The sequence below is a fragment of the Cavia porcellus genome, unplaced genomic scaffold, assembly GCF_034190915.1.
Source record: "Cavia porcellus strain 051 isolate PalLab524CR breed Dunkin Hartley unplaced genomic scaffold, mCavPor4.1 scaffold_2, whole genome shotgun sequence".
NCBI classification, from domain to species: domain Eukaryota; kingdom Metazoa; phylum Chordata; class Mammalia; order Rodentia; family Caviidae; genus Cavia; species Cavia porcellus.
The window spans coordinates 53,429,255-53,501,343 of record NW_026947485.1 but is presented as its reverse complement, the minus strand read 5'-3'; the positions used below and the strand labels follow the sequence as shown (position 1 = coordinate 53,501,343).

The 72,089-nt window shown below is 33.0% G+C and overlaps 1 protein-coding gene across 1 annotated transcript; it reads right to left on the bottom strand.

Annotated features, from left to right (window-relative positions):
• Positions 1–26,240: 26,240 nt before the first annotated feature.
• On the bottom strand, positions 26,241–69,150 carry Ppp1r3a (protein phosphatase 1 regulatory subunit 3A). Its single transcript, XM_003475131.3, has 4 exons — positions 68,285–69,150; positions 38,207–38,262; positions 37,991–38,115; positions 26,241–36,103 (listed from the first exon to the last, which is right to left on the bottom strand). The coding sequence occupies exons 1-4, from the start codon at positions 69,124–69,126 to the stop codon at positions 33,797–33,799; spliced, it is 3,330 nt and encodes a 1,109-aa protein (XP_003475179.2). The 5' UTR covers positions 69,127–69,150; the 3' UTR covers positions 26,241–33,796.
• Positions 69,151–72,089: the final 2,939 nt, after the last annotated feature.

The following is a 72,089-nucleotide window of genomic DNA, read 5'->3' as shown; positions in this document are numbered from 1 at the left end:
GATAGAAAAACACACACACCGCTGACCCATGATACCTGTAGAAGCTGGGTTATTGTGGTATCATTTGTTCACTCAAAATATATTTACTAAATAACTATTATGTGTCAGACTCTCTGCCAGATGCCAGAAACTTGCATTAAGTAAAACATTTGAGATTTCATAGAGTGTACAACATTATGAGTGAAAAAGCCAATAAAAAAGCCAAACATATGATATCTATCAGAGAATGGCAAGTGTAACAAAGCATAAAACACTGGAAAGGAGAAAGACAGTATCAAAGGAATACTTTTTATTATTATTTTTGTCTTTTTGAAACAAAGTTTCCCTGTGCAATTCAAACTGGCCTTGAATTCACTTTGTTACCTAAGCTGGTCTCCAACTCTCAGTGATCCTCCTGCCTCAGCCTCCAGAGTGCTGAGATTTTAGGAATGTGCTACAAGGCCTGGCCCATATAGAAGTACTATTTTACATGGATATTTAAAAAATACTTTCTAAAATGTTAAAATTTAATTGGATATTAGGTTGAGGTAAAAAAAAAAAAAAGAAGTCATGTTATTGTTTGAAAAATTCGAAATTAAGACAACAGCTAGTGCAATGGTTCTGGGCAGCATCTTATTTAATGCATCAAAGTCACAAATTGACCAGTGTGCCTGGAGCAAAGGAATAAATAGGCCAGAAGGAAATGAAGTAGGAAAGTTAACCAATGGGTAGATTATATTTTAAAATATTGTAAAAATATAGCATTCTGGATTTTATTGTGAGTACAGTGAGATGTCAGGGAAGAATCTGAAACAATGAAATAATCTTTCACTGTATTTACTCAGGACTAGAACACAGCTGGAGAGTTACATTGGGAATGGTTTCTGGAGGTGGAGGAAAGGTTTGCTGAGTTTTGTCTGAAAAGATGCGTAAGAATTGGACACATGATTTAACTGCAAGTGAGTCTTCAGGGAGTGTGCAATAGGATAGGATGATATGGAAGGTAGGAAGAGTGTCCTGTGCAAAGTTTGGAGCTAAGAGCCATGATCATGGCCTGGCAGGACTGTTTCACCTGGAAAATGTACTGTAGGCAGAGCACCATGAGTTTTCAAAAGCTGGCAAAGAAGTTCTTAAGATGCAAAAGATACGTTTTTCAGTACCTAGAAAACAACTTAACCTATCCTAGCTACCTAATAAGTGTTCATTGAGTGGATTTAACGCAATTCTATAAAAAGTGGCATTATGTCAGTTGCCTAAGTACAACTCCACTTAAATCTCATATTATCTGGAAATCATCTTTAGTGTGGAATATGGACTTAAGATAATGTGTGTGATAAGATGTTGGTCCATAGAAGTAGTTGTCTCCTGGGCCTTATGGGAGTGTCAAAGAGAGTCTCTGTCCTAGAAGTCAAAGGCATTGGAAAGTTTAGTGTGAGTGTACCAAACAGTAGGAAATGAGGCATGAACAGGAGCTGGGCTGAGGAGGACATGTGGCGCCCTAGCAGGAAGCACCAGCTTCAACCTCAGAAAATGAAGCCATTTGAAAAAATGAAGACTGGAATTCCAAGTTATATGTAAAAGGAGTGTTCTGGTTTTTGCACTGACACTGGATTTGACTGGGGCAAGACAGTAGTAGAGACAAGGTTAGAAGTCAGTTGTGATGGTCTAAGGGTAAAAGGAAGATATACTGATCTATAAAATCATGCCCATAGGGATAACAAAGAAGGAATTAACTGTCTGCTGACAACACCTATGAACAGAAATTGAAGGACATAAAGAAGGGGAAGAAATGTGAGTGACTCTAAGGTTTGTTGCTGAAGCACTAGACAGACAATAGTAACTGACCCAAAAAGGATGATTAATAAATGAAAGTTATCTAATTAATAATTGATTGATGTTATGGTTGATACATTGTGTCAATTTGAGAAGTTCAGAAGTATAGGGGAAAGACTCAGCAGGGAGCCGGAATCCTTACTTTGTAAATACCTTCATTCTGTGCAAGAGGAGAGGACAGAGATTTTGTAAGTGCTGCATCTGCCCTGGGCTGGGGGCAGCCTGCGTACAATATAAGGGAGGAGAAGAGGCTTATCCCACCTCCTCCTTTTTGCTCTGGCTGCTTTTGCTGGCCGCTGCCTCGAAGTGCTGGTTGCCCAGGTGCTATGCCACTCTGCCTTGGAGCCAGCTGACTATGGACTGAAACCTACAAAAACTGTAAGCTAAACAAAGCTTTCTTCCTTCATTTTAGATGTTGGATATTTTGTCCCGAGAAAAGTAACCAAGATAATTGTGCATCAACAAGAGTTTCCAGCCTCTTTTCAAAGTTTACCATTAATTAGGCCTTGGATAAAGTGCTCAAATCTCTTTTACCTTTTCTGACAAATAAAAATATTTATACCTATGTATTCTGACTCATAAGGATCATGGGGATGCTGAGTAGTACCGCCACGCCTCTCCTATCTTGGATCCAGCTGACCAAAACTCAAAATGTGAGCCACAATGCACTTTTCCTCTTGTAGATTGTAGGTGTTGCTTTTGTGTCCTAGAGATGAGAAAGTAACTAAGAAGACACTTCTGTGTAAAATGAAGCTCCTTAATTTATCATTAGCTAGTTATACTACAATCCACTTAAAGAAATTATCTTCAGTTGTGTTAGTTACTTTAACATTTAATCATCAAAGCCTTTTTTGTACCTATTAAAGTGATACTTAAAATGATCTCCCCCCCCCCCGAGAACTGCCTAGGAAACTATGACTTCTTCTTATAAAACAACTATTATTAACTGTTTCTCTTATCTTAAAATTAAGGTATTGCCTGTCATATTCCCAACATTCCCTAAAAAGACAAGTGAAGGATTAATCAATGGAATTAAATAGCAAATTAAAAGAAATGTTGAAATAATGAAATTCTTGGATTAATACTTAGCTCTTAAGAACAATAAAATATTTTATCCTAAATTAATTAGGTGAGTATTTTATATTAATGTTTATTTGAATTGAAATTATTGCTTATTTAATTATCTTAGTCTTTTATTTGTGTACTTGCATCAAAAACTATCAGAAATTATTCCTGTGATTATTTTAACAGGGTCTAAAATTGAATTTAAGAACTGAAGTAAACAGGAGTTTTCTAACATCATGTTGTCTAACAATGTCTGTTCCCAAATGTAAATTTAAATATCAATATATTTGGTACATATTATAGCATATTAAAATGCTATCACATGTTTTAAAATCTACTAAATAATTCCCATTGAAAACAAGTTTATAGGTTACAAAATTTCTAAAGAAAAATATTTTAAATAGTTGCTAGTGTGTCAAACCAACTTTAGAGTTGATCAAAAATTTTAATTATTTAACTATTTTAATAAAGAAAAACTTATCAGATAAGGATTTTTGGATTTTCAGTCTTTGTCACCAACCATTTATAATTGCATAATATGTATACTGGTGATAACTCAGCTTTCTGCCCCATTAATCTCTGTATAAAAAGGCTGGCCCTATTATAACAATGGTTCTGTTCTTTAGTTCTTTGATTAAATGTCTACTGAACACTCATGATACAAAGGCCCTACACTAAGTGCTCTGTAATAGCACATTACATATGCAAGGTACTTTAAAGGGTTTCCAGTGTCTACAAGTATTGTCTTGTTTTGAATTATGAGACGGGCAACACTGGAATTCTTAATATATCAAATGTGAAAACTGAGGCCCAGCATTATTAATTATACTTCCCAAAATCACAGAAGAGGTGGCAAAACTGGACCTATAAAAGTAGTTACAGCAATAATACAAAAGAGCGAGGAACAGATCAACATGCTCCTCCTCGAAATAGCACATTAAAATGTTCAGCTTCAAAAAAATCTTTTGCTTAAATCAGTGTTAAGTGGCTTGTTCATATGTGGAATTCACATCAAACCTGCTTTGTCGTTAAATGATAAATTCTTTTGATTAACACAGAGCAAGTTTCTACAATCACACATTTTAAAATATGGTTGATATATTCTTGTATTTTGCTTTTCCTCTCTTCTCCCTTAAACTTAATTGAAAACACAGGCTTCACAAAAGGCATCCTAGGAATAAATAGGGTATGTTACAAGCAACCATTATACATGATTTCTTCACTCAGGTGGAACCCCTATAATCCACTAACGAGTTCACCACTTGTGAGGTACTAAGGCCTTTTATTTCAACTAGGTTAATCATATTTTATGACCAACCATTATGTCTCCTTTTTTTGTGTGTTCTAGTCTTTCATTGTGAGGTAAAGTATTCATACTTTATGGGCCAATTTATTATTTGGCTACATCTAGATATCCGGTCTATATGACTATTTTGTTTGATATGCAAATTACACTAGATTTTCTGTTACTTTTGCAAATATATAAAAATTGTTTTAAAAGGTATAGTTCAGAGGGAAAAATAGGTAGTTCTTGGGCTTTCTTAGTCATAATTTCAACATTCTAAATGTGCATGCAGAAATATATGTGGTTTGATATTGATAATAGTAGCTGTTTCTACTGAGGACCTTTCCTGTGACTTGCTCCTTTGTATATATTTATATATTTATTATTTTACGTAACTATAAATCTTTAAACTAGCTACATATGAGACTTATCTCTGTTTGCAACTGAAAAAACTGAAGATCAGGTAGGTTAATTTTTCCATGTCACAGAATGAGCAACTAAAGTTTTGTTTTCATCCTAAACACATCTTCTGCGGCATCAGAGCTATTCCCTGCCTAAGTCTCATGCAGTAGACCGAGGTTCTATCTAAATTCCTATCCCATTACCACTTTTGGCTCATTTTTTCACTTAGGCATTAAAAATGTATTATTAAATACCTTCACCAGGCCAGGCCTGGCTTCTAGGACTGAGAGGCAAAGCCTCAATAAAACAAAGTCCATGCTCTCAAGCATTTATACTCTCAGAGTCATGCAACAAAATGTCAGTAAGATGATTTCAAAGACTGATGCACATTGGGAACACTTTAACAGCAGAATGATGAAGAATACAGGAAGGGAGATGCAGACATGAGAAGGTCTGTTTTCAACTAGAAACCTTTCTGAGAAAACAACTCCCAAGCAGTGCTGTGAATGATATGAAGAAGATACCGGGTAATCTGGGTTTGGACATTCAGAACATAGGGAACATTAAGTGCAGAGGCCTACAGGCATGAGCAAGGAATAGCTGGGGTGCCAGTGGGGCTGCAGTCCAGTAAGCCACTGGGCAAGTGGTAACTGGAGACAAGGCTGGAAGAGTAAGAAGCACCACATGCTATAGAGCCTTATAAACCCTGCTGGAGTTTTTGGTTCTATTTTAATTTAGTTTTAAATTTTTTCTTTTAAACTTGTCACAAAAATATATGTATTATTGGAAAACCATCTGGTTCTTTGACATAAGTATAACCTTATATAATCAAGTTAATTTATCTGTGCCCTCAAGCATTTCCCACATCTTTATAATGTAAGCATTTAAAGCAATTTCCTTAGTTTTTGAAGATATGCAGTACACGATCACTATCTGTAGTCCCTTTACTGTGCAATAGCACACCAAAACCTTTTATTCATATGTAATTGCATTGGTCAAACTTTCCCCATCTGCTCCTTCTCTTTATTTTCCCTAACCCGTACTAATTACTATTCTATTCTTAACTTCTAGGAAGTCAACTATGTTAGATTCCATATAAGAGTAATCTCATGTGTTACTGGTCTTTTTGTGCCTGTCGTATTGTACTTAATATAATGCTCTACATTTCTATTCACATTGTCTCAAATGACAGGATTTCATTCTTCTTATGTCTGAATTATATTCCATTGTACATCCACCACATTTGCATTACCCACTCATCCATCAATGGATTTACTCTGAATTTATTTTTGTATCTGTATTTCATGGCTATAATGAACAATGTGGTAATAAATATGGAAGTACAAATATCTCTTCAACATACTGATTTCATTTCCTGGATCATATGGTAGTTCTACTTTTCAATTTTTAAGTATTCTCCAGCTGTTTGCATAATGATGCTTCTGATTTACATTACCTTTCAACAGCATGCACGGAAGGGCTCCTCTTCTCCCTCATCCTCACCAGCATTTGCTGTGTTTGGTCTTTTGGTTGACAGCCATTCTTAGCGTGGGGTGCTGTGTCCTGGTTTTTATTTACATTACCTTGAAGATTGGTGATACTGAGCATTTTTCATATGCTTTTAGCCTATTTGTCTTTTTTGAGAAATATATATTTTAGATTATATTATATATGGCCTATTTTTAGTTGGATTATTTGGAGGTTTTGTTGTTGAGATTTGGGAGTCCCTTAAGATTTCTAAATATTAATTTCTTATCAGTTTTGCAGATTGCAAATATTTCCTCCACTTCTTTAGATTGACTCTTCATATTGATATTGTTTTCTTAATGGCATAAATTTCTTAGTTGGATACAATCCTATTTGAATATGTTCACTTTTGATGGCTGTGCTTTGGGAGTCTTGTCAAAAAAAAAAAAAAAAATACATTGTCTATCTCAAAGCCCCGACCATTTTCCCCTGTGTTTTGTTCTAATAGTTTCGTCACTTTGAGTCTTACATGTAAGCATTAATCAATTCTAATTTTTTTACTAACTCCTAAGAAAAGTCTAGTAGCATTTGCATGCTGATATACAACTTTCTTCACACCATTTATTGAAAAGATTGCTTTTTCTCAGATGTATTCTTAGCATCTGTATCAAAAAATCAGTTGATTAAATCTGTTTGGTTTCCTTTTGGATTCTCTATTCCATTCCATTGATCTATATTTTTGCTTCCATGCATACTGGGCTGGTTTCATTACAGTCATTTTGCAGGAGCCCCTAAAATATCCGCTCTCAATTCTCTTGAACACAGTTACTTAGCTCCTTTATTATCAGTGCTTTACATGGAACTCTGATACAGCAATGCCCTGAAAGAAGAGCTTGGAATGTTTTTAATGTGTTTGTCTTGAATTCCAAGAATCATCACAATTTCTAGATTATAGGAGTACCTCAGTGATTATATTGAACAAAAACACTAAAGTAATGAAGTGTCAAAATCGTTAGTTACTTTTTCAAAAGATATTCTGTTATAATTTTTAATCACTGATTTCACAAAAACTTGCAATCATTAGACCACTAGTTTCCTCTAGTAGTCTCTCATATATATATTCAGCTTCAAATTATGTTTAAAGGCGAAATGGGATGAAAGACAAAGACAGAAAGGAGAGGAAAAAGGAGGGGAAGGAGAGAGATGAAGGGAAGGAGTAAGAGACAGAAGAAAATGGAGAGGTGGAAGGAAGGGACCAAAAGAGGAAGGAAGCAAGAAAAGGAGGAAGGGAGGGAGAGAATGACAAAGACACCGCAGTTTTATATGTAGTATACTCAAGTCCTCACACAAGTGAATCATTGAATATGGGGAGTAGTTTGAATTTAAGAAATGCAGTGTGTAGTAATAGGCTTCACATCATTTTCTATCAACAAACCTGCTTCTGTTAAACCAAACACCACTCTAAATTAATCCTGCATGTGACCACCAATTGAAATTTTTCAGATACATCAACTCAGGCAATTTAGTTTATACCTAGCATTTCCTGTTAAACAGATATAATACTAGCAAATCTTGAATTTTGACATAAAGATTTTAGAAAAATTGTTAAATAAGGCACCTAGCATTGTGGTTGGAGTATTATAAGTGCTTAGAAGTTGAGAACTATTATTTCATTATCCCTACAGTTTTATCTTATGTAATAACTGATGGACTATCACTTGGCTATACAAGCTTATTCTAATATACCAGAATACCTATTGGAAATTAGGAAATATCAAAATCTTATATCTGAAAAGTCCAGTGCCTTCTATTTTTAAATTATAGAAATGTATTTATGACTTCAAGTTTTATTTTCAATTGGATTATTTGCCAGTCCAGATGAATGTTATAAGAAAAGAGAGTTGCACATTTAAGCTTCCTTGGCTTTGACAATTTGAGAGGTATATTGTGCTTAGTTTTCAGGATCATTTCTTACTTTTCAGACAAAAGGTTTTCTGCTGCTAATCTGTCAATCTTAAATCTCATGAGACATGCTCTCTTCAAACCTCCTCTCTCTTGTTTTCTGAGTAAATAATTATATGATGTTTTCTTTCTAATGCATACATTTGCTTTAAATCAAACCTCTCTAAAAGAAAAATTTGCATGGAAATGAATCACACAGTAATTATTAATACTGCTCTGAAGTAATAAATAGCAGCAATACAGGCTTTTAGCCAAGTCAAACTAAAAATAAACGATAAAATAGAGGTTACCAAGTTCAGATTGATGTTATTTTTCATGTCGTTTCGCTTAGAGTTAGAAAGTGTAAGAGGACTAACAACAGAAGCCTCGAAACCTAAGGTAAGAAAAGAATTAGAAGAATAAACTGAAGTTATCATACTTCTAACGTTAAGGTCAAGGAAAGTGAGAAACTTAAAACCTAGATGCATGCAAAATCTCTATCTGTCTGGTTCCTTCAACCTCCAGTATTACAGGTGAATGCCTAACATGCTGGTATTCACTTTACTTTCTGAAGAAGTTTTTGCCTACATTGTAATCACTCTAAACAAGTCACCAATCACAAATCATTCCTTTGAGTTTGAAGAATTTTCCTTTTGTGTGTGCTTTGAAGAATGTTTTTTAAAAATGGAAATTTTCAGAGTGTTGTTTATGGTCAAGGACAGATTTAAACAATGAAGACACATTATGTTTGGATCACTCTCTAAAAACAAAGACAACCCATACCTTGTATGTAGAAAATGTATTAGCTGGAAAATGCTATGAATGAATGAATCACAGAACATGCATTCACCCATGTAATTATTACTGGAAAATCCCTCTCCTTCCACAAGTTCTGTGGATGTACTGCAAAGTCTCTAACTCTACTCAGGAGCTATACTTTGTGCTGTGAATTTCTTAAGGCACCTAACAAGCCACCCATATTTAGGAAGCAGTGAACAGGAGAATTAATGAGTTGCTTAGCCTTCCCCTTTTGAATGAGTACTTATTGATTCTGACAGAGGCACAGGGAAGCAAATGATAGAGAGTAGACTTGCATACCTCACCCAGCTGTGTGCCTTAATTTGTTTGTGAAAATGGATTAGGATTGAAAATGGCAAATAGGACTGTGCAGGAAAGACAGGACATAGAAATCTACAATGGTCACAGAAGGAGAGAGCGTCAACTGAAAAATCCAGTTTTCAGTTGTGTGCTATTTTTATAATCTAGAATTTTAGGCACACATAAGCTATTTTAATATCATGCATATGATAAATACATTCACAGTTACATGCAGTGTACAGACTTAAAAACAAGGTTTTGCCTAAGTTGCATTAACTTGCAGCTCTGTAAGCCACGTACCTGGGTCTAAAAATAGAAATCAGATTATTAGTTTCATATATCAACACCGATAAAAGAGACTTTCAGTATTGGACCACAGATGGTATGGGTTTTAAAGACGCATGAAGTCAAAGGGATAGTGTCTATTTCATTACAGCTATGTAGATTCTGGAGGTCTGGCAACCATAAGCATTTGTCCATCACATCAATGATCCACAAATGGCTCAGAAAAAAAGAAATGATGAAGGGTGTTGGCATTTGCTTCAGTTTGGTTTTGCTAAGGCACTTTCGATGGTCAAACTAAATTTAAGATCAGAAAGGAAAGGTTATTTGTCATCTCATCCCAAGTGCACTTATCTTCTCTTGTTTTAATGGGATTAAAAACTGGAGATTGTGAACAACAGTTAAACCACTGTGTGGTTACACGTTATATTGGTTTTCTAGGGCTACTTTAACAAAAGATCACAACTGGGTAGTTCAGAATGGCAGAAATTTATTATAACACAGTTCTGGAATCCAGACGTCTGCAGTCAAGTTGTAGCAGGGTCATGTGTTCTGTGAATGAAATCCTTTCTTAGTCTTCTTTGAGCTGATGTTTGTTAGAAATCTTTGGTATTTAGTTTATAGCTCTGCCATGCTAATCTTCCTTTATTGTCACATGCATGCCACTTCCCTGTCTCTGTCTCTGTATTCTCTTCTTATGAGGACACTTGTTCTACTGTTTTAAGATCCCATCCCACTCCAGTATGACCTCATTTTAACAAATGCATTACATCTGCAAAAGCCCTATTTCCAAATAAATTCACGTTATGAGATAGCATGTTTTAAGAAGGAAACAATTCAACCTATGGCAAGTCTAAGTCATTTAGTCTTAGCAAAATGTGCTTAGGATGATGTACTTACATGTAAGAGTAAAATTATGCTTGAGTTTCACTGGTTTTCTTAACTTTCTCAAGAAAACTATAGCATTCTTATCACTTTCGTATATTTTTAAAATTGTAAAATGAATAGTAGAGTTCCCTAGTTTATAATGTGACAGAATTTCTAAAAATAAGGCAAGTAGTTATTTGAGTTTACCAACTAAGTACTAATGAAACAGCACAGCTTTCTCAAATCCCTAATTCTCTATGATCTGATTATCTTTAGAAAGCAAGTCAGGTGACAAATTAGGTACCTACTTTGTGCAAAGTCCTGAGCAACAAGCTTCTCATCCAATTCTCTGCAAAATACTGTTATGGTGATATGAGCTATGACTTCTTATAAAGTGTGTAAGGTACCAAATTCATCATTAAGCAAATAAATGGCTCAAGTACTGTTTTTTTCACAGACTGGCTTTTTGGCAAGTTGTACAGGTTAATTAACTATTGTTGTATATAGTACTTGAATTGTGCTTATTTTAAAAGGGAAAATCCCTTTAATTTAGTGTGGTTGTTAGAAAAGTCAAGTTGACTGGCTTTGAAATCCATCCCAGGGGTTGGTGGACCACCCTTCTAGCCATGTCAGGGTGTGTCACGGAGGGTGATCTGGCTGAGGGGAGAGTTTATGACTATTTCACTTTCTCTTTGGCACTGTTGCCTGCTGCCCAGCCATCATGAACTAAGATATCATGAACATCATAGCCACGATGTTTCTGCCTTAGTCTCAGCTAGCCATAGGCTGAATTCCCTGAAACATGAAACAAATTAACTCTGTATTCCTTTTCTGTGTGTTGCTGGGTATTGTGTTCAGCAATGAGACAGCTAACACATTTATCTTTCAGATTTATTTTTCCATTACTCTTTCCAAAGACTAGCATAATGAAAATCTACCTGTTCATAATTAAAAGGGATATATTTTTATTTTATTTAGTTGCAAAGTACAATCAGTATTTAAAATCAATATAATATGCCAATGTCTTTCTTTACCAGCCAAAATACTTGATTCAATGAAACTTATACAAGCTTAACTTTAGCCCTTTAGGGCAACTGGATATTTTAAGAAAATAATCTTAGACCTACTTTATTTACAGGAAATTGAAGGACTAATTGATTTTGTTCTAATAAGTTATCTTTCATCTTATTGTAATATCCTTTCTTATCTCCTCATTTTAATCTTTCCCCTATAATGTATCACTACCCAGCTGGTCCTGTTCTATTCTCCCCGAAACTCATTATAAATCCAATGAGAGTCACTCCTTTTCATCATTCCACATGAGCTGCCTGATATAAGCCTTGCCTGTGTGAGCTCTGCCTGACACTGCCCACGTCTCTGCCTTGGTCCCCTCTAATGATTACTCTGCAGAAGCTTGATCTTTCCCTCCTTCCATTCTCAGCTCATCTTTAGCTCCTCCTTGGCTTGCTCCTTCTAAGAATATGGAATAAAGTTCATGTTAGAATTATTTATGGATGTTGTTATGGACCAAAGGTTTTGTGTCCTTCCCAAATTCATTTGATGAAGCCTATCTTCAGTATGATGTCATTTGGAAGTAGGACCTATGATTGTGATTAGATTTGGTTGATTTCATTAAGGTGGAGCCTTCTTTATATGGAGAGACAAGAGATATTTTGCACTGTTTTTCTCTGTATCTCTTCCTCTTTCCCTTTCATATTCTCTCTGTCTCTCTCTCTGTCTCTCTCTCTGTGTCTCTCTCTCTGTCTCTGTCTCTCTCTCTGTCTCTGTCTCTCTCTCTCTCTCTCTCTCTCTCTCTCTCTCTCTCTCGTGAAGACATGGCAAAAAGACCACTTGTGCAAAACACATGGGGGGGGGTCACACCAAGAAAATACCTGCACTGGAACCTTGGGTCTGGAATTTATTTTCTAGCTTATTTCCTTAAGATGATTTAATGGCCTTAATTAGTTATTCTGTTCCTTATTATAATTAAGCCCCTCTAGAATATAAGTTCTGTGAATGCAGAACTATTTTGCTGACAGTAATATACTCAGTATCTACCTCATTGTCTGGAACATAGTAAGTGGCTTTTTAATATCTACAGGAAGATATAAATGGGTATTTAATTCCATAAAGTTTTTCTACATTTTCAATATTGTTTTAATTTTTGGTGATCCACTTACTATCAACCAACAGATATCAAAGAAATACCAAGAGAGTGTATATGGCTATATTTTTGTTTTTTGTCATGGTGTTTTATGACCTTAAGATGTAAGAGTGTTAAAGTTAATTAAAATTATTATATTCCTTCATCACTGTGAGAAATGTAGAAATTATTCTTTTATTGTTTATGTCTCACATTTTGTATGGGCTAATTGAGAAATAAAACCAAAATATAAATAAATTAAAGAGCAACACAAAATATAATATGAAAGAGTAAGATAGGTCTTTTGCAAAAGGGAGGGGAGCAAGCGATGGAGAGCGGGGACAGTGACCAGAGGGGAAGGGGATGAAAACAAGGATGCAGACTGTGACATGCTTTCCCAAAATCAGTGTAATTGTTTGGTATTGCATACATGAAGTGAAGAAAAGTTTCAAAAATAGATAATGGATATAAACTTATTGGTGAAATCCACAGCATAAATTTGAAAAAGGTAAGTCTTACTTCTGGAAAAATAATATAAAAATTAGGAACAAATATGTAACTATAAAAATATTTATTCCTCATAGTTTACTGAAGAATTTAAAAATTGATGTAAGTACAACAAATAATAACATAGATACAGATATAGATATAAGCTGAATTCCTGGCCACTGTGTTTATTGCCATTAGTTAGAATATGAAAACTACATTTATTTAAATCATTAATTTGAAACATTGTTCTTTTAAAGCAAATCTGCATGGGAATTGATTGCAAATTTTCAAAACTATTCAGGGCCTACTCCATAGTAATACACTAAGAATGCCACATATATCAAATAAATGAGTGGCCATTAAAGACATACTTTTATGTTGGGAATTGAAGCCTACATATCCATTTTGTGATGTTTCCCAACCATTACCCTCACCACATAGTACAATACTCGGGAACAGGAACTTTGAAGCTCATCTCCCAGTTTTGACATTTTTTACTGCCACTTGACTATCTTTTTCTTTAATCTGGAATTATAATATTTAGCTCATTGGGATTTCCTGAGATTAAATATGAAGTGCTTTGTAAATTGTAAGTATCCAGTTAGCTAGTTATTAAAACAAATATTCAGGGAGACTGATAAATTCTATGGCCATTTGCACTTTCTTCTAAGATTCAATATTCAAATACAATGATCAAATAATTTCCAATAGTTTTTTCTTAAGGCTTTTCCTAAAATGTTTCTCTAAAAACAATGGTTGATATGCAAACCTACAGTATATTCAACAATAGCTCCTGGAAATTCCAAAACATATGCTTACTTATTCTACAGATTATAAACTCTTCAAGGTAATTAGCAAATAATTTTAGTAAATTTCATTGGCATTTCCTGTGAATGTTAATTCTTTGGTATTATCTAGCTGCATTCTAAAATACTGTAGTATCTTTGTCTGATTGCATTGTACTTTTTAAAATGTTACCTGTAGGGGTCACTAGTGTCACAGGGCAATGGTCCTGTGTGTTTTGGTTTTGATGGGTAATTACCTGCTGGCAGGTAGTATATTATACGAATAAAGTAATATATTCTTACAATTTACTATTCAGTAAGGGATTCATTAACATAAAGATTCTTATGACCTAGAATATACCCTTGGGAAAGCTTCATGTTGATATGCTTTTATTTGGAAGGTGAGTCACTATGTTTGCTTGGGGAAAATAGTTGACAGTAACTCCATTTTTACCTTCTTATTGGATATAACTGTGGAATTCAGTCATATGATAATGAACTGAGAAAAAAATGGGTAATTTATTTAGAAATTTTAAAATAGGTGTATCCTTGAAGGTCATAAGAGGTTTGATTGTCATAAGAAAATACATTATGTCAACCTAATTGATGAAATTAATTTTTACATTTTTAGATTTGCTAATAAATTTTTTAAAAAATAGCCTTCATTAGGTTATTCATATAATACAGATAAAAGAGACCCTTTCTGTGAATTATTTAGGTAAGATATTGACAATAACATTGAATATTTTACAATGTAGTGAAAATTCAACTTTTGAATGTATCTAACTAATTATAATACTTATAGTTGTTGTCAAAGTATTAAATACATATTTTAATTGATGAAAAATTATCATTGACACTGGTTCTTTGCATATCAAATGTTAAAATATGGAGATAGATACAAATGGAATTAAATCCAATCCACTTTCTTTTTTAGGGCAAACATATATCAGATGCTTTATTCATAGAAAGGATCCATGCCACCTTGACCTGGGAGACTGCATCATACACAGGCAATCACATCTCATCTATAGGAGTTGGAGTTCGGTATGGGAAATTCATTGCTGTTAATTTGGCTTTCATAGGAAAAGAAAATAAATGTGAACAAAAGAAGAAAGGATATTTAGTGATTTAATACCAAAGTTAAATTGACAACAAATCATCTCTTAGTGTTTATTTTTGAGAACCAATTTTTCCCCTGAAAAATCTGACTTTGCAATGAGACTATCCAAAATAGTTTTTCAAAAATGCTTACCTATAATTCTTAGGATTGAACTCGTGAAATTTTTGCAAAATTTAAAAAAATTAAGATTTAATGCTTTAATTCCTTAGAAATTTCTTTATAACCTCTCTTATCATTGAAAGGAAAACACTATCTTGAAGTCTGAATGCAAGTTAATTAATTCTGATAAAGTATATTTTAAAGATATTTGAACTAGAATTTCAAATGTTTGACCGAAATTGGAAAGTAGCTCTTAAAGAAACTCTTAGCAGGAGAACCATAATTAGTTTCAAGATTTACTTCTAGTGACTTCTCAGATCAACAGGACTTTGTTTGATATAGCATCTTAAAGTGTGTTTAGGACTTTCATCTTCAAATATGAAAGGATATATTTTACTATGATCCACACAGCAATGTGAAAATCTGATGCACAGTCACAACAAAAGTTGTCAAATAAAAACCATTTATATCAAGATCACCTGCCTTATTTGGAAAGTATAACATTTGAGACTTTTCATACATTTAAAGATAATCTGTGTATAATTGTCTCTGAGATTCTGAATTAGAACATTTGCTATGAAGGAAAAAATCCTCACCTAATCCTTTTTATTGTATATGTTCTCATTTCAGAAATAGAAACAAAAATCCATACAAAATTAGCATATTTTAGCTTATTGAAGCAATGGTGATAAAGCAAATTTATGATTTAAATTTTATGTGTGAAATTTGTTATATGAACTGGATATGAAAAGTTTTTAAATCCAATGGAAAAAGACCATAATCAAAACATGGAAAGTCATTACTATTAATCAATAATTAAGCAAAAGTTATTTAAGTCTCTTTTTTAATCTGTTTAGAGATAACAGCATACTCTTTTACTTAATGTAGTTTGGTCAAAAAGAAATGCAAATAAGGTAAAAAAAAATAATGGTTAATAATATGTCCAAAATATGTGAGAATGTTTAAAAAGAGTAATGATTTACAAAAACAGAAAAGACATTTATATCTGTGAACCATCATGTGCAAAAATTTTTTTGGACTCTAGTCACAAGGTGAAGCACAGATCTTTGTGATTTCTATAAATTGAATGTCATGTGTTTATTTTCTTTCTTTCTATCTTGAGAAAAGAAAGCAAAGGGTTAGAGTAGTAGGTGACGTGTCCAGTGACAAAAACAAGTAGTCTTCTACTGAGCTGTGAGAATTATGAGGGCAGAAGTGAGTTATGGCAACAACACTGGCTTTGCTTTCGTGCCTCTTTTAATCTCTTTCCCTTACTCCACTTTTTCCACTGTTACCCAAATAATTTCCCAGAAACACCATTGATCTTTCATTTCTTGTTTAAAGATTTTTTTGAGACTCTGTGAGTTCCCAACTTTTCTATTTTTTGTTTCTCTTTTCTCTACCCTCCTTATCTTCTGTTTAAAATAAACAAAGTCAAGCTATTTTCTGCTGAACATTTTGAACACAACATATGCAGTGCAAACTGACACGTGTCCCCTCCAATCTCTTCTTCCAGCTTATCTATCATATGTTCTGTTCAAAAACTATCTCTGAGGTGTTTCTTGCTCTTTTCTCTTTCAGTTAGAATTAATCTCTCCCATCCTAATCCCATTGTATGTCTGCAGGATGCATCTGTTTCTTCCATGGGGCTGAAATTTCATTGAAAAGTGTGACCTACTTACCAGATTTGGATCATTTGCAACAAAATAAAAAATGTATACATAACCATAGTGAAATAGTTATTATGTAGCAGTGCATCATTAATAATTGTAGTACAATTTTAGAAGTTAACATTTGTTAGGAGTTATCCAGTGTCACGCACTGAACTAAGCACTATAGATGAGAAAAGATCCAAAGTCAGGCAGGGCCATTGTTTGGTGAGGTTTGCTTTGGATGTTTTGAACTGAATCCTTTTTGTACCACTTAGTAGTTAAGCACTCTCTGTGTCTCACAGTTTTATCTATAAAACAAAAATGTTGGTAGTACTTAAGTCACAGTTAATAGTTTTCTTAATAGTTTAAGTAATCCTGTAGAATATTTTCAGTAGTGCCTAGCATATAGCAGTAGAGATTGTGAGTTAACTTTTATTTACTACAATTTGTCCTAAATATTTGTGGAGTTAACTAATTCAACCATTTTGGGTAAAATATTTTTCACTTTTCCAGCTCATATCCCAATCTTATCTTAATTTAAGGAACTGTCTTAGGAAAGGATTAGGAACAACCAAATTAGAACAGCCCAAGTGTTGTATGAAACCATTTCTGATGACAACAGGATGATTTCTTCATAGAGGTATACACTTCTAATCTTCTGTAGCAATCAACTACATAATAGGTACAAGAAATAGATATGGTCAGCTATTGTAAGCAATAATGTGAAAGACAGTTACAATTAGCTATGAAATGTTTCTCATAGTAAGCAAAAAAAAAAAAAAAAAAAAAAAAAAACATCATTTGACCTTTTGTGGTTTGGATTCAATTTTACCACTAATTTACTTAAATATGTAAAAAAAAATATTCTTGAGGGGCCAAGATTCTTTGAAAGTTTTGAACTAAATATGCAAAACAGAAAACTCGACATTTGTCACACCTACAGAAAAATTTAGTTTATAAAATCTATGGAAATATATGTCTTGGGGTTCCCATGTATGTTAAGATATTAAACATAATGTTTACTCAATAAACTGGTAAAATCTCAATTTAATTCAATCATTTCTCATTCAGGAATTGTTTTGGTATCTGAAGAACTAAGGTCAATTTTCTAGGTTATATTAAAGTATGTTTTCTAGGAGGTGATCTATAAAGTATTTTCCTGTCATGAGAAGAAAGTATACAGCAGACATCTCACCTGAATAAGATCAAAGGCATTTTCAGTTGTGAAGTGTTGATAGGTTACTTAATCTAGGACTAACATTTTGTGAAATGCTTTCTTTTATAGGTATCTGAGACCATCTCATGGTGATACTAAAGTATTCATAGTCATAAAGTTTCAAAAGAGAGAGAGAGAGGAGGTGAAATAGATAATTTTTTTAAAAAGGGAAAAATCATCAAGACTTCCACCTGAAGTTCTCTATGGCTTCTCAGTGGAAAACCAAGCCCTTGTACAGACTAGTTATAGAAATATGTATGTATGTATGTAAATATGTAATATGTATGTAAATATGTAAAAATATGCAAATATGTATATCAATTACTTTAAATACATGTATCTGGATTTTATAGCAAAGGACATTACACTGCTCAGGCCATTTAAGCTTTGGGGAACTCTTACATTATAATGATACAAGTGAGTATTTTTTCATACTCTTAGGAGTATTTCAGATAGGTCATTTTCCTCTCATCTAAATATAATTATTTTCAGACATGAGTTTTACAAATTTTGTATTTTATAAAAGAATATGTATTAACATAGTTTATGGATATATTATAAATATTTGAGAAATTAATTTCACAGAGCATCTCTGTTCCAAATCCTTAATTTTAAGAAACTTTTAGTACTCATCAAAAGGAATAAAAAGCAATATACCCAACCGACATCAGATGCTTTAGTTAAGATTGGCATTCATCAACTAAACCTTCCTTTGGAGGAAACTAGACCGAGATTGTTCTAAACACATAATGTCCACTTTAGCTAATAAGACTGGACTGAATTTTTCTCCTGTTAGTCCTCCCCTGCTATTTTTCTAGAACATGACTTGTGCAACAATAGGATAATTAATTAGAACATTTGATAAGGTGATTTAAGGAATGTACAAAATTCAAAATCAAAGACTGAGTTTAAGTTTCCTTTCTCAAGAAAAACACTAAAACTTATAATGCAGATTTAACAAGCTTCAGGCGTGGTAAGAATGAAAAATAACCTCTTACTAAGAACACTCCAAAAATAATGAAGTGATCTTGCAAGTGACAGACACTGCAACATCTCTAGTGTCTTGATAGTACACAGGCCCCAGTCCCACGACATGAATCGGTTCCACAGGAGAGAATCAAAAACCAAGTAAAACTACCATAAAACAAAATATTTTAAACAGAGAGCAAATTAGCCTTGCCTTGTCTTTATCCTTCCTTTCCATTTCTTTCTTTTTCTTTTTCTTTCTTTCTTCTTTCCTTCCTTCCTTCTTGCTTTACTTTCTTTCTCTTGTTCTTTATTTCCTTCTTTTTTTCTTTCTTTCTTTTTCTTCCTTCCTTTGTTCCTTTTCTAAATTTTGAGATGGAGGTCTTGTTATGTTCCCCAAGATGATCTCGAACTTGTGGGATAAAGAAATTTTCCAGTTTCATCTTCTAAATAGGTGGGACTGCAGGTGTTTCCCACCCTGCCTGTTGACAATGAACTTTATTCATTTTTTTCATTTTTTATTTTTATTTAAGATTTTAAAATCATAGAAAAGAAAAACAAAAAAGTAATACAGACAAACAAACAGGAAACCAAATACAGTAACAGTATAAGCTTATAAAACAAGATGATAGGAATCTGATAATGGTTATAATATTATATATTGCTATCTTCACAAAGGTTACTTAGATTAACAGATATAGACATATAAAATTGATCTAAACATGCATATACTCTTCTTTTTCAATAACAAATGCAATTATTAGTTTAGTCTGTTTAGCTATCATACACACACACACACACACAAATTTATGTGTTTTTCCTTTTGTCTTCCTTTTTCATCCTTTCCCATATTCTAATTACTTTCATACAATGGAGTACTACTCAGCTATACATAAAGATTGCATTGACTTTTATAAATAAATGGACATGACGAGACCATATTCATAAATGAAATGAAATCAAACTCACATGTATCAATACCCTACTGTCTCCCTAGTGTAAGAAACTGAAAAATTGTATGTGTTCCAAAAATCTGTAATAGACACTGTGTAAGGGTAAGAAACTGAAAATGAACTTTTAAACAAAATGCTAAAATGCACTAAGACGTCAAATACCAAAAAAATAGATAAACAAAGAAAAAAAGACAAATTCATTACACATTAACTTATTATACAAAAAGTCCAATAAAGACTTCAATTGTTGAATTTAGTATACTTAAATTGAAGAATAAAAAAAGATTTGTTTTTAAAATGGAGTTAATTTTTTTGAAAAGAACAGAAAACATTGGCTATAAAAAAACTAAACAGTCAAATAAAATCGTAATCAAAATCTCATAAAAATCTACATTAAATATAATTAAACAAAGGAATACTGAATTGGAAATATAACTAAAAAATTCATTAATAATACAGATCAAAGAACAAGGTATATATATATATGTATATATATACATATACATGTATACGTATACATATATATACATATATATGTATATGTATACGTATATTTATATGTATATGTATACGTATACATGTATATGTATATATATATACACACATATATATATATATATATATATAGAGAGAGAGAGAGAGAGAGAGAATTTAAAGTTATGGAAAACATTTGAAATATGCCAATGTGAATCTAGTGCAATGCCTGAAAAGAAAAAATATAAATAATAGAAAACTAATATTTAAAAATATATATTTGAAAATTCTCTAGCATTGGGGAGAATACAAATTTGTAAACACAAATCTCCTTATTCAAAAGATATAAGCCAAAGAGATATTTTATTCTTTCTCTCTCAAAAATTTTATAGATCTTCTCTTTGTTTCTACAGCTATGACATTTTATAATGAGGTGTTTTATTTGCTTCAGTGTTTGTAAAGAACCTCATATATAGAAACTCATGTTCTATAATTCTAAAACATTTCTCTGATATTTATTGCACATTTTATTGTCTCAATCTCATTTATTCATGTTTTTGTTAAACTACTTAGATATTGAAACTTAAGATTTGATGTCAATCTTATAATTTCTCTTTCTTTTTCATCTCATTGCTATCACCTTTCTGATAGAATTTTCTTCAGGCTTTTTGTTTCTATCTTTTTATTCCATTACTATTTTGCTTTGCTCCCTCTCTAGGCATTCCTTCTCTTTCATGAAGACTCTGGTACTTTTTTAATGCCCACAATATTTTCTTCTATTTCTTTGATTATGATAGTTACAGTTATTTTTCAAAACAGTTTTTTCAGCTTCCAACTTTGTCTCCTTTATTGGAGCTCATTCAGTCCCCTGGCTTTGTTGTTTGTCTGTGTCTGCTTTACATTAAGGACTTTCTTCAATTCGTTGCGAGTGCTGAATTTATAAAAGTAGGTAAGAGTGTACTATTGCAGCAAAAAGCTAATTGCAGGTTATCAATGCTGGAGGAGACAGAATTGTTGATGGATGGATCTCATGGTAAGGAGAAACCTGTTTTCCCGCTCAGTGCATAGGCTGATCGGTTTAATGGATAAGTAAACTCTCAGTCCTGTCAGGGTTGGGAGAAAATGGCTGGTCATGTAGAAAACATGGGGATGACAAGATCTAAATGCATGCCATCCAGAGTTTCAACCATGTCTTGTTTTGGGGTTTGTTTAGTATTTGTTTTTGGTACTGAGGATCCAACTCATGACCTCGTGCTTGCCAGGCAGAGACATGCCACTGAGCTAAATCCCAGTCCTCTTGTTTTTTATTCTAATTGCAGTTCTACTTTCAGAAACACTTAGTACCTCTAATTTCTTGACATTTCTGGTGTTGTATAGTCCAGTAGTTTCAGCTAATGCTAGGACAAATTTCAACTTTATTTGGAAAAATAAATGATCACTCAACCATATGTGTCAGAACTTCTAATCATATGTGGCTACAATGTCTTTCCCTGGTACTGTATTTTTATCATCTTAATATAATTTATGGCATTTTAACAAGGAAAAAATTCAACAGTTATTTGAACTCTACCATATTTATCTTATTATAAAGAAAAATATTACAACTTAAAAGTTATTCAAGAGAAAGCACAGCCATCTTCTAAGATGCCAAATATCTGCAAAGTGTTGTGAATGGGTAGCATCTACATAGAGTAGTCTATTCAAAAAAATTACCAAGGAAGACATTTTCAGATTTAAAAATACTACAGAAAAAGCTAAAAGGATGCTATCTGGTTGTATCTCCATACATAAAACAGGAGATATACAATAAAAAGGCAAATACTAACAGGGGCAAAATGTCTATAAATTTAATGATTGATTGTTTATCTATTACATTTATTTTTTAAAACCTTTAGAAGATACCAACATATAAAGTGATCAAAATATTTGTGTTTTCATTTAAAAATCTTATTAGTGCATATTAATTACCAAAAATACTGTGTAGTTTTAACAGACTCGTACACACATTCAACATTCTCTGATTATTTTCCCTCCCACTCCAAGGCAAGGGACAGAATCCTGATTTTCACAAGACTCCTCTAATTCCCACCCCCTTCTGTGGAGACTCCCCCTCACCTTTCTAGCTGGCTTTTATTTTTAACCCCACATATGAGAGAAAATATGTGAGATATCATTTTCTAAGTCTGGCCTATTTTGCTTGAGATTATGACCACCTGTTTCATCTACTATCCCTGAAAATGATCTGATTTTGTACTTAGAAAATATAATTTTTTAAAAAACATCATTAAATGTATGCTTTAAAAAATAAAAGTGACTATTTACAAAATTAGGAAAGCTCATTTCCAAAAGCAGCAAAACAGAGAAAATTATTTTTCAATTTTTAGTAGTACCAAAATTACTACTAAAAAGAGTAACAATGTAGAAAGATGATGCTATTTTGATAAAATTCAAAATAGCATGACAAAATTAAGTTCAAACATGTCAGCTAATTAAAATGTAAACAACTCAAAGTCATCTATAAAAAAACAAATTGCAAATAAGATTTTTAAAAAGTATGACCGGTATGACCATCAGTGACACAGAAGTTAAAACAAAATATTAATAAGGACACATATCGTATAAAAGTTACATTCAACAAGAAGTGGAATAAACTTAATTTATTTGCAACAAAGAACTCAGTCTGGAAATATGTAAAGAAAACCCGTCACAAATACAAGAATTACTTACTTCCATAATATCATTTTGAGATTTTATGTAAGAAAGAACAGTCAAAATGAACTATTATTCAGAATATAGCTATGAACAACTTTTTAAGAAACTGTAGCTGGCAATACAGCTCAGCACAGTGCCTGCCTGGCAAGCATGAGGTCATGAGTTCACTTCCTGGCACCAAAAAAAAAAAAAAAAAAAAAAAAAAAAGAGAAAGGAATTAAAAAAAACTACACCTACATGAAGAAGGCCCTTGGTGCTGTCTCCAGTGTCAAAAACAAAGCAACCAAACAAAAAAGATTAAGAAGAAAAATCTTGAGCCTGATCTAATAAATACATGCAAGTCTCCTAAAGAGATGGTGTATATATGTTATTAAAATCAAACTCACCATGTGTAGATTTCAGTGACTATATTTTTATTTTTAAAATAATGGGCAATACATAATAGTATATGAAAATAGCACAACAACTCATAATAAGGATCTGAAAAGTTAATGTCGCTTTACTGCTAATGCTAAAATATACTGGAGATTACAATGAGAATTAGAAAAACAGAAGTGAGAAAATTCAAAATATATTATATATGTGTTTGTATTTCTTTGTTTTATTCTAAAAAGAAAAACAAAAAATGATAGAAATGATTCAGAATTTCAGAAAAGGGAAATTAATATTAAGTAATATATTGCATATTGTTATTTTAAAAGTAGTTGTTCAGGTTACAAGATGTAGGCACAAAAATGTTCAAACAATCAAACCATGAAAGCACAAAGTGTTTTTTGATAAACTAAGAGATTAGTATTATAGCTATCTATCTATTATACATATAATATTTTCCTTTCTTCCTTCTCTCCTTTCCCCTAGCCCAGTTGTTCTTTCCTATACTCACTTTCTTTCTTTTCATTATCACAATTTGTACGGTACATTTGGATCTTACTACTGTTTCAGTTTTTTTTACACTAAGGAGACAATATAATATTTACAAATGTGAGTTTGATATATTTCACTTATGAGTCTCAAGTCGCATTCATTTACCTATAAAAGCCTCAAGATTATTTTTCTTAATAGCTGAGCAATATTCCATTGTATAAAAATATCACATCATGTTTCACCCATTCCATGGTTGATGGGCATTTCTGTTGTTTCCATGATTTAGCTATTACAAATTATGGTGTTGTACATATAAATGCACATATATTGCTGTAGCACGTTTTCAATTTTTCTGGAAAAATAACCTGAAAATAAACAGCTGTATTGAATAGGACTTCCAACCCTACTTTTTAGAGGAATCTCCAAACTGATTTTCACAGTGGCTCTGCCACTCAGGCTGCACTCTCACCAACAGTGGAGAAGTGTTCCTCTTTCCCTACAGCCCCACCAACATATGTTGTCATTCATTTCTTGATGGCAGCCATTCTTTCTGCGCTTAGATGGAGTTTCAATGTTGTTTTAATTTGCATTTCTCAAATGACCAGTGATGTTGAACATTTCTTCATGGTTTTGCCATTTGTATTTCTTGATCTGAGAAGTGCATATTCATCTCAGATGCTCATTTTTGGACTGAGTCTTTGAATTTGGGGGGCCTGATGTTTTTCAACTGTATTTCTGAAATATAATAATTTCAAAATCAGTTCAGTGCATCTAAAGTGTCAGCTATAAACATAGCATTATATGGACCTATTGTAAGAGATAGGATTGAAGATGAATGAGTAATATATTCACCTCAGGAAGCTAAGGAAAGGAAAATAGTAAGTAAATTAAAAATAAAACAAATTAAACTACTGAAATATTTTGGAAAACTACATAGGAAACATAAAAACCAATCAATTTTTATATTATTGGCTTAATTATCAAATATAGGCTACAAACTAGTACATATAATAAAATGATTTTGCAAAGTGACTGAATAAATAACCATTAAAAATCACCACTGCTATAATGCATCACCAATTTCCCCAAATAATATAACAGGGAAACTCATTCATAATGAAAACAAAATTCATAAGGTACCCAGGAATGAAAATAATAGTAAATGTGCAATATAATCATGAAGAAAATTATAAATCATGATTGGAGGAACATAATAAGTGAATAAATTATAAAATATACTATTCCCAGGCCTGAGTGAGAGTACTTTTAGAATGTTAATCTGAGCCTGGTGTGATGGCACACACCTGTGAGCACTGAGCACTCAGAATCTAGGAGGCTAAAGAAGGAAGATTGTCACCAGTTTGAGGTCAGCCTGAGCTATATAGTGTGTTCAAGGTAGCCTGAACTGCATAGCAAGACCCTGTCCCAAAAAATAAAAAAAAAAGTAACCTCAAATTAATATACATATTCATCAAAATCCCCATAGATTGTTTTTCATGCAATTGATAAGATAAATGTAGTGAAGTTATGACTTACAAAAGTTTAAAGAATAAGGTAGAAGAGTGTGCCTCTTCTCACATCTATCAAATACAAAGCAATAGAAATTAGTAATCTGTTAACTAAAAAAAAGATAAAAGCAAAACAAGTATGAGCTGTGAGAATTAGTGTATTATACAGATGATTTGCAAACCTACTGTCCCCACCAGCCCTTTGAGAATCTGGAAACCTTTGTTATTAGTGAGTAGTCTCATTCCCTAGGAAAAAAATTGCAAGTCCTGCATCCTATTTCCCTGGAAACAAAGCACTGCCCTCTCCACAAACAGCTAATCCAGACTAAGACAATGCATTTCTCTTAGGAGTTTATCACTGAGACTCAGAAAAATCTAACAAGTAACCCCTTTGACATAGATAATCAGGATGTGAGACCACTCTTGGAGAATTCTATTTTAGGGACTACATATGTTGCAGAGTAAGTGGAAAGAAAAAGCTAACTGATAAATAATGAAGTTGATGCAGAAAATGGTGGGACAGGGAAGAAGAAAGAACAGGAAAGTCAGCAGAGACTCTTTCTGATGAGTTTCATTGGCTGGGTCTTTCATTAGTTACGCATTTTTGCTTTTAACCTTAGAATTGTCTTACTTCCGTATTTATGGGATTTTGTTTACTGTCAACTGAAGAAATTTGAGTGAAATAGGCCGACTCCTATTGGCCTTAACAACGTTCAGTGGTGATGCTCGATTTTATAAAATACCACAGGCTTCTTTACTTTCAAGCATAAAGTGAACATCTTTATAGACACATAAAACTAGTGCCAGTGATAGTTTTGCATTATACAAAGAGAAGACATAGGGGAAAAACTGCCTCTCACAAACTATTTCTTTGCATCATCTTTGTGTGTTTAAGGTTAGCTGAGGTCACTAGAAGCTTTGCTAATGCTTTCAGTACAACTATGCTAGCTTTTTGCTAGGATATTCTGTGGTGTTTACTAACTAGAGTAGTATCCCACTTTTTTTCATTGCTGAAACAAAATAGCCAATACTCAAAGTTGAAGGCAGAAAGATTTATTGTAAAGCTCACAGTTGATAACTGGATGGCTCCAAGACAGGGTGGCGTGGCAGAGGGGCATTACAAAAGAGAAACAGCTTATGGTGGGCAGAAAGCAATGAAGATTACTTCACGCAGAAGCAGCAGCAGCAGCCTGCTTCCCCTTTTATCCAGTCCAAGTTTCCCACCCTTTTGGTGGTGCCCCTCCCCATGACTAGGGTGGTCTTACCATCCACACCCAGAACTATGGTAGTGGTGGGCTAACTTATTAATAACCCTCCCTTATTCCCAGCATCACACATCGAATCCCAACATCACGCATGGATCAAGCTAGCTCTGAGAAGCCCCACCCATGAACACACACAACTTTGGAGGAACATTTAGACAAAAGCCACAACAAGTAGTTTTTAGAATAAGCTTCAAATACAAATATCTATTAAGAAGTAGCAGAGGGAAAGTTCCATTGTCATTTACCTCGCAAAGAAATTCTAGTATGAAGAAAGGCCAAAAGTTAAAGACATTGCAAAAGTCAACAAAGATGTGGTAACACTGATTCTACTTTTAAATGACTTTGCCTCATTTTGTATTTTGTGCTGTTCATTTACTCTTCATTTAATTTACTATTCTAATAGTATTGCCTTACTAGAAATTATTATAGTGCCATAACACAACCTAGATACTATTCTACAACTTTTTATTTCTCTTTTGATAAGCAGGCTACATATTATAGTTTCTAGCAACATTAGCATTTTCAGTAATGCACAGTGGCCACTACAACCTTTACAAAAGCTTCATTGTTTTTGCTTATTTTAGATCATGGAATTTTCATGCCCTGAGCCCTTCAAGTAGGCTGAATATCTGGTTCCAGAATGTAACAATACTTAATCACCTAATGACAGTGTGTAAATGACTCCTGTACTTTCTAATAAATTTTCTCATTGTCCTCTACATTACTTAATCTTCAAAGATATGACTTTACTTGAGCTGATCAAGGATCTGGTACATTTACTCAACAATATAGATATTAATAATATAGATACATTACAGAGTTATATTTTATGACCTTAAAGACAGTCTTTAGCTTATTGATAAAAGAGTTTGGCTTGGAATTTGTTCCTCTGGTTTATGTGACGGAGTTATTTACATATAGTGGCTACATTGTTGTCTTGAATGTTTAGGCTGATCTTATTATTTGTCATCTAAGCCATGATAATTTTCCAAGTTAAAAGGTGCTGTTAATTAAAGAAGGATACACAGCATGAATAAGCATTTTAACTATCATGTTAAGATATATCCTAATCCTCGCTCTTATGCATACAAAAGGAATTTGAATGGTTTTATTGTTATTCCTTTGATCTCTAAAATTAAAATGATAAAAAGATAGACAATCTCTTAAAATGTTCACAAAACCAAGCAGTCTTTTGTCCATGATTCTTCTGTTCCTAATCTAAACTCCTGGTTTTGAACTGGTCACAGGATATTACAGTTACTGCTTTATGACTCTCTTTTACTATATTCAAGTTAGGTAAAATATCTTATTCCACATTGTTTGTAACCTAGAAGGAATCTAGCAAGTGTTTTTTTGAACTGAAATTATTTAAATAAAAATTAATAGAAATGAATAGAATATTTTAAGAATTTTAGATTTTGAGAAGCATTAATAAAGACGGAACTATGCAAGAAATGTGATGTGCCACACATAATGTACTTACATGAATGTAATACCATATAGCATGTTGACATAGAAGTGTGCAATTCATTCAGTAATTCTGTGTTCAGAATGAAGAGAGAAATGTCGTACAGTGGTTAAGAGAATCAACCCTGGAGAAGGCTTGCTAAGTGTTCAAATATAGACTTTACCATGTACTATACCTGGTAGCTCCATGACCTTGGAAAATTAATGCTGTCTTCTGTTTCAACTGTACTTCTCCCATCAAATTCTGACAAATATTATTTCACATAAAGCTTACAACTCGTGCGCGATACATTATAAACTTTCAATATAATCCAGTTTTGCTATGGATATTATTATTATTATTAAAAATTGAATGTCATGTACACAGATCAGTGGACACACACATATGCTTTACTCAAAAATTAAACTAAAACTATAACTTGATACCTTATTTATGCTATAAGTATTATACTTTAATATTTTAAGAATGGACTGATATCAATAGCCCAAATAATTCACTTGACAGGCACTAACTAGCTTAAACTGAAGTATAGGTTTGACCCAACACATTAAAGACTGTGAAATAAAGGTGAAGAAAACATGAAATCTCTTATCTCCTACCTTGTTTTCTTTTCCAAATTTTAAAGATTGAAAATTTATTTAGAATATTTCCACTTGCAATTATTTCAAAAGTAAATGACATTCTTTAACCTTTGTTCCATCCAGGTAGGTGTCATTATAGTTTTACTTAAAATTAAAAATTTTTATGCATCAATAAAAAAGCAATTGAACTTCCCAAGGATTCATTTACTAACAAAATTAATTTTTTGCAAAAATAAGCAACATTTACAAAAGTTTATGGAATAATTTAAATGTTTTATATCTTTTTCATTTTGATATTTTAAAATTTTTATTTTACTAGTACTTGTAAACAGTACATGGAGTTCACATTCAATTTAGGGAGTATGTACATGTGCATGTACATAAAGATACATTATGTTATGATTTTTGTGTTTCTTACTTAAAATATTTTATCAATGCTTACAGAAAAGCCTCCTACATAAAATTAATAAAAATATATTGTGAATTACTTAACATAGAACATTTCTGTTGTTGTATGAAGAAACTTAAGTACTAACAGAGTATGTCTTTAGAAAACCTTAAGTCTGTTTTAACTCAGAGTCATGTTAACTAATACAAGATGTTAATGAATTCCATAATGTAATATACATGCACTTGGCTTTCACACTATTATATGACACTTATTTACATTTATTGCATATTGTTTTCTTAGGACTCAGCCTATTTTGGGACTTAAAAAATAGGCATGTTTTTGTGTTATTTTAATTTTATATATAATCCTAATGAGATGAAACTCCTCCAAATTTTGCAGAGGATAAATATCCAAATTTTATATATATCACAAGATATAATATTTAAATATTACTATGTTCCTGTCATTTATCGGATGTCATACCAGGTGTGTGTGCTTGTGTGTGTATGTAAATCAGATGAATGTTTTTTTTTTTTAATTGAAAATCCACTGCTTATTTTTTTCTAGTTTGCTTACCTAAAGTTTGACATGTGGAACAGGTGTGAAATGGAGAGATCAGCCTTTTCTAAAGGGCACGACAGCAGCTGAGAAGATTGTGTTTCATGCACTTTAAACCTTGTGATGTTTGCTGGTTTTAAACTACTAAGTTAGTTTATGTGAAAACATATCTTGTTTTGTTAATTTTCTAGTTATCCAGCAAATAAACATAGATATTGTTGTGCTTTTTGTATATAATATATACATTATTTTCTGTATATTAAACTTTAGAATTGAAGAGCAGGAGGGGAAAACCTTTGTGCTTGTCATGAGCCGAGAGTTCAGTCAAGGTGGGCAGGCAAATGTTCTGTGCATGCAAGGAGGATGTTAGTGTTGCAAGAGAAATGAGACTAGAGACCTCATACTCTGAAATACTAGGATATTACAATAGGCTACTACAAAAGGATGACAGCTTGAACTGTTCTTAGGAAAATGTGTAGAATTAGGTATGAGGAGAAGGGTAGAAATAATCAAAGGTGTCCTTTAGGCAGAAGGATACATGCAAGCAAAGTCACATTGTACACACATAAAGTCATATTCTGAGTTGGGTAAGAAGAACAATGCACCAAATTCAACCAAGATGAGAAATTTAATTAGGCAATATAATCTGTTACAATATCAGATCCGAGCCATCAAGACCAAATGCAAATGATTTCTTCACAATCCTCTCTTGACTTATCGATGTCTCCTTCTTTATTATCATGAATATAAAGAAGTAAGTATATTAGAAAAAAATAGGGATTTTTAATTCAATTTTAAAACAATGCATTGTTTCATATTTAAAAATGAATATACTTTGTGTGCACTTAACAAATTAGAAATAATGTAAAATTATAACCTGTACTTTATTTTTAGAACTCTTGTTTAATAAGGTTTTAGCACACTACAATAAACACATTTCTCGGAAATATGTGTACATTTAAAACTAGATTGAAAACCTCGTGAAAATTTCATGAGCATTTTTAAGAGATTTGAAAAATCTTGTGGGCACATTGAATCAATGACTAAGTCTATTTCTTAGTACAAAAAGTAAATTATATTGTTCAGATTTCTATTATTTTTTGAAACATAAAAAGTATAAATTTAATCAAATAGATAAAAATAACATTTTAGTCATTCTTTCTCTATAGATACCTAAACAAGGAGATATCTGGAGAACATGAAGTCACAGTGACTTCCAAACTTGTTGAGGAATCTAAATCCGTCTTATTCTTCAATTCCACAGGAACTCGCCAAGACAGGATTCAAATGACAATGGAAGATCCCTATTTCCCAGTTCAATTTCCATATTCACTCAGTGAAAACTGAGGAATCAGTTAAAATAGACAAATCAATGGAGGGACCCACCTACGTCTTTACTGGTTCTGTAAGGTGTTTGTTTTTTTGTTTTTTTTTTTTTTTTTTTTTATGGTTCTGTTTACTTTTTTAACTTATGTGCCTGCAAATAGGGAGCTTAATATGACAAAAGACAAATGAATTTGAAATAATGTTCATACAGGAAAACATATGGAGAGAACACTATGAATGCTTTTGAAAAAACCCAAAATAGTTGTTTCCCCAAATTTGACTGGATATGTTTAAGTTTTCCATTTAACTGGAAGACGGGTTTAAAATGACAAAAATTCTGTTTCTTTCATAAAATGATATTAAGTATACAAATATAAATATTCCATGAAATAATCCCCTATCACAATAGTGAAGCTCATCACAGTAACATGGTTCTATTAACACAATTTTCATTAATATTCAAGAGTCACTTCCACCTTACTTGTTCATTTCCTTTTGACTGAGTAATATTTTGTAACATCGATGGTTATACGAATCTGAATTTTTAAAAGATATGTCTTTTTACTAACAACTAGAGCCTCAAGGAAATCAGAGATGTTGTGATTATGTTGTATTTCTTGCTCAGCTTCTGAATGAAATGTGCCATATACCCCTCTGTTATCTCTCCTACAACTTCCTCCATTGGCCGTTAACCAAATACTTGGTAACGCATAGTATAGGTAGCTATGATTAAAAGATGACCCCTAACATAATCACTCATAGCCAAATCTTTATGCTGGTTCTTTCTGAGGCCTTCTTTTCTTGTTCAACCCAGTGAAATGACCAAAACAGGTTACAAAAGTCTAACTTTTTTTCTAGCAGTAATTTCACAAGTTCATATGACTTCATGTAAATTTCCTTAGTATATTTTTGTAAAATAAGTTCAGGAATCAATTATTTCTTCACTGCATGCAAAAAACACACAATATAATATTTTAAATCTTTTGAAATTCTGATTCTTCTTGCTATAAATGTATCTGAAGGATTGGAAAATATGTTGCCAAAAGTCATAAAAGTTTTTTAAAAGTTATATTGTTCTTTTATGGGAATAATTCCAGTTTGGTCACCTGTGTTCATAAAGTAGTACAGTATCTTTTGTATTAATGTGACAGAAATATTGACTAAAACTCTTAAAAATGTAGAAGAACTAAAGAAAGAGTAAACTTGATTCCATTGTAATTTGGAATTGTCAACAACAGTATCAGGACAGCCATTTTAGAGATAATTTCTAGGTAATGCTTTAAAGTATTCCACTAGTGCTTAATGAAAATCCACTTTATCAAACAACCAAATATTTGCTCTAAGTTCCACTTCAAGATATTTATATTTGGTCAACTAAAGAGGTAAAGCCAAGCATTCATTTTCAATGATACTTCAGAGTATCATGCAATGAGTGCATTGGGAAATAGTTGTGTTAGCTAATGAAAATGAAAGAAATCATGACTAACAAATGAAAGTCAGTCTAAATGTGTCATTATTGTTCTGTTTTTCATAAATATATAACTCTCTGTGGGGTAATAAATACAAATATTACCTACCAAACTTACTTTTTGGTAAATGGAAGATCAATGTTATATGTTTCATGAAATAAATTCCTATGAAAAAGGAATCATCCAAATAGGCTCCTTCTGTGTGACATTCTTATAATGCTTCAGACCAAAGGATCATACCTATCCCCAGAAATAGCTGTGCAAACTGTCAAAGAAAGTACCATGCCATAGAACAGAACATACTATTTTGCCTATTATAGCCTTCAATATAGTTGAAACAAATTGTATATAAATTTTTGTATCATTGCTGCCTAAGTAAATAATTATTTTACTCCTTTCGCTATAGATAATTATTATTCTTTCATTCTTCAATTATCATTCAATAGATTTCCACACGTATCTATTTAGGTACTTAAAATTTTGAGTGATTATTTCATAATTGGAATCAGATTGTGAATATCATCAAAGACTAGAAGTTTGTTCTCTAAATATACTTTGGAGGACTGTCCATTGTGATACTATAAGGAAAAGATTTGAACTTTATTTTAAGACAAAAATACTACAACATAGAGCAAAAAATTCATTTGGATATCTTTTTTATTATTATCTGTTAATGATTTATATTTTATAGGTACAGAGTCACTCTGATGTAATGCTTGTGGGAACTGTTCATTTAAATTTTCATCTTCCAATAATAGTTCATATTGAAATTGTTCCATCTATGTTATAGTTTCTCTTTATAAGAGAAAAACATTGTTCAAAAACAAGCTACTCACAAAATTTTGACAAGTTAGAAATTAACTTCCCATTTGGTTCAGTGTTTGTCAAATTGGGCTTATGTTTAAAGTTCAGCCTTTGTAGATAAAAGATACATGCGAATAAAGTCTAACTGTATTGAATATAATGTTTTTCTGTAATTTAACTTCATGTAGTTTAATGCATATGGTGATTTTTTAAAAAGTAAGAAACAGAAGTTGAAGTATGAAATATTGTTAATATATTACAGTCGCAAATGGAAATTTCATGAGCAATTCCAAAAGGACGGAAAAAGAATCCTTTGCCATTGTCCATGTTTTATCTATTTTTAAAAACCACAGGGGGGAAAAGTGCTCACAGCAAAAAAAATGAAGCTTTACTGCAAAAGAAATGAAGGCAAGAAATAGCTCTTTAAGTAGTGAAGAGACGTGAAGCATTGCAACTTCATAGCCTGCTAAGGAGCAACAGCTGTACCTAATTTCAACTTGACGTGCTTCAGATCTCATATTCATATAGGTATTTAATGATCCAGACATAATGGTCCTATATAGAATAATTACTTATATGAAGGAGCAAACTTCATACGCATTCCTTTTTAAATGATCCTTCAAGAGAAAAACTGCACTGGCTCCTTGAACAATGAATAGTCTCTTTCACCAATCCAAATGTTTGAGGCTAAATAGCTTATCTTTTAAGAAAGATTAGTACTAGCACTATGGTTACTTCTTTTTGACAGATTCCTTTTGCCTCCCCTCTTCCCAGTAAAGCCAGTACAACGAGAAAAGGTAAAATGCCAAGCCGATCATTAGGTCATACTGATAGACGGTTACGAGAAATATCAGAAACAAAAGAAAATAAGGTATTCTGGAATTGGCATATTTTGAGAACAGAGATTCACTGCTTTGAATTTCACTTTCCTGGACAGGGAAACCGACAGAAGTAGAGCTCTCAGATCTTCTGTCACCTGAAGAATATTGTGAAAGTCCAGAACTGAACAACTCTTGCTTTTCATTCCTCGCTCCTTTCGTGTTCTCAAGAGGTTCACTAGTTAAAATCATTGGCTCTACAGATTTTTCCACACTGCTTTCTTCTGTTTGGAAAACATGTCCCATGCAACCTGATGAATTTCCTGAACCTGTGAAAGATTCTTTGAGTTTAGACCCCAGATGATCCCGGGGGTTATAATTATCTTCTGATTCAGTAGAAGTAGATTGGAGATTCGTGGTGACAATTGTATTCTCGACAGCTTGTTCATAGGATGCTACTGAAGTTTTAAGATGGTGGTTGGAAATGCTAGAGCCATTCTGAGAAGCTCTGTTTGTGCCTGAGTTAAAAGCAGAGTGAACAACAGTTTCTAAATCTGTTTTCTTTGATAATGTTTGTACATGCCCAAGATTACTATTTTCTGAAAATATTCTTTTGTTTGTTGATAATACTTCCAAGTGTAAATCCAGGTTCGAGCTTCCCTTTTGACTGCTTGTAATGACTTGGGAAGATCCTTCTACAGATGTTATATTTCCAGCACCTTGTTTCTCTCTGTCATGTGTCTCCCCAGGAGTGTACATATGCATGGATTCCTCCTTCTCTGTTTTATCTGTACGTACATTACAAATATTTGAATGTGATTCCCTTTCAAATTCATTGTCATAGATTACAACTGCTGCATCTCGTTGACAAAAGGTATAATGTGAATCATCATTTCTCCCTTCATGTGGATCAAACGCTGTTTCTTTTACCTCGATGGGCCTGTCACTTCGTGCTGTCTCTTGAGGTAGCTTAGCAATTATTGCTTTTTCTCTAGCAGACATGCTTTCTGGGGTACTTTCTGATGTTGTCTTAATTATATAAGCTGCTCCTGCTTGTGCTTTCTCAGTAACACCATGATCAGCTGGAGAATACAGTTCATCACACTCTGTTTCTTGGCAGGTAAACAGCTCTCTTGTAGGAGTAACATTTAAGCTCGTGGTCTCTCCTTTCTCCCACATGTCTTTACAAGCTGCTTGTTCTCTGATCTGCTCTGTTTTATTTGTTGTATTCCCTTTTATCTCTCCCTGACTTTGTAGAATATTCCAATTTTGTCTATGTTGTGACTTTTTACTCCAATCTTCAGGATTAATCCAATCTGATTTTTCTCCTTCAGTTTGGAAAAGATAATCATCCCTCAAAATATTTCTATTTTTGGATGAACTGACTTCCCTAGTTACCCCTTCTGAAACCGTGCCTTTACCAGTGGAGTGACCACTCTCTGGAGCCATTAATGTAGTTTCTTCCCAATTTAAATTTGTCCATGATGAAGGAAACATACCTACTGTTATTGCCTGGCCAGGAACTGAGGCATCTTTGCTTGACAGAGCTGTTGAGCCTGTCTTCCTTGTTTCAGTCCCTTCCACACTTATTTCGGAGTGGCCCAATTTTCTTTCTTGGTCATACAAGGATGAATGAAAATTTTTGCTTTGTTTTTTATTAACGCTTAAGTGGCCTCTTTGTTCCTTCTCATCTTTAATTTTGCTGTAATCTTCCTTCAAAGATCCATTTTTTGATGGTTGTTCAGCATATGCACATGAACTTGCATGGAAATCTTTCCTTAAACATTCCCAATCCTTTATTTCACTTTTCTTATCTCCTCCTTCATGACTTTCATTGAGGTCACCTTCTATTTGTTGATCTGGGGAGGAGCAAGATATTTTCACTCTGACACTCATGTGGGCTGGATTAGCATTATCATCCAAGACTTCTTTGCTATCAATGTGCACTTGCACTGATTCATCACTACTAGTATCTGAAAGTTGATGACTATGTTCATTTCTTGAAGAATATTTTTCATCATCATAAGAGCCTCCCTTTAAGGAGCTTTCTTCCAATGAACTTGGAGACAAAGGACTTTCCAACAAGTCAGTGCATAGTTCACCATGGGTTTTCTTCTCTAACCTCTCAGCCTTATTTGGAAAATTGACTGGATCTGATGATAATGTTTCTTTTTCATCCCTGGAAGCAGTACTTCTAGTTCTTATTAAGTGTTGATTTATCTTATGGGACAAAAACAACAGAAAAATAATAACCATATGTTCCTTTTAAATATACAGAATGAATTAGATAGCTTTTATTAACTTGGTAATTATCTGATAGATATTCTTGACTCTCTTCATTTGTGGATTTCATACAAGCCGGATGTTTTGGGGAGATCCTTGTAGGCTATGACTTGGGAATGAGATTAGTAAGTAAAGGGGCCCAAATTAATCACTCTCCTTCTCAGCCTCCAAATATCACATTGTATTATTCAACTATTCTTGCTTGTCATTGCACTTTCTCCTCACTTAGGATATACACATTGATAGCTCCATGCTAATCAATTAGAGAGCAGCTTCCTGGGTGCCCCGTGCTGCATTTACACTTGCTGTAGGTGCCCCCATTACAGTTTCTCTTATTAATATGTTTTCTGCAAAGCCTCTGCAAACTATTAATAGCAAAACGTCACTCAAAGAAAAGTGAGGGAGTTAATGTCTCTGCAAATTCTGTTTTAATGACCCTCTGCCAACTGGTACTCAAATGTATTTGAGCTCTTCAGTGATGCCAACTGTCAGGATTTAACAGTGAGATGCCTGTGTTTTTTTCTCTCTCTCTCCTCATAACTGACATTTGCATGATCTCAATAATTATATGCAAATCTTACGTTTTCCCCTTCTTCTCACATAAGGCTCATGTTACTTGTCAACTGCACAGCTGTCTTGTAAGCCAATGCCTGTGGGTTCCCAGATTTGGTTGTATTTCCATCTATTATAGAGCTCCATTGTTTTATGCATTAACATCAGCATGGAGCAAATTAGCATCTAAATTACAGCTCCATGTTCATTTATTGGACATACAATCTCAGTAACTTCTAAACAAACTTTATATTTGAGCCTGCTCATTGTAATGAGGTATATTGGTGAAGTGCGTGATTTTTTTTCCAGGGGCCTTTCATTATATTTTGTGGTTTGAAAAAAAATGGCAATGTTAACTTTCAGCTGGTGAGAATTCTCACAATGGGTGACAACTTTGTAGTTTCTTAAAGTTGGAGCAAAGTAAATTGCATACTTTAGTGATGCAGTTGCCATATCACTATAGAAAAGTTAGAAAATGTGGGGAAAGATGAGCTCTATTTCTTTTCTGTTTCAGTGCTGACACTTGAAGAGGCAAATGTCATTTTAATCTTAGATGATTATGAATCCATGTATCCCAATGATATGAGCTCCAACCAAATACAATAAAGAATAAATTGTATTATGTGACTCATTTACTTCTATTTCTTTCTTTGTGATAAAAGTGCCAAGCCATACCGCCCAAAATTCCAAATAGATTGAGTGTTCACCAAGTGTGAAATTTATGATAAAAAATTTAATACTAAATTGTACATACTGAATTTGTTTCCTGCTTAAAAATTACGGTACAAGGCTATTATCTTCTCACTTGGTAATTTAATCCTTTACAATGATGTAGAACCTTGAGATTTGTACAAGGATGGAAGTAAAACAAAACGCTGTGAAATGCAAGAATTACAGACTTGTAGGGTTAGATGGGACCTAACAATGCTCTGTCCAGCTCTCTTATTTTATGTTAAGTGTACACTTTTCACAAAGATTGAAAATACACGTCAGGATAATGCTATCTCTCCTACAATTCCTCCGAACTATTACTCAGAGTGGCTGGTAAAGGCATTAGCAATGAATGTCATTAATTTACTGCTGCAGAGGCCAGAAGCAACATACTGAAATAAAAGTGACTTGTTGATCAACTAGAGATGCAAGGGCAAAATAGGCTGTGCTTTCACATTTGCAAGTTATATTAGTTGAAGCAATCGAAAGGCAGAAACTGTAGCATCTTTGAGGCATAAATGAATTCATCTTCTCTAATGCCGTGGCAACCAGAACACTTACCATCAACTCTAATTCTTTTTCATCATGTTCATCATGTTCCCTGTTTATATCTTTTACATTCTGGTTACCGGCTTCCACGTCTTTCTTATCCTCATGAGAACAAACAATTGTTGGGATATCAGTGTCTGAAAAGTTAATATAATTGTACGTTTGTAAGATTGTTATAATTGTAGACTTTACTATAGCAATGTTTCAAAAAAATAAATAGAATATTACCTTTAAACTTTGATTCCTCAAAATTATTCTCTTCTGAAGTTGATGATTCTTCTTTACTGTAAAAAAAAAAAAAAAACAGTGTGTTATACATGTATTCTTAGGCTATACCTCCCAAGTGTTTTTATGTAAGAGGAAATTAAAGTCAATAGCAAGTGAAATAAATATTTTTATTTTTAAAAATTTTTATATTTTTAAATAAAATCAGTGATATATAGAATGATGTAATAGTAAATATTTGCTGTAGAAAAACTATTAAATAATTCATACATGCCATATTTCTAAAGATTATGTCATTTTTATAAAATTTATGCAAACAAAATAAAAACACATGAATTTAGATCATTCCTTCATTCCTCAATTTGTTTTTTTAAAGTGAGACAATTTTTCAATTGCTTTACATGATAACATTTTATAAAATGATATTCCATTTATATAATTTTAAATATTTCAGTTTATTTTTTATTTTGCTTAATTTTTTATTTTAAAGAGAAAAAAGATAAACAATGAAACTGAGTTTCAAAACAGGTTAGTGAGAATGTTAACTGTTTCTGCAAAAGAGGGAGCATTGTACAAACTACTTTAAAACTGAAAAACAGCTAAATTTATACTTAAAATATTTATACGTGTATTTCCATTAGTCAATGTTACAATCAAGAATTCAGATCATTCATATGCACATATGCAGACATATATCTTCTTTTTAAAAAAAGATTCAAATTGCATCCCCTTTTCTAGTATATTTTTCATACTAATTAAAATAATTATTCTATTCAAATATAATCTGCTTGTAGGTAGATTTTTGGGATCATCAGAATTTAGACTTTTTTCATGTCACCCAGTAGAAGAGATAGTATTACTAAAGATTTCCACTTCATGTAGTTATACTATACATCAGTGTATCAGAAATAGTTGGCTCAGTATCTACATTTTTCTGTATTGTCTCAGATGAATTTTCATCTTATGAATTTTTTGCAACCAAAGAAATATAAAAAAATTGGCAATAAATTTGTGAAATAGAGCCCAGTTTTCACTGCACAAGCAATTCTGTTACACATCCCAGGAAAGCTGGTTTTATTTTAACAATTTATAAGAAAACAGAAAACTCTTCTACCTTGATTATGTAGGAAAGTCAATTACTTTTGTGCACATTTATATTTAGTTTTAATTTTTTTTTTTTTTTTTTTTTTTTTTTTGTCTTTTTCCATTTTATCAGTACCAGGGATCGAACTCACAACTGCCTGCTTGCAAGGCAGGCACTTATGCCGCTGAGCTAAATCCCCAGCCCCATTTAGTTTTAATTTTACAAAAAACATTTTGTATCTCCAATTAAATCAAAACAAAAAGTTGTATTTCTATCTAAGTACAATTTCACTAGAAAAATATATTTTGCATAAACTACACAATCTACAGATTTATATTGTTTAGTGAGGTTTGTGATTATGCAAAGATTTATTTTAATGAAATCCAAGTGGAAGCTTAGTCTACTTTTTGTTTTCCCAGTACATAATATTTATGTGTTTAAAATACATATAAACTTATGAAACAGCTTTTACTTGTTCCTGTTTCTTCTTTATTCCCATAACAACGCTAAAAATCTCAGTTTAGGAGAACTGTGATGGCTATTCAAGTTTTGGTTTGTTTAATCTAGTAGAAATGCTCTTATTCTTCTAATTCAAATTTTAAAGTACTTTCATTTTTAAGAAACTATTAAGTTAAAATGGAAAGAAACTACTTTTTAACTCATTTGGGGAACAAATGATTAGAGATACAAATATGCTTCATTTTGGCAGTGTCTTATAAAAACATTTAATCATGAAAATAAAGAAGAAAAACTTTACATTCTTGGTATGTACAAGAAAGAACAGTAGAAACAAGTGAAACTTAAATATTATATCAAATTTTCATGTAAAAACTGATAAAAAAAAATGGGAGATCCTTAAAGGGAAAAGAATAAAAATACACCACAAAATATGAAGGAAGAGAAAAACTTTTAAATATACCATGTTCATAGATAGGAAGAAAATATGAAGACATTTGTTTTCCTCCAAAATGATGTATACACTCAATTCAAAACTAAAAAGCACTTTTTCATAGAATTTGAAAATATGATCCTGAAGAGAATAATAAATATTTCTGAGTGATAAAAGAGAGGGAAAAGGAACCTGCCTTAGGCATTTTCAAGAATTCGTCTGAAGATTTAGATAAAAAAAAAGTGTTAAATTGGTAAAATAACAGATATGCTAATTACCGAGACTGTAATGAGAGCCTAGTAGCAAAAAAACCGAGATCTCTATAATGTTGGGTTTGGCAAATGCAGCATGTCACACAATCAATACCATAAAATAAGTGTACACAGTTCTTTCTTTCCTCCCTTTTCCTTTTACCATTTGCCAACTTTATCATTGCATTGTTTTCACTTCTTTTTCCATTAACCTTTAATTTAAAACTTTTATCTAGTAATTTAGAACACATAGATTTTTTTTATACCTTCTAGGGCTTAAATTATTACTCTTTCACAATTTAGGACAACGGTTTTAAATCTGAAGTCAAGTAATTAGACACAATTTTTAATTACTATATATTTAGAAATTAAAAATCATTTTGTGGAGCAATAATTCCCTTTACCATAAATTATATAATGTAGTCACGCATATTGTATAATCATAAGATAGGCCATGCATTCTTCTAGCAGATACTTTCAATTCTGCTATGAATCATGAATTATAATAAACACTGGAAATCAGAGATGAATAATCTTTAGGATCTTATCTCAAGGACTATAACAGTTATAATAAGTGATATATATCGTCATATGCAATGAGATATACGATGGCGATTTTCTTAGTGCTGAGAAAAGAGGACAGAAACAAGGAGGCCAATGTCAACAGAATTGAAGTTTTTCACAAAAAAATAATGTTCTAAATTAGTTTTGGGGATAAGTGAGATACTTAGAATTAGAAAAGAGTGATGATGTCATTGTAGGTGAATAAAGAACAGGCAGTTAACAATGAAAACACAAAGAAAAAAATACATCCAAGAACAAGATGTAAGATGTTCGGAGGATCGGATATGATTGGAGGAAGAACATCAGTGCCTGGACTGAAGCTGTTTGAGCCAAACTGTAAAGGACTTAAGAAGCCAGATGAAATGGGATGAACTCTTTGGGTATTTTTTAACTGATGGAGTAATGGTGGGGAGAAAGAGACAGACAGAAAGACAGAAAGAGAGAGAAACAGAAAGAGAACAATAGAGAGACCGAAAGAGAAAGAGACAGAAAGAGGAGGAGAGACAGAGAGAGAGAAAGAGAAGGAGAAGGAGAGAGAAGGAGTGGAAAATTTCTTTTTAAGCATCTACTTCTAGAGGTAATATAAAGGAAACCCTGGATGGGTCACAGTGAAGCTAGAAGACCAGTCATGAGGCTGTGCTCTTTAAGCACATAATGATGAGGGTTACAAATGCCAGTAAGATAATGAAAAACAAAATCATGTCATTTACAGAAAATGGATGGAATGGGAGATCATCATATTAAAAAAAATATATTGTGCATTTTCCTCACTGGATCTACTAAATTAGTATCTTTGAGCAGAAAATGGGAATCTGCATTTTACCGGGAACCTCTGAGTTAGGTGCGGTGCATTAATGTGTGATCTAACTGCAGGTATAGAAGGGCTACAGGTTAAGTGCAGTAAGTCAGATGAAGAAAGTTAAATATAACATGATTTCTTTTGCATGATAAACTTAAAATGTAAAGAAATGAATGAATAAAAATACAGTGATACATCAATTGCTTGCAACCAAAATCATATAATGAATTCTGCAACCAGGATCATGGAAAGAATTACATCTAGGAACCGAGGTACCACATAAAGCAGAGGTGACAGGAAAAGAGAAAGTAAGCACTTAGAGTTATGGGAGGGGACAGGAACTGAGAAAATTATGAGAGAGAGGAATAAAGTGATTGGAAACCATCTAGATAGGGTCCATGTGTGTACAGATTCCCCACAATGATCTTCATTATTCTGTTATGGGAGTATGCACTAACAAAATAAAAATTTTTAAAAAGAGAGAACTAAAGATGGGGACTATACGCATATCCTGAAGACCACAGTAACACAAAGCAGGTAATACCTCATTATACATTTTAGCAAGACACACTCCACTATGCTAAGTGCAGCTCTGTGAACAAAAGAAAATAACCATGTACCTATTTCACACGTACCCAAAGGCAAAAGGAACACATTAAAGAACAGATTGATCTTACAAGCCTTGCAGAATAAAATAAGGCATTGATGGGGAAGGAGTTAAAACTTAGTAAATTAACAAACAAGCGCATGATCATTTGTTGAGTCAGCTGTTAAGCATTAAAAATTTGACTGTCACACACTCTTTATCTCTAAGATGGATCTAATATACAGAAAGTTTATTTCCTATTTTGGCAAAATTCCTCTAATTCACAAAACATTTTGATCTGGAATAGGCCTCATACTTGGACCGTCCCATCCATCATTGTATAGGAAAGCACTAACAATATGGCAAATGTGCAAATTATGCAGGGCCAAAATGGTAGACTCATGTGTCTTAGTCCACATGCCAACACACTTTTGGTAGATGGTAAATGCAGGGTAAAGAAAAGCAGAAAGACCTGCATGAACATCTGTCTTTCCTCTTATTGAATATTTACTAAATAAATTGCCAAGCATGTAACGGCAAACCAGATACTTAACTTCCCTCTGCTTGATATTTCTCCCAAATATTGCTTCCTCATTACACAGAGAAACTATGTGGCATAGTTTTCGACATATGGAAGTGTTTAATAAGTTTATTGTTGTTACCAAATATCTCACTGATAGTTTTTATCTTATAATCCAAGTCTCACCTTCTCCTTCTACTTTGAATTTTCTAAAGTTTTAGTATTTATCAAATTGTCTCATGTTTACCTCAGAGCTCGTCTAAAACTTGCAGTAAAACTTGCAGTCCATAGTAACATAGGTACGTAGACTTTTAAAATATACCTTTCCAATCAGAAAATCAAACTCCAAAGAAAAATAAGTAGATCTTCAGTGAAAGCAGCTCTTTATTTAAAAATATCTTCTCCAAATACAGTGTGCACTGGAATACTAATTTTCACCTTCTTTTATTACTTACCTGATTTATTTAGTGTCAGGATTTGGACACCATATTAATATTATGGTATTTTGGGGTATATTGTACTTCACATTTGGAATTATGGTTAATTTTAACACTGTCCAAGTGTAGCAGGTTTTATTAAAATTAATAATATGGTTTCTTCTTAAATTCCTATAAAATCACTACATGTATCTTAAAATATGACACTACATGTTTCTTAAAATATGAGTAAAACCACTCACAGACCTATTGTATAAAATCTAGTCTCATAATTATCCAACCAGTTAAGAGTAATAGCAAGATTAGTTTGTAAGAAGTAAAACATAACTCTGTTCCACAAGGAATAAAATTATTGGCACAAGAAGGGGTCATGTTCCAACTGAATCATGTATGTTGCCTATATATGTCTTTAGTACTCTGCCTCGTGCTTCAGAACTGTCTACCTCAGAATACTTGGGCATCACTCTTCACTGTATGATATATAGCTAAAAAGTAAAAGTTGAACTCATCCCCAAATTTAGACTGTTCATCCTTCTTTAAATTTATGGTCTAATTTCATTTCCTTTACCCTCTTTTCATCAAGAAAGGGAAAAAAGAATGACCTTTTAAATAAGAAATAATATAAATTTTATTTGAATTTTTGCAGTGTGACTGAAAAACATTATATCTGCATTGACACTAAATAGATGCATACAAATATAGGAAGAGATTTGCTCAGGGTAAAACATGACATATTGTATACTAGTTCTTTACATAATGTTATGTTGATATTTCCCTAAAAATGGACTTTCTTGCACTCTGACATTTCATATCCACTTATTATTGGGAGAAGAAAGACGATAAAGACTAGTATATAATGAGAGGTAAATTCATAATGCATAAGCCAACAATTACAACTTAATATCTTTTCCTTTGGTATCACAGGACCAGTAGTCTTCTCTTAACAAAACTAAAAACAGAAAAGAAATATTTGCCCAAAGTACAGGTAACTGAGATAAATGTTTGATTGTGAACAGAAGTGTCTAAGAAAAAAGTTAAAGGAGACATACAGAATGAATTTAGGGTGAAAAGATGCATTAAGTTCAGTTCTCTGATGATAATGCTAGAAAGAAAATAAAATAAATACAGCTCTCTATTATTCACAGCCATTGAATACAGCAAGATACAATCTCTAAAGGAAAATTCAGAATTTTAAAAATGATCTTCTATTCCCTTAATATGCTGATTGTGTGTTCTAATAACTGACAAATTAAGGGACATTTTTTCCTGTGGGCGTCACATTCTTATCTTTAAAGTGGAAGCTCAATAACGGATCCAGGATGAGAAACACAGTTCAGTCATGCTGACGGTCCTCTCAGCACACACAGCAACATCAATGACAGAAGAGGGGCTTCCTTCCTAAGACTGTACAGAGATTCATGACTCTGACACAGCCCGAAAGTCACCCCCACTGACCCTGTTACTGCTCAAAACAGAAGCAGTTTGTTCGTGTCAGTTCTGATATTAAATAACAAGCTTTCCATGTTAGAGCACCACATTCATTTAACTAACAGTACATAGAGAACATAATTTAGAAATGCTTAATTTGAAACTTTTTTAATGAGTTTTCAAAAGTGATGAGTACTTGCAGAAGCAGTAGAAATTTAAAATTGCAATACAATCAAAGAGATGTTCTCAATTAAGTCAAGTCAATTAAAATTTAATGGAGAAATCTGACCTGAACAATTAGTGAGGCAGTCTTATTATTTACAGTATGTATCATGAAATGATTTATTTCCACATTATTTTATGTCCAAGCAAAATTTTTCAAATATGGACACACTATCCATATTTACACCTCATTATGACAAGCAAATGTATTGGAATTACTCTTATATATTATGGGAAACTGTATGTCTCATAATTAAATTAGAGTGAATTGTTCAAGCATTCAGGTAACTAAGAATAAACCATTATTTTTATACACAGAGGTTTATAGAGTTATTTTCCTATTTAGCAAAAAGCTGAATTACTACATTTTTAAAAGTCTCAATTTTCTTTTATAAATTAAAACATTGTTCTTTGTCTTAGTGACTGCTTACAAATTATGATACTTCACCTTGTTAATACAAGGAATTTCAGAAAGAAACAAGTGAAATATATAATCTTGTTTAAGAAATTTTTTATCTCTTTCCCAAAGGTTCTTCATTTTCTTTTTCTTTCTTACCTTTTTTTTTTTTTTTTTTTTTCCATTTTTACCAAGAATTACAAGTCCAAATCTGCTTTGTCATGTCAAACTGGTGGGTGAGAGTTTTCATAGTTCACCCCAGGGAGAAAGGCTTCTTACATTTTATTCTGTTACTGAATCAAGGATCATACATAATTTTGCAGAAATGTGTACTTTCTGTAGAAACACTAAATTACTACAATCTAGTGCAAAATTAAGCAGACGTTTAGAAGCCTAAGTATAACCAAAAATAAATAATAATTTTCTCTGGAATGAGACATGATGACAAGCAGAATTCATTAATTTTAAGAGGAAAAGAGTTAAGATAGACTTAGCTCAAGGAACTCTTCCACCACAACATTGCATTATATTTTAAGGAAAGAAGTGTAAATGCTTTTAAGTAATAATGGACACTAGAAACTTAAGGAATACATATCAGAGAGATAGAAAAAAATCCTTAAACTTATTATCTTAAATCCTTATTTTATCCCCATTCTTAAAGGAAGTAATCGTCACCTATGGAGTGACAAGAAACCCTTGATATCCCAGTAGAGAATCGTGCAAACTCAAAGCCTGGGTGCGTCCTATCTGCAGTTCTCCGGCAAAGTGATGCTAAGACTTTACACTGCTTTCATCATTCAGACATTTCTAGAGTATTGTCATGTGTATTTTTCCCTATTTAATAAATTTAAAGCACTATTTTTAATAATAATAGTAGTAATAGTAGTAGTTTATCTGTGGTTACTTAGAAGTCATTATCAGAGTTAGAATCACTGAACCAGTTAACTACAGTTAAAGAAAACCTGTGTACACGTGCTTTCTCTGTGGAAACTACAGTAAAGACCGTCTGAGATTTTTGGCTTATGAAACACTGAGTTCTGACATCCAAGCTCCACCACCGCCTTTGAATTACATATCATTTTGAAAATCTTTTTAAGAAAAGGTAACTGCAAGAGTAAACGAATATTTCTAATGTACGTTTGGAAAGATTCACAGAGGGACATGAGACATCCAGACTTTGACAACAAATCATTCATAAGCGACACCTCTCTGTAAAGACTTCCCCTGCAAAACTGAAGATGGCAAATGTGAAGCCAGAACATTAAACTGGAGCCATGCACGTTAATATCTGTGCCCTCTGTGCTTCCTCATGATGGTGATACTATCGTGATTCTTTGCAAGTTTTGAACTCATGACTGCCTGCTTGAAAGGCAGGTGCTTATGCCGCTGAGCTAAACCCCCAGCCCCTCTTTGCAAGTTTTATGGAACACTATCAAAATTCTCCAGTTTCATCTCTCTGCTCCCAGCTTCTGTCCCATTCCTGGCCTTGACGAAGACTATCATACATTTCATACAATATCCTTTCCCTTACCTGAAGAGTACATCAGGTGTATTATTTAATGAAAGTATTGGAAGAGCAATCCTTCAGTATTTATAGGATTGATCACAGAGTCTGTGTTTGTAAAAATTCATTCAATATCTTCCATACAGTAATTAAGAATAATAGCAGTTAAAGCGTGCTGAAATAAGTTAGAAATGTTAAGATATTCAATGTCTTGAAGAAACTACCTTTATTTAAATGTTAAATATAAAAATTATAAAATTTTCATTTAGGTCATGGAATATTTCCATGTTGCTATGCAACCAAATGGGTGCCTAATGTAAGAGTTAAGCCTGATAAACACAGACTGAATCTCGTTTTGACCTGCACTATTTTGTTGTTATGCCCTCTTTTTTTTATCTCAATCTCCTTTTTATTATCTACTTTTTCATTTCATTTATCCTTTTAATTAAGGGAAAAATAAATAAAAAATAGCAAGATATATTATAGTAACCCACTTTGATTTCCTATTAACTTGATTTGAAACCCTGTATTGCTCTCACCATCTTGTTTTGACTGATTTTCCTCTATTCTGTTATGCTTGATAATACCGAGTTCGAAAGTATAGGCAACAACTATGAAGACAATAAGGTCCATTATGACGCCCATTCTGGTTGACTATTATCTTCTTTTGAAGTCCTCTAATGTCTCCAATGTTGTGGTTTTATTGGTCTTATTCTTTACTGTTTTGTTCAATTTTATTATAACTGATGATATAGGCAATTCTTTTTAAGATAACAAGAGGCATTATGGTAACCATTGTTGATCACCTTGTATTTTGTTTTTTATACTATGTATTATGTCCATCTTTTTGATTTGACTGACTCTGTCCTGTTATGTCATGTTTGGTTTTACTTTCTTCAAAGAAAAAAAGTGATAAGAACTGTGGGAGTAATAAAACCCAAAATGTGTAATTGTCATTGTACAAAAGAAAGGAAAAGAAAGTGCTCTAAAGGATATAACTGCATATATATTTAAGTGTATAAAACAGATAACCATATTACTGAGTTTTGTTGGATCATTGAACAAAACTGTTTCCAGTCTCACTGTTTGAAAGTCCCCTCTAAATGCTTTAATTTTGTAACTTGAACAACTATTTCTAAGATGACAATATGTAATTAACTAGTGATTTCCTACTGTTTATGTTTTCTGAAATTCTGTATAACTTATACCCTTTTTCTGTTTTTTTTTCTTTTTCCTCCTTAAATAAAATTTAAAAAAAAGAAACCATAAGTCCTATTAAACTTCTCTTTAAATTGCAGATATTGTGTATTGTTTTTCTGTAAAAGGAAAACCAATATACTAATATTTCATGTATATTTTAAAGTTTTTATATCATTATGTTCTGCTTTTTAGTTTTAGTAAATGTTTATTAGCCTCTATGATACAAAGTCTGTTGGAATTCACTTCCATTTTCAAGAAATTCCATTTCACAAAAATATTTCTGAACTAGTTCTTCTACTCATGTTAATCATACCACAAATTAATATATCAAGAAAAATTGAACTAAGGTAAATTGGGCTAGATGGCTTGCGTTAAAAATCCAAATAAGAGGTCTATTATCAAGCTGGATTTGTTTTTAACTGCATTTTTTTTTTTTAGGCAGACTCAGTAAGTCTTAAAGCATGATTTCTAAATTTAATGCTTTTGTGAATTTACGTCACACATTAAAATTATCTTAATGCATCTTTTTGTCAATTCTTCACAATAGTAGTACAAAAGGAAGGGAGAATAGGATATATTTAAAAAGCAAATGAAAAATAACTCAATGGAAGCCTATTAAACTACCTGTTGATGAGCACCTAAGAGAGGCATTAATATGCGGATCATTGACATGATTGGCCATAATGACTCCTCCAGGGAGGTATCAGTCTATTGTGTCAGAGACTAGTTAGGGATTCACTAATGTGAAGACTCCTGACTTTTTAATATGCAAATTATTAACACAAAGCACTGAAGAATATCTCACAAATGTCCATGTTTTGTGTTACACATTTTCTTTGCCAACCCTTCACCCACATTTTTGTAAACTATTTTCTTTCTTCCATCTTCTGTCACAGATTTCTTCACAAAAGATTCTGCATTCATGTGGAATCTAACACTTCACAAAGGCTTCCTTCAAAGCTTCAGCCAATGTTTGATTTCAGTCAAGTTTATATACACAAATGCTTAAAGCATCCTGAGTAAATAAGTTTATATTTAATGCAAAATATGATCTTATATTTTTCTCCATTGTGAAATTGCTTTTTGGTTCATGATTGAATAAAATTAAGATTTTTTTTTAAAAGTGAAATTCTGAAACATAAATACTTTCTAAAACATGAATAGCTTGAATTGAGGTTAGGTGGAGACAGAGTAATGGAACAGAAAAAGAGTATGAGAACAAAGAAAATCACAAGAGACACAATACAAGGGGAAAAGTGCAAACCAGGTAAGAAGTGAGAGTAAATGTTTGAACACCACAAAGCATTGAGGAGGAAATGGACTTAAAACACTCAGTGCTTTGCCATGGCGAGCAGTCAATAAACATCAACTCTGGGAATGTGGTGGTAATCTAAAGTATTAAGAACCAAGATTTCCTATTTAAATAATGAAAAATGCTACAGATTGAAAGTTGTTGAGTCTTGAGCTATTATATGATGAAAAACATGACCTGCAAGAAAATTAACCAAAGGACCTCTGAAAGGTAAAGTATTCATTTGTTTTTTGAAGCTTATGCATTATGTCATACTACAAAGAATATGTTACAGTACGGGTTTCCATCCTGTGAATTTATCTACTGTTTATATTCACTCTCTTGCTACTTCAATAACCTAGCCTAATCAAAACACAATACAATCCTTTATTGTTATTACTGTTCAAAATTTGAGAAAAATAGACAGTTCTTAATTTGTAAACTCCATAAACTCATGCAAGAAGTCTCTACAAAAGTTGATATCATTGTAAAGAATTCATAGGCTTATACAAAATTATTAATATAATCATTAAATTAACTATTAGACTTCACTATCTTGAGGAGATTATACATAGATTTTATTGGATTAAAAGTCTTTAAAAGGAGGCAATATTACTTTTAGATAAGATTGATAGCTATATCACAAATAGCTAATGTTAATTTCTAATGTCAATGTAATTTCTAATGTCAATGTCAATGCAATTAAATGCCAGAAACAAGCGACACTTATTTGTCCTATGTTCTAAATGTGGGCAAGTATAAGCAGGTGCACAAAACAATGTGGCTAAACATGTGAGGTTAAGTAAAGTTTCAACTGATTTTGGAAGCTTACAGCACAGGTGGTGTAAGCTCTTCAGCCTACCACGAGAGCCAGTGGAGGTCAGAAGTGGCTCCTAAACAGCATGATGGATTCACCCAGTGAAGACTTTTGGGTCCATGAATAAACAGAGCAAAGTTCATTAACAGAAATTCCAAGACAGTGAACAAGACAAGAAAAGGAAGACTACGGTTGGGAACTGGTATACAACAAATACGGTGCTTAAGGAAAGATAATTTGGAAACGTGAACAGTAGGGAAGGCAGGGAGCAGGTGACTGAAGATGTTGGGCCACATAGAGACTGGTAAACGTGAAATGAGAAATGCCAGGTTCTGCTTAGGTGTAAAGATGAAGACTTTAGCTACACTTTTAACAATCAACTCCGAACACTGTGAAGAACATTGCTTCAATTAGGTTTAAAATGGCTCAGTCTTCCAGCTGCACATGCTTCTAACTCCAGAGTAGTGTTCGATAAAATCAACATGTATTTGTTCAACAGAGATTTAATATGTGCTAGTTATTAGGCTAGAAATTAAACCTGTACAATTGGCTTAAATTTCACACATTGTGCCTTCTTGAAGTTTACAATCTAAAGAAAAAGAAACAAAAATAAGTTCTTTAAAATCACAATTGTATGTTTCAGAGTTAGGATAACATGGATTCCTAAATGTAATCTACACTCATAAAATGGAAGCAGCTATGGAAAACTTCCTAGAAAAATAAATATTTTATCTGAAACCCTAAAGCTTTATATGATTACTCAAGGATAGTATGAGAGTATTCTGGGTAAATAGAACACCATGAGGCATAGTGGTAGGATAGATTTTGTCTGCCTCCTCGTCCCAGATTAAAAGACTTAAGCAAATAATAATGTAGTTTCTAACAGCTCAAGGACACATACTTCGGATGAACCTGTCTCCCCTCACTCCTTCCAGTACTGCTTAAAAGAGAACAAGGCTCCTCAAAGAATTCACAGCTTGTCCTGGCTGAAATCTGAAGATCAGTCCCTGACCACTGTGTCTTAGAGCACTGACTAACATTGTCAGCTCTTTTACTGTCCTTCCGAGATTTATGTGTATGCCCTATGATTCAGGTGGGTCCCTCTCAAGGACCTGAAAGTCATTTCTTTAAAATATAGTCATCCAGTCTCCCAGTCTGTGGAGGAAAGAATCCTAGCTCTGATAATTGCCAACTGACACAGCCTAATTGACACTTTTGCAGACAGCCCTTTGTAATCATTCATTTTCTTGACTCAACATCCTCTGCTCTCTACCTTCATCTTTGTCAATCTGTGTTGAAAATGTCCAGTCACCTGTGCACAAATCTAAGTCAAATTCAGTGTCCCCGAGACTTTCTTCTTTATTGCAATTCTGTATTACTGTTTAAAATGCATTCTTACTAAATTAGTGTTTTGAAGAAAGAAAATTACTCTTTAGAATTTGACTTCGTTTTAAATGGAAATTAATTCTATCATCATGTGAAGTGTTCCCTTTTCCTCAAGAAGTGTGTCCTCTACTCCGAGTGGCCACAGAGGCAAAATATCTTTAATAAATCCTTATACAATATATCCTTTGACTCTCAGATTCTCAGTCCTTTATGTTGCTGTTAATGCCTGAAAATCTTTCAGGTCACATTTTTAAAAATAGCATTCCATTTAGATTTACTAATTTTTCATTCATTTTGGTAGATACTGCAACTGATGTTCAATATTTTTAAAGTTATAAATCAAAACACTTCTGTTTATGTTCCTTGTTTACTTCAATCATTCTCAACCCTTGAACACATCAGAATCATTTGTAAAGTTTTAAAAAGCATGTCACTGGACCTTGCCATAGACCCATTGTATTTGCGATACACGTGAGTGCCTGTATTTCCATGAAGCCAAGTTTGAGAAGCACTGGTTTGCCCTACTATACTACTGTGGCCTCTATGATGTGATAGAATGATTGAAAACTAGAAAATATTCTGCTACTAAGATTTTGTTACGGATAGTTGTAGAAGAGAGAGAAATATATAAATACAGAAACATTGATATAAATTGTATATAATAAGGAATTTGCATTTCTGCAACTGTAGCTCTATAAAAGTATTAATTTTTCTTCATCATGAGAATTTTATACCTATACATATTCAAATTTAAATTTGCTTTTTAATAAAACTGTAAGGAAACCTAGATATTGCTTTAGGTTAAAGGTATTCATTGTATCTATGCTAACAATTATTGCTTACAATAAAAGTGACATGAAGATTTGGATCTAGACTAACAAAATGTTTTCCAGCATGATACTAAGTGGCAGGTTGCCCAAATTATTACTATAAGTGCAAGTGCCATAAAATGTATTGCCAACGACATGAGTAAGCTAGATTCCACAAATTAAACAATTAGGATCTTGCAGTAAAAATAATAAATATGAGTTGACAGTTGTTGAAAAATGCATAATATACAACATAGTGGTTCAAGAGCAAATTCAGTAAGCATAGTGTTGATGACTTGGATTTTATCATATATGAAAGTATTTTTCATATAAAGTATCATAACCACTGATATTCTGATTTTTTTTCTCCACAATTTTGTATGTAAACAAAGGCACTTGCAGAATTATGCTTACTATCTTACAGAATCATCACATTTCAATAGGTAGCTTGATGTATTTTTACATAATGCTGATTTTATGGAAAATATTTTCATCTTACAAGTACCAATTTACCTAAACATATCCAATATGCGTAGTACATTGTAGTTAAAATAACTAAGACATGTTGAAAATAAAACAATGATAGTTACAAGGATTTAGTGCTTTTTGAAGATAATTCTAATGTAGAATTTCTTCTTTGAAGAGATTAGCTATAGCAACTTCACCATTGCCGAAAGAGTAAAATAAACGGGTTATGCTGTGGAAAAGATGAACCAAAATGATAGCGTCCAGAGTGCAGTCACAAGAAGAGAAAAAAGATCTCAAAAGAGTTAGGGGTGAATGACAAGCCACTAAATGCATCTTTATCTACGCCTTTCCTATACTCCCCCTTACTCTCAGAAAACATTTAGGCAGGAAATATCCAAGTTGGAAATAAGTCCAAGAATCTATAGGAGACCCACTAACAGAATATATTTCCACTAGTTTAGGAATATAGCGTGAAGTGTGTATCCCAAATTTATTTATCCCTAAGGAAAGAAAACTGGATGGGCTCAAATAGGAATGTTGCAAAGAAAATTATGTAATTAAGGTCAAGTTTTACTTTTACTTTCTCCTTTGAACTATTCTTAATATTAAAAAAATTGATTTACTAAACTAAACTAAATCACCATGCCACAGATATCTACAATAGAACTATCTTCCCATCTGGGCAAACTGGACCAGTTAGCTGTGAGTGCGGGGTGGTAGATCACCACGGAAAGACCGTGGGTCACAGTGACAAAACCACACTAGTTGAGTTCACTCAAAACCCACACGGTCCCTGGAAACCTCAAAAAATGTACAGATCTTCTTACGTCTCCCCTTACACTTGTAACAGTGGAGTTAATAATGCCAGCCTGAGCTACCTCACAGGATTGTGGAAATGAATAAATGAAATTATGAAGAGGAGGGTTCTTTTTTACTTTAAGAACATACTAAAAGTGATATTTTAAGGCTACATCAGTGATATAATTTCATAGATGCAATTTTACTTGTGAGTTTTAGAGACCAGGAAGAGTGTTGTATACCTTGGTTCCTGATGTTGGTCTCTTTTCCTGCTTCCTTATCTTTCCCGGGACTTTTAACATTGGAATCACGCAAAGATCAGGCCTTTGTCTTCTGTATTCTATGTACTCTACACTCTTGGTTATACTCTCCATTTTTACTTCCAAGCTGACAACTCTGAAATTTACATCTGTATCCCAGAACTTTTTTCCCAAATCCAGAGTTGTTTATGTAAGTACATAGTTCATCTCTCCAATGGAATTCCTGACAGGCAGCTTAAACTGAACAGGTGCATGAGCTCCTGGGCCCATGTGCCCCCCAGCCCCATCTCTATCGTCAGTCTTTCTCATGTCATCTCATGGACCACCCAGCTCAGCAACAGTCCTGGACTAGTTTTTCTCAGATCTCAGCCCAACGGGAAATTCTTTCCATTTTTGCTATCTTACTGCTCTCCTGTGTTCAAAGTTTTGTCATTCCTTCCTGAATTACTGAAACAGTCTCCAAACTGTTCTGCTTTCACTTTCTGCAATGTATTCCCATATTGCACACAGCATTATCCTTTTGAAAATAAGTTATAATCTGTCACTTTTAGAAAGTCTTCACGGACTCCTTTCATTCACCTTCAGAGAATCAGTTAAGGACTTACAGTGAACCATGATGCGATCTATGATTGGCTCTGCAATCTCCTGTCCTCATCTATTTTTTGCCTGCATTCACTGACTCTGCTGTGTCACAATGTCTCCCATCTTACTCCTAAAACACTTCCATTAAGTTTGTCTTCAGAGCCCTTGTGCTGGCTGTTTCCTTAATCATAAAGTTTCTTCACGTGTACATCTTTATAGCTAAATGTCTTCAAGTCTCCTATCAGTTATCACCTTTCAACAGATTACATTCTTCAATTAAGAAAGGAAAGGAAGAATACACATGGATGCAGGCTTCTCTGCATTTATTTTCTCAATGGCACTTACAGACTTCTAACATAATGTATTTATACATTTTTGTTTATTACTACTTTTCTTTCCATTAGAATTTAATACATGATGATATGACTTCAGAGGTTGTCATTTTTCCAAGATATATTCACGGTGCTTAAGATAATACTCAGAACATAATATAAATTTAGTAAATATTTGTTTACTAAATGAAAACCCTTTAATTCATTTCTTCTAAATGGATACAAATCCACAAATCCATCATGCATGTGTACGTGTATGCTACTTCCTATCAATTTGCAGGCTGGAAGTCATGATAAGTGCTTGGCTACTGAATCTCAATGATGTTTTTCTGTAACCCAGATCCATGATTTCTCAACCACAAGGAAGAAACCACAGTAAATAAATTGATGTATCCTTTTAAGAAAATAAAGACTTTCAAGAATTAAGACTGAACTACCAGAACTAATAGTTCTTACTAAATTTAAAATTAACTTTAGACTTTAATAAAATATTTGTATCAAAACTAATTAAACAGTAAATTTACCTTCAGTATGATTATTTTAATATGAGGAATCAACCATAAAATAGGTATGAATTTATCTATATCTAAGTATAATAGGTATCTGTCGCCATAATAGGTATTTTATTATTTATGTTAAAATTTACCTATAACAGAATTCAATCAATGATGAGAAAAGAATGGTATAAATATATCAGCGTATGTAGAGAAACAGCAAATAAAAAGTAGTTATAAATATAGAAAAGATTATTTCATCCATAATGTCATAATTATTGATGATGTTCAATACTGGGAGCAGATTTTCAATGCAGTGAACATCATAGTACATCATTAATGAAAAACATGTTATTGGACATTTACAGTTAACTTTTCCCTTGATAGGTAGCTATCTGAATTACCCATTCATCTCCATTCTATCTTGCATAGTTTTTCTAAAACCATATAGCAGATAAGACTTTGTTCTGGAGCATAGTGGCTAAAATATCTTCAGCCCAGTAAGACCAGTAAATTCTTTTTTAACCATTGTTTTCTATTGTAACCTACATAATTTCATTTCTGGCAATCTGATTGACTCTCAGAACCTATCAACTTTTTTTTTGTTGTTGTTAAAAACTCTGTATTTTACTGGAATCAAAACAGAGCTGAAGATCAGTGGAATAGATTAGAAGATACAACCACAGCTACAAACACACTGAACCACCTTATCTTTGATAAAGGAGCCAAACAGGTTCACTGGAAAAATGACAGTCTCTTTAAAAATGGTGTTGGAAAAACTGGCTCTCCATATGCCAAAAACTAAAACTAGATCCATGCCTATCACCATGTACTAAATTAAAAACTAAATGGATCAAATATGTGAATATTAAAACAGAAACAATAAATCTATTGGAAGACAAATTGGGTAAAAACCTTGAAGATATAGGGGTAGGTAGAGAATTTATGAACAGGAGTCAAACTGCACGGGAAATACTTCCCAGAATCAATAGCTGGGATCACATCTTATTAAAAAGTTTCTGCATGTCAAAAGAAATCTCCAGCATAGTGAAAAGAAAACCCACAAACTGGGAAAAAAATATCTTAGTGAACTCTCCCTCAGACAAAGGACTTCTATCTAAAACATATAAAGAATTAAGAAAGTCAGACCCCCAAAATTCAAAGATCCAATCCAAAAATGGGCATCTGAGATGAATACACACTTCTCAGATGAAGAAATACAAATGGCAAATAAATACATGAAAAAATGTTCATCATCATTAGTCATTAGAGAAATGCAAATTAAAACCACACTGAGATTCCATCTCACTCCTGAAAGAATGGCCAGGATCAAGAAAACCATCAACAACAAATGCTGGAGAGGCTGTGGGGAAAAAGGAACTCTCCTGCACTGTTGGTGGGAGTGTAGACTGATGCAACCATTGTGGAGGTCAGTCTGGAGATTTCTCAAAAAGCTGGGATTGGAAGTCCCATTTGTTCCAGCTATTCCACTTCTAGGCATATTCCTAGAAAAACTGAAAGCATCATACCACAGTGACATATGTGCACCCATGTAAACATTTTGTAATCGCCAGATCTTGGAAACAACCCAAGTGTCCATCAACTGAGGAATGGATAAAAAAAGTTGTGGTAATTTTATACAATGGAGTACTACTCAGCTATAAAGAAGGATCACATTGAAATATTTATAAATAAATGGACGCAGCTTGAGACCATACTCATAAGTGAAATAAATCAAACTCATGTATGAATACTGAATAGTTTCCCTAGTATAAGTGATAAGAATACATAAAAGTATGTGGTAATCAGATTTCCAATCATATTAGTTTGAAGCCATATAATGTTTTCACTCATTAATTGCAATAGTTTTAACCTGGGTTGTTTGATATTATTGTCAGTGATGATATAAACAGCTATTATGAAGAAAACAAGACATCATAATATCTAGTGCTGATTTAATATCATCTTGTTTTGAAGTCCCACCAAATGTTGTTTTTCTGTCTCTATTGGTTTTATCATGTTGTATCTTACTGGATTTTATTATGTGATAGTATAAACAAAAATTTTTATAGGCAAAGAGATAATATAGAAACCCTTGTTTGTTTTCCTTCAGCTGGTTCTAAATACCCTGTAATGCTTTCATCCTCTTGAATGGTTTCACACTGTCTTGATATGTTTGATGCTACAGTATACGACGTTATACTCAAATATTTCAAGGAAAGAGGCACTATGGTAACTACTATTAAGTCGGATTATCTTTTGGTGAAACACTATGTTGCTTAAATTATTCTGCTTTGACCTGTATTGTTATGTTGTTATGTCCTCTTTCATCTCAATCCCCCCATTTTTTAAAGTAATTTATTTATCATTATTATTTTTTAATTAAGGGAAAAATAAAAAATAACAGGATATATCATAGTAACTTTTTGATTTCCTATTAACTTGATTTGAAGCTCTGTATTGCTCCCACCATCTTGTTTTGACTGATTTTACTCTGTTTTGTTCTGTTTGACAGAATCAATTTGAGGGTATAGGCAACTACTTTGAAGGCAGTAAGATTCACTGTGACGCCCATTCTGGTTTGACTATTATCTTCTTTTGAAGTCCTGTAATGTCTCCAATGTTTAGGTTTATTGGTCTTGTTTTGTTCTGTTTTGTTCAATTTTATTATACCTAATGATATGTCAATTCTTTTTAAGGTAGCAAGAGGCAGTATGGTAATCATTGTTGATTACCTTGTATTCTGTTTTTACATCATGTACTATGTCCATCCTTTGTTTTGACTGACTGCTTTGTTATATCACATTTGGTTTTATTCTCTTCAAAAAAAGTAATAAGAACTGTGAGAGTAATAAAAGCCAAAATGTGTGTTATTGTTAAAAAGAGAGGAAAAGAAAGTGCTCTAAAGGATACAACTACAAGTGTGTTTAGGTGTGTAAGATACATGACTATATTATTAAGTTTTTTTGGATCATTGAACACAACTGTTTGCAGTCTCACTGTTTGAATGCCCACTTTGTATGCTTTAATACTGTAACTTGAACAACTATTTCTAAGATGACAATATTTGATCTATTGACTAGTGATTTCTTACTGTTTATTTTTTTGAAATTCTGTATTACTTGTACCCTTATACAGTTTTTTCCTTTAAATAAAATTTTTTTAAAACTCTGTAGTTTTACTCTACATAAATGTTTCTTTGCCCATTCTCTATGTAAAGTTTACTATTTCAAATTACAGTTCAGTTTTTATGTAGTGCTTTCCTTAAGTGAGGTAGCCTGCATTATAATTACGCTCATGCTTTCTACCTTATCTTGTCTTTGAGTCCCTCTGCATCTCATTTGACTTGGCATACACTGCATACATAGCTACCTGCTCTTGTATACAAATATTACCTCCTAACAAAATCCATGCTTGAATATAGGAGATACCTAAAAGAGTTATTTGTATAATAAAGACTGCATAAGTTCCTTATGAATAATTGGTATATAGCTCCATGGTTCAGAGCAGTAGGGAATTTCAGAGCACAACTCATAAACCCAGATTCTTCCTTTCTGTATCTCCTGGACCTGAGTAAATAAATTCCATTTGATCAAATTATTTTGTATTTGAAATCACACTGGTCTTGCTTTTGATATATGAGATTTTACAGAAAATATATTTTTAAACTCATAAAATAAAAATTTCTAAATTGATAAAGAACAAACTTATATATTAATGCAATGAAATACCATAAAACTGAAATTGTCAGTAGAACGTAGTTCATTATGCATGAAGTGAGACTCCCTACCTGCTTTTGTATCCAAGCTATGGTAAATGTTATAAATCTTCAGATACAAAATTAGAAGACTGATATATTAGTAAAAACTTCCTTTCAAAATAGCCCCAGTGGAGCAGGAGGTATATCTCAGTGGCACAGTGCCTGCCTGCCTGGCAAGTGCAAGGTCCTAAGTTCAATTCTCAGTACTAAAATTTTAAAAAAAAAAGGAAAGGAAAGGCAAGGGAAGGGCAGGGCAGGGAAGGGAAGGGAAGGGCAGGGCAGGGCAGGGCAGGGAAGGGAAGGGAAGGGAAGGGAAGGGAAGGGAAGGGAAGGGAAGGGAAGGGAAGGGAAGGGAAGGGAGCAGAAGGGAACGGAAGGGAACGGAAGGGAAGGAAAGGAAAGGGAAGGGAAGGGAACGGAAGGGAAGAAAGTAGCCCTAGTACTGACTGGAGTGCTTTACAATAAAATTACTTTTGGACTTTCACAAAGGACTAAAACTATATAATGAAATATAAAACTTATAAATAATAAAGCCCATTGTGAAAAGCTGAAAAATACATAGTTCCTGTATGTAAAGTGCTAGAAATGGCACCACTGGAAACATCAGGACCACACTGATTCATCAAGAGTACATGGTGCGGCACAGGTGCACTTCCTTCCAGACACAAAAATATCAGACTAGAGGCCCAGGCTCCAACTAAATGTGAATGTGTTTGCCTATAAATAAAGCACACCCAGTAATAATGGCAAACAGCAACACTTTCATTTGAGGAAAGTGAATTTATAAATAAATGTCTTGAGTGTTCATGTAACTGCCATTGTCTACAAAATTGACTCTGCTGATCAAACTTAGCTTTGAGTGAAACATTATTAATAGAGAAAATATTAAATAATTGGCCAAATATAGAACTTTCGAGGTAAGATTGAAAAAGTAAACTGAGTGATCTTCTAAAGTCCTTGTAACTTTCTAATTTTGTAAAATTCTGTTCCTCTTCTACGGCTTCCGTAGGATGGATATACCTTAATAATAACACCTCTGCCACTCAGCTACAGGTGCAGGGTTAGAAGCCAGCCTGCTGTTAGCCCATTGGCTGCCCCTGCCCATCTAGCCCGCCAGTGTAAAGTCCCTTTAATGCTGACATCATTCACCCCTGACGAGAATCCAGCCTGTAATGGGCACTTCTCTGACTTTTGCACTAAAACATTACAAACTAGTTTACAAGTTTAATAGCTTAATGCTCAGGGGAAACATCTAAAGTTACTGAGATTATTTACATGGAAAATAGAAATCAGTGACAGAAACCTGCTTAATTTTAAAGCATAAAGACAAGGCTTCCAGCATTTAATTCAACTTCAAATCACATTATATAAATGACTAAATTAACGATAGAATAATATGAATGGCTACATTAATGTCACAGGATTTCTTTACAGAACAGGTTACTGAAAAATGCACTCCTCAGGAGAGACGATTAAGAAGAGACTGCATCGCCCTTTTACTTGGATGTTTTTCAAAATAATTTCATGTGAAATAAAAGATAAAATTAGCTTATCCCTTGTACACTATGATTCAGTGAAAATCATTCAGAAATCAAGTGGGCTAGAGATGTATATCACATGCCTACCATGCGCAAGGCCCTGGGTTTGATCACAAGTATGACAAAAAAATTTAAAAGACATCAGTTGCTTTATTAAGGTAAGAGGCAATGGTTTTAGCTTTATTTACACGAGATATTTTTGTGCACCTACTTAAAAATACATGAGAATAATGTAATCTTTCTAGCACTACACTTGAATGCAATTATTTTTTATGGTAAATTCTTTGAAACCTTTAATTGTATCAATAAAAAATTATAAACCTTTGTGTCTAAATGTAGATATTAATAAGATACATTTCATATGTAATTTAGGAAGCTGCAATTTAAAAAAGAATTCCATGTGACTTGAAAATGGATTTTAAAAATCCAAACTACTTTTAAAGAATAAAATTTAACTTGTGGATTTGTTCGTTTTTTCTTGTAATGTAGAGTCAATAAATTAGAATTGAAATTTGGATTAATTCTGTATAACAAATCATTTCTTCAGTGCTATTCTGATGTTATAGGTGGATGAGGATAAGTATTTTTGTAATTAGAATAAGTATCTTTCACTATTCAATATTATTTATAAATATCAATTTTGAAGGGTAATTCATTTGATCACTCTTACTATTGTGAACTAAAAAATAGATAAATTAAATTGAGATTCACTATTTCACAGATAAGTTAAATTGAGATCCACTACTCCACAATCACTGCCTTACAGTACTAGAATTTCAAACATAGTTTAAACAACACTGATGGGTAATACAGATGATTATTTTCAGAGTAACAAAAGGAGAAAGGGTATTAGAATTTTCTAACATAGTTGTGTTTAATATACAACCAGTTTTTATTACCAAACAGTATAACAGTTCAATTTAGTAATTGATTCCTATTTTAAATATAATACGTAAACAGAATCTCATAATTCATTCAAAACAAGTTACCCAATGGATAACCACATACTAGCCCCTAGTATGGCTATCAGATCCAGCAGAACAAAATTCTCAAGATTTGAAAGAATATCTCAAGGAGTTTTATTTACCCTTCACACTGTGGTGGGTACAGAAAGTATTTTGTTTTTCTCCTTTTTTTTTACAGGCACCGCGGATCAAACTCATGAACATGCGCTTGCAAGGCAGGCACTTATGCCGCTGAGCTAAATCCCCAGCCCACAAAGAGTACTTTTAAACAGAGGGAAGATCAAAACAAAATGGTATATAATATATTTTCTTAAAGGAAAAGAATTATATCAAATTAGAGTTGATCTTCCATTCATGAGCATAAAGGATTATATGGTGAATTGTGTGAAGCCACTTCAGTTATTTGATCAAAAAGATAACACCTTTTAAAAATTATCTTAAGAGAAAAACATGTTGTAGCTCATTTTAAAAATAAAGCTATTCTCCAACTTACAAACAGGTAATGTTCTAAAGTTTTCTGTAACAAAGAATAGCTAGAATATGAATCATTTTCCCACAGAAGTACAAATATGAGTGCTCCTGACTAGTGCCTAAGAGTTTATTGAGTATGACTAACTTTGGAGTTATTTATACTATTAGCTTAGGTCCCGGCAGCAGGGATAATGAGGGAAAAAAGCATTTCTCCATTAATCCTTAGTATAGAACTATCCGTATGTAATATGGTAAAACATGGAACTTACCACTATTGCCACTGTAATACTGGTTGGAGCAGCTAAGAAAGTTCAAGAATTGGAATAGATGTACATACACATTAGCTGCTATGTATCTATGTATCACAACTCTACCAAATAGAAATTATAATCTCTATTTACATCTAAATAAAACAGATACAGAATAAAATTTATCCAAGTTTAAATAATTGTTAGAGCCCGTATTTGCCTTATTTTAAAAGTCTTGCTGTTCTCATTATGCTTCATTGGTTTTGGAATCTGCCATTCCCAATACATAGACATGTTCCAGACCCCCTGAGTCCTTGTACGTCTTTGGAGTCCTGTACCACATTTATGAACTCAAATCTGCCTTGTACACTGCAGTAATCTCTGCTCTAAAGTTATCCATTTCCTTTGTCTCAACCCAATCTCAACGTTCTTTTGTGCAACTGATCTCAGCAGTTATAGGATAAAGATTGTCTTGGAAGTTCTAGAGGTGACTATTTAAAGGAGGGAGAGAGAGAGAGAGAGAGAGAGAGAGAGAGAGAGAGAGAGAGAGAGAGTTATGAAGTAAAGTGTCAGAGTGCAGAATATCTTTTAAGTCTAAAACGACAGTGGGTAATAATACCATCATAATATGTTCCTCAGTTCCCTCCACTTTAGTCTCCTTGTATTATTTTTGTTGGGAGTTGGGGTAAAAACTTGAAACAGAGACAAGAGTCACAACTAATAGAATTAGAACAAAATGGAAAATCACACTGTCTCACTTCAAAATTGTTCCATCTTTTTTTTTGGCCTGGAGAACTTTTGGCTTCAACATTTTGGGTCCTCCTCTACTGTAAAAATTCAGGTGAGGCATTCTTAGTGGCTGCTGTGAATTGGAGGTTGAAAGAATCTCTTTGTTCCTGTTCTTTCAGAAAAATTTCCTACTAATCTAACAATACTCTAGGCTGACCAGGGTGTGGATTTGCATAAAACCAAAAAGTCACATGGCTCCAATAGATCTCCGAGGAAATTGCAAGGTAGTTGGCTTCTTGCTGTCAACCACCTGGCATCTTCCAACACCCTCTGATGGGCCTGTGCAGCTGTGTTTTATGTTTCCATGTGGACTTGCCAGAAGCCCCTCCCCTTCAACAGACCCCGCTCCCACAATTAGTGCGGACTCAACACGAGTTAGTTATGGAATACATTAGGTCCCAAAAGCCTCACAGAGCTAATTATACTTTTCTCCAGTATTTCCAGGTCTCCAGATTATGCTTTTAGTGTAAATTAAGGAAGTCTTACAATTCTATGGCTTTGACTGCAACAGGCACCATGGCCATACCTTATGGCCCAATTTCCAATGTTTTTCTTGGCCCCATTGTAATAATTTTCTGAAATAAAAGACATTCTTAAGATTGCACTTCAGACAGGGTTTCTTACTTCCCTATTCCTGAATTGCCTGGCTCTATTCCTCAAACATAAGAAATAGTGGACTAATTCATTGTTTGCTTGGCACTAAAGTTATTTAGGACTTTATTTGCATTTACTTGGCCAAATTATAAATACCTTCCAACAGTAATATCATCTTGTTTCTTCACCTACAATAATAAATTTGTTTCACTTAATAAAATAAGAAATGAGGTAAAGTCAACCAGTGTGACTACTGAGAACATACATTTGGCAGGCGGTGAGAAGGCCACTCCTCTAGCCATATCCAGTGTCAATTATAGATTACACATTCTAGAAAAACTGAAATTTAAATAGTGCTTATGTTGAGTTTTTAAATCTTTGGCTTCCATTTACAACCAGGGAATCTGGTGGACTCTGGTTTCTCCTATTCTCCTGTTTCCTCTTGGGTCTACTCCTTGTCTTAGACTCATGTCTTCAAGCCTTTTCTCAGTTGGTTACTGCTAACTGGTGCACAGATCCATAATACATATTTGCTGAATTTGTTTTGGAATTCAAACCGGGAAATTTATCATATCTGGAGAAATAATACAAATCCAAGTATCAGGAAATTAGCTGAAAAAGATTTGATTGTGGTAATCATAATTACCAAGGTAGCTTAACATGATTGCTTCATAGTTGCCCAACTGACTAGTGGAAGCTTTAATGGTAGAATCTCATTTTCAGTTAGTTTAATCAATGTGACATCAAGCATCAAGATCTGCATTTGACAAGTCAATAAACTGATGCTTTGAGAAGTGAGGTAATACATCCACAATCACAGAGCTACCCCAGTGAAATATATGCCTACTAACTATTGGCTGCGGATATATTTCACTGGGATTAATATGCATGTGTACACAAAACCAGTATCAATGCCTTTATATCCCTTGTACTTTCATTATTCATAATTCAGGTACTAAGTATGAGAATTTTAATAGTCTCTAAGTTCTCTTCAAGCTTTAAAGATGCTCCAGATATAAGTGACACATATCTTAAGATAATTTGGGGCTAACTTTTATTGTTGACTTTGAAACCCTAGAAAAGGGAAAGGAATAACTTTCCAAAACTAAGAATTTGAGAGCTTTGAAAATGAAAGGAGAGGGACTTAGGTACAGCTTGAATCTTACTAAAGTGTTTTAGATCTCTAAAAGTAAAATTAACACTGTGTTTTTTTTTCTTTTTACAGCTAATATTTATCTGCCTAAGACTATATGCTCATGGAAATCTCAAACAATCCCTATTAGCCAAAGCAATATTACTCTAAATTCATAAATGACAAGACCAAGCTTAACTCGCTCAGATTCACATAGCTACAATATAGTAAATCTCCAAACTAGGATATAGTCAACTCTGAAACCTATCGTTTTATGGGTATCACTGAATGCTGTTTATTCAGCTTTCACTGAATTCAGTTTTTAGATTGTTTATCTCTATACATTTAATTCTATTTATATTAGTGTCATTTTTGTTACTGATTATTAAAGCAAGCCCATGGGAGGTGGATCTGAAATCTGCTTAGGTTGTTTGCTAGCTCATATCTCAGTGTTGCATATGTGGTGACACTTAACGAGTATCTCATGATGCATGCCTTATGAGTGCAATTAAATATCTTTGGATCATTCTCAGTCACATGCTTATGAATTAAAAACTCTGTTTTCCTCTCCTGCTAGATATTTCTTTCTACTCAAAGTGCACAGATTAACAGACATCAAAAGAAAATAGACAAACCACATCAATACACAGATTTGAAAACTCTGACCTGAGAATAATCTCCATAGAGAAAACAATGTCTGGGTGAGTGATTGACATAATAAAGATCCTTCCTTCCCGAATGTGTTCCCATAGTTCATTCCATACTTATTAGAAGGGATTATTGACACTTCCAGAAAATACAATCTCAGAAACCCTGATAGCAAATTAACTTTGGTATTAAGACTAATTGATGTTAGATACTATTCTGTGCACTTGGACAGCCTAATTTTCATTTTTACTCTCAGATACTTTGGACACTATTGTTAATCTAACATGCATATATCAAACAAAACTTCACATATATTTCTCTTTTGTTTTTAAGGAAAACACAAGAAGGAAATAACATACAAATTAAGCTACATAGGAAGTGTGGAAATGCTTGGAAAAAATATTTTAAATCTTGCAACTATTTGGAGGGGTTAGGATATTTTCAAAGCCATAATTTTTTATCAAATAAGCATTAACTCATTTTTTATTTTACCCAACTATACATTTTGTGAAACAGTATTAACAGGGTGTGCTATTTTTCTCAAACCAAATTCTTCCCAATGAAATCCAACTGCAATATTCATTTAGAAATTTGATAATATTCTCTTGTGTGGGTTTTAGGAATATTTGAAACCCCATTGCATATAAATTATATCATGGAAAAGCTGTATAAATATTCTATTATGGCACATGGTGTTCTAAGGATCTGTCAGGATTTCCTTTATACACTCCATTTTGAGTGGTATATAAATCAGATGTAAAAATTCATGTTGGACTGAAACCCAGCACAAAGAGCCTCCTCCAGAGGCAAATGCTTTTTTCAAAATGTGGTTTGAATTATGTTGGTCATTTTTAAGTTATAGAGGTGCAGAAAATGTATTTGTGGTTTTGAAGGAGAGAGATTTTTTCCATTTTTATAACTCATTAGGAAACTTTACAGGCCTTTAGACCATTTTGTGGTTTAGTTCTTCTCAGGTTTTTTTTTCCCCAAAGCAATATTAAAACTTGAATGGTGTCCGCTATGAATCCAGTGATTACTGTTCTGAATATAAATGTGTGTGTGTATATATATATATATATATATATATATATATATATATAACCAGGAGACATTCTAAAAAATGATGTGGGTAGGAGATTGGGCCTATATGCTTGCCTATTCTTTGTCTTTGGTATTAGGTCAAATTTGGTTTAACAAAATAATCCTCCTCCTACCAATAGTTCAAAATGCATTGCTTTTAATTGTAAAACTTCATAGAAAAATCCATTAAGTTTGAATTCTGCTTCTTTTATGGACTCTTGAAGGCTTTAAATTCTCAAAATGATTTCTCTAATACATAAAGTAAGTTGCAACACTTTAAAAAGGCATTCACTGATTATAATCTCTCTTTTAAAAGTTTTGAATTTGTGTACACTTATATATAAAAATTAGTTTGCTAAATAGCACTGAATTGTTTTGCTGATACAGTTAATGTGCTTCTAAGTAGTTTCATAAAATCTGAAATTATTATTTTAGCACAAATAGAGATATATTATCTTTCTGCTTTACATATGAAAACATTGAGAGGTTAAAAATTTCCCAATCTTGCATTTTAGTTTTTAATTAAATTTGGCTTAAATAATTGCAACCTGTGTACCTTGCTACTAATATGATTCCCTCTTCATTATATTATTTCTGCCGCCAATACTAAAATCTTTGGATTTAGGTACAGTTAGAATGAAACACTCAGAGGATAATCAAGCATTTGCCTGTAGCTAGAGGAGCAATGTAGACTTTTCCTCTCAGTATCCTGTGAGGAGCACAAGGGGTCTCACTGTGCTTGAATGTTTCAGCTACTAATCTAGGGTCATGGAAATTAGCCAGCTCTCTTCTTAGAGATAGCTGAAAGTCACTGGGGTTTCTCTCTCTGTCTCTCTCTGTCTCTGTCTCTGTCTCTCTCTGTCTCTGTCTCTGTCTCTCTCTCTCTCTGTCTCTCTCTCTCTCTCTCTCTCTCTCTCTCTCTCTCTCTCTTTCTCCCTCTCTCTTTCTCCCTCTCTCTCTCTCTCACACACACACACACGCACACACACACAAACACATGCACACACACACATACACACACATCAGAATGTAGGGTTACTAATGAGGGGTCACATCCCAAATGTCTAATCTATGTACTAAATATCTTTATTCTTATTTGGGTCGTTTTTACTGCATTGAATTCACTTTAATAAATCATACTAATTTCTGTTTCATACTGATTCATTGTTACAATACTAAAAGTTTGTCTGTAATGTTTACATCCCTCATATGCTTCCATCTTTCTGTTAGCTTATCATTAGAGCCATTACTCTTATTATTTAACTTAACACAACTCACTCCAAATATCTCTGTATGACTGAAACATTTAGTAAAATATTTGCCGTGACACTTGGAGGAAATTTATAAATTTCTGAGTACTAAATGTATACTGAAATACAGTTTTATGTTAGTAAAAAAGTCTCATTGTATATATCTTTTAAAACTACCAAAAAACATACATTACATGTCAGAAGAGTTTTAACATGTTAAAAATTAACATATCTCATGAAGCAAGTAATACAACATTGCTCTCCCCCATCCATCTATTATATTATAGCAATAATATTCTTCACATGGAAGAAATAATTCCACAGTGCTCTTTTAAAATAACACTAGCATTTTTAAAATTTGACATCTTTGTTTTTACATAGCAAGAAATATATTTTTAATAGAAAGGTTATTTTTTACAACACACAAAGCAAATAGTGACATAAACTTTAAAGACAGTGAATAAGAAGAATGTGTAATATACTCTCACCTTGATTTTACCTTTAAGCAGCCTTTTTTTTGTCTACCAGAAACTTCTTCCTGTGGCTTCTCAGGCTCTGGCTCTTGTTGTTTCTTTTGACAAAGCAATATATAATTTGTGCCATTATTATTTGACCAAAATGTACCAACAGAAGTTTCATATCGTATACAAAACTCAACTTTACTGCCATCTTTTTGATAAGGAGGAACCAATGTAATCTTAAAGGAAAACTGGTCAGTTTCACCATCACATGAATTAGGAACATATTCAGCTAAAATGTCATAATATGTCTGCCAGTCATCTAAGGACATTCTCACATACACTAACTTCTCAAAAGAAACATTCAGAACTCGAATAATACCCTTCATACTCGTCGACCCAGGAGGATATTCAGTGGATTCCAGTATTGCTTTCCGTACATGAAGTTGTTGCATAAGGTCTTCTTTTGAAGAGGGCAAGTCAAATAGTGGAGATAAAATGTATTCTTCAGTGTGAAAAATATCCTTCCTCAATTCAAAATCTGTGGAAACACTTGGTAATTCCCAAGAATCAAATTCTTTAATGGACACGAGATTGAATCCGAAGTTGTCTGCAAATGAAACTCTTCTGGTACCTGAAGTTGGTGTGTCCAGGTACATGTCTTCAGAAGACTCAGAACATCTTCTACTTGGCTGAGGAGAGAAGCCAGGTTTGAAGTTACTTTTAACTTCTTCATCTTCACAAGGAGAATCAGACAAATTAGGAATTTCTAAAAAATTTTCTTTGCTAAACGGACTGGGTACTTCAGCAGGCTCCATTGGGCTCTGTGATATCAAATAAGAAAGAATTGTACAACTAGTAGGGGCTGACATTTGAGATACTGAGGCTTAAAATAAGTGTAGTGTTACAGTTGACATTGCAAAAAGGAGTCAGCTCTATAAATAGGCCCAAAGGCGTGCAAACTATGCTAGCCTGCCTCCAACGGCCTTTAATATGATAGCGTCCACGGTATGCTCGCCAGTATGTTTGATTTAACGCTTGGTTCTTAAAGTTGCATTTGCTGATGATCGAGTTCCAAAGTGATATTTCAAAAATCATTTTTCACTGTTAGAAACTCTAAAAGTGAAGGATAAAACCATTATGTTAATCAGTTGATATGAAAAATAGAGACAGAACATTTTCAAAAGGAAATAAAAGTAGTAAAACAGTACTAAATATATCTCAAATTGAATCAATCTATGGGGCAGACAAGGACAGAAAAGGGAATATAAAAATATTTATGGACGTGTAGTGGTATGAAACCTGCTAATAATAACTACCATTCCTGAGGACTCAGAATGTAAAAGATGTTTACTGTAAGAGAATTAAATGGAGGCACTGAAGATTTGGAGCAATGAAACACGATATAGATAAAGAATATAATATTTTACTTAAACTATGAAGAGGCAGCAGAATTTACAGATGCAAGGTTGAAGTAAGGTAGATTTTCCAGAAGAACCAGCCTGAGCCAACCTCTGGGACACAGAAATAATCAAACATGTTATTTTTAACATTATTAAGTTTCTTTTCATTAAGCCATGGGAAAATATATTAAGTCATGTGTTACTAACTTGAAAATGTAAGTGTGCAGAGGTGAGCCTTGTCCAGGATAAAATATAAAAATATTCATCTTTGGAAAATTTCCATCTTGTGCATGCTTAGTAAAAGTGTATACCTTTGCATTTTGGAGTTCAACAACAATTTTAAAGTGAAATCAGCCTGTTTGGGCTCTCACATTTTTTGTGCTAATGGAGAAACTTGCTTAGGTTTAGTAATTTGGTAAAAGCTATAAAATTTTTAAATGCATGTATGCTTTAGCCCGGAAATCCCTCATGTAGAAACCTATCCTATTGTTATTGAATATATATGAAGCTAAATGGAGATACATGTTTATAATAAAATTGTTCATTTAAAAGCTTTAGAAACTATCTAAATGTACATCAATGAGGACTGGATAACTAATGTTGTACCTTTATGATATAATGTTTTCAGTTGTTAAAAAGAATAAAATAGTACCTATGTACTGCTATGGAAAAATAACTATGATAAATAGTTAAATAAAAAATCTACACAAATATGTGCATAGAAAATTCCTTTTACAGCAAGTTCCCATTACAAAAGAAAATGTTCATAATGCTTATCTTTAACAAAGGAAGTTGAAGGTTGTGGTGGAAAAAGGACCCCAATGTATTTCACTCTGTAGCCCTACACAGTATTCGAAATATTAGACATGAGCATGATTTTCTTTTACAGTATCTGTAAATCGATTATGTTATATTGAAAAAATAAAGTTCTTAGGAGTGATTAATTTTTTTAAAAAAACAGCATAATTTCTTTTAAATATTTACAATTGTGTTATGACATATTGGATAATTTGAACCATAAAATAGTGTATGGATAATTCATTTTTCACAATTAAAAGTAAATATTATTTCAGAGACAAAAAAATAAAATTATGTGAACTTTACCTCAACCACCTAGCTGGAATGGGTGATGATGGCATGAATTGCTCAAGAAGGGCAAATGACTATCCCCTTGCAAACTTTATGACCAGAGATAGACATATTTCAAAGCATCCAAAATATGGCTTATGCAAGCAAGGAAATTAGCAACAAATACTTCATAGAACTAATAAAATAATCCATATGGACACAAAAAATAGAATAATGAGCATTTACTATTCAAGAAGGTCCTAATGTAATTTAAATAATGGAGATGAAGATTCTGGGTCATATCCTAACTCTACTGCTTCCTATTTGGATGACCTTGAGAATGCTACTGAAATTGTGTAAACCTCAATTTCACTAATTACAATGTATTGTTAGTAAATAAGACACTCAGTGACATGCCGAGCACAAAACTTAGAGTAACATTGCAATCATTATCTTTTGTTTCTGAGAGCCTGATTCTTGAGTATATCAAATAGAAAGATGAGAGAAAGAGACAGAGAGACAGAGACAGAGAGATCCATATATAATACTAAGAAACTATGTGCAATTTGTTTTGTTTTTGTCTTTTTCAAAGATTATGGAACATAGCACTTTAGCCTTATAAAATATCAATTCTCTCTACATTAGAAAAATGATCCTGTTATTTGGTCTAAACTTTGCCATTTTTAATGTGTCTCTTTGCATACAGCGCTTCTATGATTTGTAGGAATCACTGCCTTTCTTTTGGAATTTATAATCTTCAGCTAATTGTAGACAGTTGACATGTTCTCCTTTAGTCACCACTTAGCTAAAGCACAGTGATTTTATCTTTTCAATTTGTTCTCATGTGTCAGTCCTCCAGTGCTTTATTTTTAATCATTGTGCTACTCTTCTATGTATGCCTTCCAGCTTTCCTTTATTTTTCTATTGGTGAGATGCCTCCTGCTGAAATGTAAGATCACAGATTGTCTCAGGAGCATAAGAATACATACTACCATCCTTAACCTTCTGACTTTATGTTTGTATTTAGCTAAAATTCACAATTCCTCGCTTCATTTCCATATCATAGAGCAGATCAACACCTTATTTTCTCATACCCACTACTATGCTACCTCAATTTCACAATGACTTTTAGCTCTCTTTTCTTCAACTGCTTAGGTATATTGTTGTTAACAGAATGAGATAGTTTTTCTTTTTATAAATCAAGATTAAAGTCTTCACACACACCAATTTATTAACCAAAGATTATCAAAGGTAGTTTTAACACAAACGTTAGATCAGTCAAGATTCCAGAAAGTAGGGCATAGACAGCATGCTCAAATAAGATAACTGCAAGAGGATTTATTTACAAGGGTCTATTTATAAAA

Excerpts from the sequence above, each read along its gene's own strand:
- Ppp1r3a (XM_003475131.3), bottom strand. The coding sequence starts at position 69,126 with ATGTCAGCCCCTACTAGTTGTACAATTCTTTCTTATTTGATATCACAG. Across the intron at positions 38,263-68,284 it reads TGCTTAAAGGTAAAATCAAG|TAAAGAAGAATCATCAACTT; the intron begins GTGAGAGTATAT and ends TTTTTTTTACAG. Across the intron at positions 36,104-37,990 it reads AAAAAGAATTAGAGTTGATG|ATAAATCAACACTTAATAAG; the intron begins GTAAGTGTTCTG and ends TTGTCCCATAAG.